The sequence below is a fragment of the Chenopodium quinoa genome, unplaced genomic scaffold, assembly GCF_001683475.1.
Source record: "Chenopodium quinoa cultivar QQ74 unplaced genomic scaffold, ASM168347v1, whole genome shotgun sequence".
NCBI classification, from domain to species: Eukaryota; Viridiplantae; Streptophyta; class Magnoliopsida; order Caryophyllales; family Amaranthaceae; genus Chenopodium; species Chenopodium quinoa.
In genome coordinates, this window is record NW_018744626.1 from 5,679,739 (window position 1) to 5,750,763 (window position 71,025).

General features: G+C 34.7%; 10 protein-coding genes across 12 annotated transcripts in view; 5 read left to right on the plus strand and 5 right to left on the minus strand.

The window, feature by feature from the left end:
• Positions 1-1,752: 1,752 nt before the first annotated feature.
• LOC110700818 lies at positions 1,753-3,728 on the minus strand. Its single transcript, XM_021878406.1, has 2 exons — positions 3,646-3,728; positions 1,753-3,132 (listed from the first exon to the last, which is right to left on the minus strand). The coding sequence occupies exon 2, from the start codon at positions 3,125-3,127 to the stop codon at positions 2,093-2,095; it is 1,035 nt and encodes a 344-aa protein (XP_021734098.1). The 5' UTR covers positions 3,128-3,132; positions 3,646-3,728; the 3' UTR covers positions 1,753-2,092.
• Positions 3,729-7,733: 4,005 nt separating this feature from the next.
• LOC110700819 (expansin-A23-like) lies at positions 7,734-9,012 on the plus strand. Its single transcript, XM_021878407.1, has 2 exons — positions 7,734-7,806; positions 8,405-9,012. Exons 1-2 carry the CDS (start codon positions 7,734-7,736, stop codon positions 9,010-9,012), a joined length of 681 nt encoding a protein of 226 aa, XP_021734099.1.
• A 5,303-nt stretch (positions 9,013-14,315) lies between these two features.
• Positions 14,316-15,919, plus strand: LOC110700820 (expansin-A25-like). The gene is made up of 2 exons (XM_021878408.1): positions 14,316-14,472; positions 15,336-15,919. Exons 1-2 carry the CDS (start codon positions 14,316-14,318, stop codon positions 15,863-15,865), a joined length of 687 nt encoding a protein of 228 aa, XP_021734100.1. The 3' UTR covers positions 15,866-15,919.
• A 1,089-nt stretch (positions 15,920-17,008) lies between these two features.
• Positions 17,009-26,519, minus strand: LOC110700677 (plastid division protein CDP1, chloroplastic-like). Its single transcript, XM_021878256.1, has 12 exons — positions 25,830-26,519; positions 23,679-23,792; positions 23,447-23,584; positions 22,987-23,091; positions 22,771-22,893; positions 21,891-22,259; positions 21,523-21,618; positions 21,331-21,450; positions 20,490-20,555; positions 19,655-20,416; positions 18,893-19,083; positions 17,009-17,395 (listed from the first exon to the last, which is right to left on the minus strand). Exons 1-12 carry the CDS (start codon positions 26,187-26,189, stop codon positions 17,311-17,313), a joined length of 2,529 nt encoding a protein of 842 aa, XP_021733948.1. The 5' UTR covers positions 26,190-26,519; the 3' UTR covers positions 17,009-17,310.
• A 1,741-nt stretch (positions 26,520-28,260) lies between these two features.
• On the plus strand, positions 28,261-29,361 carry LOC110700760 (putative nuclease HARBI1). Its single transcript, XM_021878359.1, has one exon. It carries the CDS (start codon positions 28,261-28,263, stop codon positions 29,359-29,361), a length of 1,101 nt encoding a protein of 366 aa, XP_021734051.1.
• A 4,819-nt stretch (positions 29,362-34,180) lies between these two features.
• On the plus strand, positions 34,181-37,025 carry LOC110700678 (cell division cycle protein 123 homolog). The gene is made up of 2 exons (XM_021878257.1): positions 34,181-34,337; positions 35,773-37,025. Exon 2 carries the CDS (start codon positions 35,776-35,778, stop codon positions 36,802-36,804), a length of 1,029 nt encoding a protein of 342 aa, XP_021733949.1. The 5' UTR covers positions 34,181-34,337; positions 35,773-35,775; the 3' UTR covers positions 36,805-37,025.
• A 252-nt stretch (positions 37,026-37,277) lies between these two features.
• Positions 37,278-43,565, minus strand: LOC110700679 (pentatricopeptide repeat-containing protein At3g12770-like). The gene is made up of 4 exons (XM_021878258.1): positions 43,285-43,565; positions 40,219-42,761; positions 38,466-38,703; positions 37,278-37,697 (listed from the first exon to the last, which is right to left on the minus strand). The coding sequence occupies exon 2, from the start codon at positions 42,562-42,564 to the stop codon at positions 40,354-40,356; it is 2,211 nt and encodes a 736-aa protein (XP_021733950.1). The 5' UTR covers positions 42,565-42,761; positions 43,285-43,565; the 3' UTR covers positions 37,278-37,697; positions 38,466-38,703; positions 40,219-40,353.
• Positions 43,566-44,572: 1,007 nt separating this feature from the next.
• On the minus strand, positions 44,573-48,634 carry LOC110700680 (protein Asterix-like). Its single transcript, XM_021878259.1, has 3 exons — positions 48,314-48,634; positions 47,992-48,092; positions 44,573-44,874 (listed from the first exon to the last, which is right to left on the minus strand). The coding sequence occupies exons 1-3, from the start codon at positions 48,455-48,457 to the stop codon at positions 44,811-44,813; spliced, it is 309 nt and encodes a 102-aa protein (XP_021733951.1). The 5' UTR covers positions 48,458-48,634; the 3' UTR covers positions 44,573-44,810.
• A 581-nt stretch (positions 48,635-49,215) lies between these two features.
• Positions 49,216-57,299, plus strand: LOC110700681. 3 transcript variants are annotated; one of them, XM_021878260.1, is made up of 9 exons: positions 49,216-49,469; positions 50,015-50,514; positions 50,790-50,874; positions 51,180-51,221; positions 52,102-52,270; positions 54,432-54,484; positions 54,562-54,786; positions 55,950-55,996; positions 57,037-57,299. In XM_021878260.1, exons 2-9 carry the CDS (start codon positions 50,240-50,242, stop codon positions 57,089-57,091), a joined length of 951 nt encoding a protein of 316 aa, XP_021733952.1. In that variant the 5' UTR covers positions 49,216-49,469; positions 50,015-50,239; the 3' UTR covers positions 57,092-57,299. The 3 variants fall into 3 exon arrangements, with proteins under 3 accessions (XP_021733952.1, XP_021733953.1, XP_021733954.1); XM_021878261.1 differs by having other exon boundaries at positions 50,029-50,514; XM_021878262.1 differs by having other exon boundaries at positions 50,092-50,514.
• A 7,980-nt stretch (positions 57,300-65,279) lies between these two features.
• The window catches only part of LOC110700683, a 13,949-nt gene continuing 8,203 nt past the window's right edge, over positions 65,280-71,025 (minus strand). Inside the window, exons 5-9 of the mRNA XM_021878263.1 lie at positions 69,338-71,025; positions 68,393-68,441; positions 68,066-68,307; positions 67,817-67,924; positions 65,280-66,251 (exon numbers count right to left, since the gene is read on the minus strand). The exon at positions 69,338-71,025 is cut by the window's right edge and continues 175 nt beyond it. Coding sequence (XP_021733955.1) covers positions 66,017-66,251; positions 67,817-67,924; positions 68,066-68,307; positions 68,393-68,441; positions 69,338-71,025 — 2,322 coding nt within the window. The 3' untranslated portion in view covers positions 65,280-66,016. The remainder of the gene's footprint in view (positions 66,252-67,816; positions 67,925-68,065; positions 68,308-68,392; positions 68,442-69,337) is intronic.

The following is a 71,025-nucleotide window of genomic DNA, read 5'->3' on the forward strand; positions in this document are numbered from 1 at the left end:
CATTCTTCAATGGATTTTGGTTCATGATCCTCATTATTATCCATAACATCTAATGCTACATTGCATGCAAAAACATCATCGACGTCGATTTGATTTCGATTCCATGTAATTCCAGACATGATATAATTTATTGAAATTTCTTCATTATCAGGTACCTGAATTTCTTCTTGTATCATGTCTAAAGTCTCTTCTTGAGATCCTTCGGAAATTGTTTCTTCAATTTGACCATCATCAATCAATGCTCCTTTTCTTTTCCGAGGATTCTTATCTTTGGAACCTATTGGCCTTCCACGTTTCCGGCGTGGTTTAGACTCATTAGCAATTTTATTTTGTCCTTCTGGGACATTCTATTTTAAATGGAGCATTAACAGCTGGAATATGTGACTTGGTCACTCTTTTTGGGTCAGCAAACGAGTCTGGCAATTGATTCGCTAAACTTTGTAAATGAATTATCTTTTGAACTTCCAGTTCACATTGTTTAGTTCGAGGATCAAGATAGGATAATGATAATTCATTCCATTTAATTTCATTTTCCAGCTCTCTCTTTTCTCCCCCTAATGTTGGGAAAAGTGACTCGTTAAAATGACAATTTGCAAAACGAGCCGTAAATAAATCCCCTGTTGTAGGATCAAGATATTTAATTATTGACGGGGATTCAAACCCAACATATATCCCCAACCTCCTTTGAGGACCTATCTTAGTGCGTTGTGGTGGAGCTATTGGAACATAAACCGCACATCCAAAAATTCTTAGATGGGAAATATTTGGTTCCTGACCATAAACCAATTGTAATGGGGAGAACTTGTGATAACTTGTTGGCCTAATACGAATTAGTGCTGTTGCATGTAATATAGCATGTCCCCAAGAAGAAATTGGGAGATTGGATTTCATAAGCAATGGTCTAGCAATCAACTGAATACGTTTTATTAATGACTCTGCTAGACCGTTTTGTGTATGAACATGTGCTACAGGATGTTCAACATTTATCCCAATGGACATGCAATAATCATTAAAAGCTTGAGATGTAAATTCACCAGCATTGTCAAGCCGAATAGTCTTAATGGGAGTATCCGGAAAATGTGCCCGTAACTTAATCAATTGGGCAAGTAATCTCGCAAACGCCAGGTTACGAGTCGATAACAAAGACACATGTGACCATCTAGTTGATGCATCAATTAAAACCATAAAATATCTAAATGGTCCACATGGGGGATGTATGGGCCCACATATGTCTCCTTGTATACGTTCTAGAAAACTAATTGATTCAAAATTAATTTTAGCTGGTGATGGGCGAATAATCAACTTGCCTTCTGAGCAAGCAGCACATGAAAAATTATTATGAAGAATCTGCTGGCTCTTCAAAGAATGTCCACATGAATTCGTAATTATTTTTCGTATCATTATTGAACCGGGATGGCCTAACCGGTCATGCCAAACAACAAAATCATCAGTATACTTCTGGTTTACTATAGCATGAGCTTCAATAGCATTGATTTTTGTGTAGTACAAACCACTAGAGAATGTAGGTAGTTTCTCCAAAACATGTTTTGAGCCTTGAGTTATATTTGTGATTTGAAGGAATTCATTATTTTTTTATTGATTGTCTCAATATGATAACCATTGTTGCGAATATCCTTACAACTTAATAAATTTCTTTGAGACAATGGGGAGTATAAAGCATCAATTATTTTAATTTCAGTTCCCCAAGGCAACTTTATAGTGGCTCTTCTGGAGCCCTCAATGATATTTGTACTACCCGATATGGTACTCACATTAGTTCTTTTCATCATCAAATGAGAGAAATATTTTTTATTTTTAAGTATTGTATGAGTAGTTGCACTGTCAGCAAGACATAATTCTTCACCATTAGCAAATCGAACTTGAGTTATATCCATCTTCTTCATGAAATAAAATACATGTCAAAATATTAAGCAAAAAAATAAAGATGATAAAATACATAAATCAATAAAAACACTCAAATAGTTCTTAAATTTATAAAGCAAAAATCCTTATTACAATGAAAGAAATAAACTTAAATAAATCACTAGAATAAGCAAACATGAGTCTAATACTGACATAAAACAATATAATTTTAATTATTCCCTTCTGGGGCAGTGAAGAAATCGACAACTTCTAAATGTGTTGTACTGCCAAAATCAAAATTATTCCCTTCCGGGGAAGTAAGGAAATCACCAACATCAAATTGATTGGCATTACCAAAATCAAAATCACCTTCACCATCTTCAAGAACAAGGTTTGCATGCTTTGGAGTTCTACAAACCCGAGACCAATGACCTTTTCCTCCACAACGGTAACATATATTGTTATCACTTTTCTCTTTTTCATCCCTACGTTCCCACTTCTGGTGGGATTGTGAGTTTGTGAAAGGACCTCCACGACCTCTACCATATCCACGTCCACGACCCCGGCCGCGCCATTGGCCACGACCACGACCACGACCTCTACCTCGACCACTACTGCTGGAATGGTCTCTGTTTTTAGTTTCTTTCCCATTATGGGCTGTCACATTTGCTTCAGGGAATGGAGTAGAGCCAGTAGGACGTGATTCATGATTTTTCATTAACAGCTCGTTATTTTGCTCAGCCACAAGAAGACAAGATATTAATTCAGAATATTTTTTAAAACCTTTTTCTCTATATTGTGTCTGTAGGACAATATTATTAGCATGGAAAGTGGAGTATGTCTTTTCAAGCATTTCTGCATCAGTAATATTTTCTCCACATAATTTCAATTGAGAAGTTATTTTAAACATAGCTGAGTTATATTCACTAACAGATTTAAAATCTTGCAATCTCAAATTCAACCATTCATAACGAGCTCTAGGGAGTATCACTGTTTTTTGGTGGTCATACCTTTCCTTTAGATTACTCCAAAGGATTTGTGGGTCTTTCACAGTTAAATATTCGTTTTTGAGTCCTTCATGGAGGTGATGGCGAAGGAATATCATGGCCTTAGCCTTATCTTGAGGTGTTGCCTCATTAGCCTCTTTGATTGTTTCACCAAGCCCTTTAGCATCTAAGTGTATTTCAGCATCTAACACCCATGATAAATAATTCTTTCCGGTAATATCAAGGGCCACAAATTCAAGATTGGCAAGATTCGACATTTTCACTATACAAAAAATTGTTCAAAATTAGATCTCATAAAATATCAAACATATACATACCAAATGTATTGGCAAAATAAAATTAATGTTTCAGAACTAAAATAAGCCATGAAAATAAATTAATTTAATAACAATCATGATATATATATATATATATATATATATATATATATATATATATATATATATATATATATATATATATATATATATGTATATGGTGTACTACTCATAAACAAAACGTGATAATTTACAAATTTCTTAATTATAAACACAGAGAATACGAATAGAGATGCTTATAGATCCATAAGAATATGAGACATGATTACACTTGCATATATATGGACTTAAGAAAATAAAACAATAAAAATATGCAATTTGGTAATTCGGCATTAACAAACAAAAGACCAAAACTTTCATGATTGTAATCAACCAAGTCTTATCTAGTTCAAAACAATCTATATATTGGAATATAATTTTAATCTATACAAAGTGGAGGTGGAGGTAATTACACTCACCTCAATTGGATGAAGTGTACGTATATTTTGCGATTCGGCAAATTGAGGTTGGTGCAACAAGCCGGCTAGCAATAATGTTTCCTCCGTAACTAAAACAATGGTGTTGATAACGTGTTAAATATAGAATAGAAAATAAAGAGAGATGAGGGAAGATTGTTACGTTCTATTTCATATTCCATCTAGTACGGGATATATATAATGTACATTACCTAGGGTTCCATCAATGGATAAGACCAAATACCCAACTCTAGAATATTCTAGATTGTACATGGGATAATAGTCATCCATATTTAGATATTATCATAACATTAAAATTATTATTATTATTATTAATTATTATTAAAATTAATAATAATAATAATAATAATAATTATTATTATTAATAATACTTATTATTATTATTATCATTAATAATTATTAAAATTAATAATAATAATAATAATAATAATAATAATTATTATTATTATTAATTATTAAAATTATTATTATTATTATTAATTATCAAAATTATTAATTATTATTATTATTATTAATTATTAATATTATTATTAGTATTATTAATTATTAAAATCATTATAATTATTATTATTGATTATTAAAATTATTTTTTAATATTAATAATTATTATAATTATTCAAAATAATAAATTATTATCATCAATACAATAATAATTGTTATTATTGAATATTAATTAATATTTTTGTTATTATTAATTATTATTTGAAAATTAAGAAGAGCATAGCAGAGCCGAGCAGAGAAGATTTTTTTGAACAGAGCAGAGCAGATTTGATTTTAGCAGAGCAGAGCAAAGCAAAGCAGAGCAGAGCAGAGCAAAACAAAGCAGAGCAGAGCAGCTCTAATGAACGGGGCCTTAGTAACCTGCAAATCGTCAAATGAGTGTTAATTGGGAATAAAAGAAATATCCACAATAAGGTTCTCTAGGGACACTATAGTTCCTAGTAGTCCAAGAGCACCCCATATGCAATGATGCCCACATGCCCATTTGACACCCAAAGAGAGACGATTCGTGACATCTAACTTTTCAATATGTTTGTATTAGATCCGTCTCGGTGTATACTTTTGAAATATCATTTTTTTTTTTTAAAAAACATTGTTTACATGTTTAAAAATCAAGTTAGTAATCGTTGAAGTCGTATAATGTAGTATATAAAAAGTATAAGAAAGTAATTGTATATAATATGTGTAATTATTTTAAATTATCAAATACGGATAATATTGTATAATATCTCCCTTTTTTATATTATACACATGCATTTTGCTCGATCTTCAACACATCTGTTTGATCAATTATAATTTTATGTTAAATAATAGTGTACGTAAATTATGAAAATTGCATACTCTTTCAATACCACACATTGAAACGATTTTTAGAAGATCATACATGATGATTAAGCGCCACATTTGACTTTTGTACTGCTCACATATAACACTTTAAGTAAGATTAAATATAGCCATATATGATATATGTACTTGTTAGCTAAAAACGTGGTCTAAACTTATTATTTTGAATATCTTATAATTTATATACACATATATTGATAAATGGCGATATCATTAGTCAAATTCTGTCTTGACAACTATGCCGATTAAATTAAGATACTTAAAAAGAACAAAGGGAGCAAGCATATTATATAGGTAATTTAGGACAATCAAAGTTTTTTTTAATTTGAGCACATGAATAGTAAGTTATATAAAATGGAGAAAACTTGTGTTGACCTAGTTCACAATAATATTATTGGGACTTGCGGTTCGTACGCGCGCAACAATGACGTTATGTTGAATATAGTGACCCTAATTTTAACATAGTGACCTTTGTCAAAACTTGTGCGACCTTTAAAAATTAATATTAAATTTAATATCCTGTAAAAAAAAAAGGGAAATTTTCTTTGGTAACACTATAGTTTTTAGTTTTCTCAGTGGTAAATTGCAAAAATTCTTATTATCTCTAGTAACCTGAATTTTTTATTACCAAAGATAATACTTATTTTAATTTAAATTTATTAACCATGGTTAGTTTTAATATTTTTTAAATAATTAAATTAATTTTATATATAAAAAAAACCAACCTGGTGCCCCTGCCGGCCCTAGCTCCCTCCCCCGTCGGCGCCACCTCACCTCATTGTCGGCACCCAAACTCCTTTCTTGATGCCGACGACCATCCCACACCTACTCCCCTTCCCCGAAAACACAAGAAACCGTTCCCCCACCCACAAAATCCTCCAACTGCTCATCCCCCACCCCCGAAATCTGCAACCCCCCCGCCTGACATTGATTCCCAATTTCTCTATCCAAATTTCCGATTTCTCAATTCTCGATTCCGGATTCCCAATTCTCTAACTCAATTCCCGATTCCTTTGTCGAACTTCCTTTCCTCGATTCCCCAATTCCAAAATTCTCAAAATCCAACTCACGATTTCTCACCTGTAACCCTAACCCTAAAAAAATCCCCAATTTCTCTCTTGCAAATCCCAATTTGGAAGAACGACAACAAATAAACCACCCATCAAATCTCGACGAAGAGAGAAAAGGTCCAATTGGAAGCAAATTGATTGAAAAAAAGATGCCGGCGATGAAAGTGAAGGTCGGAATTGAGGGAAGGGAAGGTGGTTGGCTGATTGATGTTGTGGTATGGTTGCGATCTTGGCTGCTGTCGGCTTAGGGGGAGGGGGAGGGGGAGATCGGTGCGCTAGCAAGAGAGAGGCTGGGTGCCGGCGTGGGTGGGGGCGGAGAATGGTGGCTGGTTGGTGGGGGAATGGGTGGCTTTTGTTTATTTTTTTTAAGTAAAAAAATGATAATAAAAAAATGAATTAACTAACTATAGTTAAATACTTCACTAGAATTAATCATTAATGTCATGGTTAGCTCAATATAAAAATTTAGGTTTATTAGAGATAATAAGAATTTTTGCAATTTACCACTGAGAAAACTAAAAACTATAGTGTTACCACAAAGAATTTCCCAAAAAAAAATTATTAAATTTAATATTAATGTGAACCTAAAGTATGCATGCGGCTGCCGTTATGTTGAATGTAGTGACTTTAATTTTAACACAATAGTACAATACCTTAAATCGTATATTATTAAAACTTTCATTAAAAAAAACCCTCTTATGACCTTTATAATAACACAATGACTTTTATTTTAGCATAATATATAACATCTACTTTAAAATAGTGATCTTTTTGTTTATGAATACCAACAATCGTAGTATCTCTAATATAAGGCCCTGTTTGATTCACCTTAGTTTTGTTGAACTGAAATTATTTTTACTGAACTGAACTTATTTTTACTGAAATGAAATTATTTTTACCGAACTTCAATTATTTTTACTGAACTGAAATTATTTTTACTGATTTTCTATTATAATTCTTCTTTAAGAAAACTGAGTTTTACTGAACTGAATTGAAATTATTTTTACTGAACTAAAATTAATTTTACTGAACAGAACTTATTTTTATTGAACTGAAATTATTTTTACTTAATATTATTTTTTTAAGGTGAAGAGAACAGGGCCTTAGTGTTCCACAATAAATTAATATGAATAGGTCTATTTAAGAGTTTATATATAAAATGAAATAAAATAAAATGAGGAAAACAAGAAAAATAAAATAAAATCCATCTTTACCAATAGTAAGTAATATGCAGTTGAAATTGATTAATTGTGTACACATGCAAAAAGGCAATGGGACAAAGAAGAAAGAAAAATAAAATCCATCTTTTACCAATGAAAATCAAGCAAATATAGAGTTACATCATATATTTATGGTAACAAATCCATGCATATTCCTTGTGTCCAATTAATTTTCTATTACATTTCACACATTCTATTTTCTACCATAAATATATGCTCTATGAGTTTGACCATGATTTAATTTAATGCCAATTTAAAATTTTTGCACAATCAAATGTTATTTTAATATTATTGTGTTGCTATAAATATCACTCACTTCCTCATGTATAAAATACAAGTTGATATTACAATCTCATTCAAAAGAAAATTGATATCAAAGAAAATATCTTTTTCTCAAAATGCTTTCGGATTTCTTGCTATCATGGCCTTAGTTACCATGGTACATTGTCAAGATTGGACCGATGCTCATGCAACGTTCTATGGTGATGCTAAGGGTGGTGATACTGAGAGTGAGTTTTCTATAAATTAAAATATTACTTTGTACTGCGTATATATTTGTTGTAAAATACATTTTATATATTTTCACCCTTTAATTTCTTACAAAAAATTATACATACATATAAAATTGACCTAGTTTGACAAATCATTGAATCAAAAGCTAGCATGCATTTGATGTCACTTTGTTATAATGCTAATGAAGTTTCATTGAGATCTTGTTTTAGTAATCTTGATTTTTCATTTGAAGAACAAGACAAGGGTGGAACCCTTAAATTATATTAGGGGACTAAAATTTCATTTAAACTAAACGACCGGAACTATAATTTTTGTTTAACCTAACTATTTCAAAAAAATTAACAAATACAAAGTATAATTTAATTTTTTGTAAAAATTGAGGAATGTCGAGTCTCCTATCCATATATACAAGGGAAGTTTTACTTGATTTAAATATCGATCTGAGGAAATTATTAATTAGTAGTTCGATTAAATTATGTCATAATCTTGTTTATGATCCATAATTCGATATCACATATTTTGATAGATTTTTAAAATTTGTACGTGCATAATCTCTTTTCCTAACATAATTGTTTGGTTGTTGGTACTATGCAGAGGGTGCTTGTGGTTATAGCACATTAACGCAAGGATATGGACTACAAACAACAGCTCTTAGCACAACACTTTATTTAGATGGTGCAACTTGTGGAGCATGTTATGAAATCAAATGTACCAACTCAAAATGGTGCAAAGACGGTGCTGGCACGATTAAGGTCACGGCCACCAACTTATGTCCACCTTCTAGTGGTCCCGAGGCATGGTGCAATCCTTCGTTGCAACACTTTGACTTGACACAACCCATGTTTGTTACAATTGCTGAGTACAAAGCCGGTATTGTACCCGTGCAATATAGGAGAGTACCTTGTACTAAGCAAGGAGGTATCAAGTTTCTTATTAATGGAAACCCTAATTTTCTTTTGGTACTAGTCTTTAATGTTGGAGGTGCCGGGGATGTTAAAGAATTGAAGATCAAGGGTTCGAGTGATTGGGTTCAAATGTCGCGAAATTGGGGCATGAATTGGCAAATTGGTGGTTCGGGTTGGACCAACCAAGAGTTATCATTCCAAGTGACTACTAGTGATGGAAAAACCCTAGAGTTTGAAGGTGTTGTGCCATCAAATTGGCAATTTAGTCGGACATTTGAGGGAAAGTCTAATTTTTAAGAGGTTTATTGTAATTGAGGAATTTATTTTACAAGAGGTTATGTCCATTTAATTATAATTATCGTTTTCCTTGTAAAATGATACCTCAAATTTTAAAAAATGAGTTCAATAATAAAGGTTCATTTGCCTGCTTATTTTTTTCATCATCATTAATTATTTTAGATGTTTAATTATAAATCGACAAGGTGTTTGTTACATTATAACCTAACTGAAGTTGATTTTTGGTAGATTAAACAATGTTGAAATTTAATCCAAAATCTAGAGTATCAACATCCCTTAAACAATTTTAACTATAAATAATCAGGTAATAATTGTGGTGTTATGGGTCGATTTCACATAAATGGGGTTGATTTAGGGTCTGTTCACATTTACTTAATTTCAGTTCAGTTCAACTCCAATCAGTTTAGTTCAGCTCCTAATTTCCCTCTCTCATAAAATATTAATTTCAGCTCAGTTCAGTTCAGTTCTACTCCAATCAGTTCAGTTCAGTTCAGTTAAGCTCATTTCAGTAAATGTGAACATGCCCTTAATTAAGCTTGATCTCTTAGCTTTGGGTATCGGTATTTATGTACTCATATATTAATGCGTGTTATTATTTGTAACTTTATTTTATAAGATAAGAAAGAAAAGAAGATATTAGGAAAGTTAATTATTTGTGTTTTTCTCTAGTTTTCTATTTGTGTATCAAATGGAAAAACCAATATTAAAAGAAATTCCTTTTTCTTACCAACAAACAATACTAAAAGAATTTTCTTAAAACAAAATAATGAGTAATCCATAATTATATTAGAATTTTTCCTTCAAATATAACACTTAGATCCGTAGTCAATAGTAGCAGAAAATATGGATCGATCACAAATCAAGCACTGTTATTGTAAAAAATCAAAGTCCATTAATTTCTTACTTTCCTTATTATTTTGATCCAGCTATCTTAATATTAGCAGAAAAAAGGAGGTTGTTAAATATCGCCCTCAAATATCTAACTAGCGCCCGCAAAATAAAATAAAATTACGTATTTATCCTTATGATAATGATTATAAAAAATAATTATTTTTACCTCAATTTCACACTTTTACTATACACAAATTTTTTACAGTTCTCTCTAGTGGTCAACGGCCACCAACGCTCATCGAACAACCACCCAAACCACCGTGAGTTTCAAAATCAACCAAATTTTTAAAATTTTACAAAATCAATTTCGTTAGATCTTATGGACAACGACGAAATACATGAAACACAACCTTAGACGCTTTAGAAGGCTCGTCAAACCGTATGAAATCGGTACGTCGCGATAAATTTTTTAAAAAGATTCAAAACCCAGGAAACGCCTAGTTTTTTAGAATACCCTAGGCTGAAACGCCTAGTTTTTTAGAATACCCTAGGCTGAAACGCCTAGTTTTTTCGAAACATCCTAGGCTATTCGAAAAAACTAGGCGTTTTAGCCTAGGGTATTCTAAAAAACTAGGCGTTTCACCTCAAACGCCCATATTTTTCATACAACCACACGGTTGTTCACAAGAACTAGGCGTTTGAGCCTAGGACGTACGAAAAATCTAGGCGTTTGCCGCAAATTAAAAAAAAAAAACATTTTCTCCGTCGGCGACCGACTTTCCTTTGTCCTTACTTGTCATTACCGCGGCTGTGTAGATCGTAAAACCGGAGGTAAGGAGTTGGTGGTTAAAAGAGGAGGAGGTGGTGGTGGTGGTGGGTATAGTAGTATGAAGAGGGGGTAATTTTTTTGATAAAAAGGGTAAATTTGTAATTTTAGTTTATTTTGCGGGCGTTAGTTAGAGATTCAAGGGCGACGTTTAGCTTTCCACACTTTATGTATTACAGGTACCTTTTTTACTTGTGATTTTATTTACTCTACTCAATAACTTTTTTGTCCTTCATCAAAAAAAAAAAAAAAGAAAAAAGAAAAAGAAAAAAGAGCTTGTTAAGTGTTTTAAACTAATTACTTATTTTCCTAAAAAAAAAAATTACTTTTCATTTTTTTTGAAATTTAAGTCAAACCATAAGACAATTTTTTGAACATTTGATTATATGTGATATTACAATTCAAAAAAAAAAAAAAAACAATTCCACTAATAAATTTCTTTGCATTAACCTTTTGTTTTAAATTTAATTTTTAATTGTTTGTCAAAAAAATGTCATAATTTTCTCAAAATGTATTTGGATTTCTTGCTATCATGGCCTTTGTTACATAGGTAGATTTTCAAGGTTGGATTGATGCCCATGCAACGTTTTATGGCGATATGATGGGTCATGAAACTGACAGTGAGTTTTCTACGTAAATTTTTGTTGAACAGTACTTTCTCCGTTTCTGTATGTTCTAGCTAGTCAATTACTATTGATCGATAAATAATTCAAACATACTCCGTATATTAGTATTGAATAATGTGAATATATGGATTGATGTAAAATAAAGTAATAAGAGAAATGATGTAAAAAGGTGGATGATTAGTGTAAAAAAAAGGTTGCTAAAGTAAGAGATTGAGTTTGTAGAAATGTCTAATTATTTTGGGGTTAAAGACTAAAAGGCCGGGGTAAGCTAAAGATGGAATAGATTAAGTGAGTAGAACAAAAAGAACAGGCTTAAATAAAAAATGAATACGTAGAATAAAAAAGAACAAATGAAGTATGTTTTTCACTTGATCAATAATTTAATCTTCAATTTTATCATAAAATTAAGAATTTAGTAAAGTTAGACCAAAGCAACAAATTATAGAAGCTTTTGGCTATTTAGTCAGGAGCCTTTGATGAGAATCCATCTTAAAGTAACCACCCAAGCTATCTCTTATCACTATCTATACAGAGCATATATATGAATACATGTTTAATTATACTTTATACGCGGATACACGCATTTGTAATCTATATAATTTTTTTTGTTGCATGGTGTCATGCAAGGGTGCTTGTGGTTATAGTACGTTAACGCAAGGATATGGATTACAAACAACAGCTCTTAGCACAACACTTTTTTCAAAGGGTGCAACTTGTGGATCGTGTTGTGAAATTAAATGTATAAACTCAAAATGGTGCAAACCTGGCCTAATCAAGGTCACGGCCACCAACTTGTGTCCACCTTCTTATGGTCCCGCGGCATGGTGTAATCCTCCATTGCACCACTTTGACTTAACGGAATCCATGTTTGTCACAATTGCTGAGTACAAAGCTGGTATAGTACCCGTGCAATACAAGGGGATACCTTGTGCTAAGCAAGGGGGTGTCAAAAAACTTCACGAAGATTAAAAACTAGGAAACTAGGTTAGTTCTCGTGTCATGCACGGTAATTTTCAATAACCATTATTAAACTATCATCATAAATAATTGGTTTTGACAAATTTTGATCAAATTACCGAATTGCAAAAAATAGGTTAAATATAAAATGATGTAAAAAATAATTAAAATTATTATGGAAATTGGATGAGGGACACAATCCATTTATCATAGTATGGAGAATGCAATTATATTAATTTAGGCAAAAGATTAGCACTAGGCATCATAACGATTTTATAATGAAACTGAAAATATAAATGGAGGATATCAGGTTGATGTCTAACATGTGAATCGGTGGACAAAAACAATCAAACATTTGCAATTGGAAATAATTCAATACGTTTATGTTGTTGTTCATATTGATTCACTTTATTAATGTGACTAATGTATTATGATAGTTTATTAGTTATTATATCAAATAAAAATAAGGATTTTAGTTTGGAAGAGAGTTGAATTCGGAACACATTTTTTTATTTAACAAATAAGTTTATCATTGAGTTTGTTCATGATTTGTTTATGAACATGTCAGCCATGTTTTCACTTAATTATAAAAAGCAAAATAATTAATTTACCAAAGTGGCACATTTATAATATGTTAAGACATGTATTAAAATGTAAATTTTTAATATTTTAGTAATGACCAATAAATAAAAATATCTTATCATGTTTGGGTTGGTGCGGGCACAGTGTAAGTAAATTAAAGGACACACAATATTTACGTGGAAAAAATCCTCTTAAAAAACCCACAAACGACGAGCAGACTTGTTTATAAGTATGACTTTTTATATATCTATGTTGATTGAATGCCTATAACCTATATTTATAGTTGAAGAGGAGCTTGGAAAAAATGACTAGAAGATTTCAGAAGTTCTTTCATCTTTCTTGTAGTCATAATGCTCTAGAATTTTCACAAACCATACTTCTAGTTGCTTCCAATGTCAAAAATTCTTTAAAACGTTTAAGTAGATAATTTTAGAATAAATATGAGTAAGAAGTCTAGAACTAACACTGTTTGATTTTTCCAGAAGCTATTAGAATATGCACAAAATCTCCACCTCCACCAAAGCAATAGGCTTTTATATATATATATATATATATATATATATATATATATATATATATATATATATATATATATATATATATATATATATATATATATATATATATATATAATTTGGACCACACTCAACAGTTCATAAACTAAAAATAATGTGACATATGTCGATTTCTTCTTATAAATATGCATCCTATGCTTTAGAATATGTCTGAGACTTCATTAATGAAATATTGTGTTCTTTAGCACTTCTTTCATAAATAAATAATAAAAAATAAAAAATCACACAAAATTGATAAAAGATTTAGATTTAAATATGTAGTGTAAAAATAAATATAAAGTCTTGCATTTGTATATATTTCATCTTATTATTAAAATTTTGGCATCATTGAAACCTACCCATTTATATGATTATCTAACCTTATTACGACCTTATATATCTGCAAGAAATTCACTATCAGGTTAATTAAAACAAATAAGCATATTAAATAATGTGTATAAGATTATAACCAATGCAAGAATATAATTTGGATAGAGCATTCGAAAATTAAAGTCCAATGAAATTTTGTGTTATTTTAATTCTAATCCTATTATTAATGGTCAAAATTCAATATTGGCAGAAAAGATGGGATCACAATCAAACATTATTAATTTGTGTTAATATAAAAAATCCTAATTATTTAACTTTCCTTATAATTATGATACAGTTATCTCAAATTCTCAATACTAGCATAAAATAAGGGACCAAACCTGATATTGTTCCTTTTTTACTTTGTGATTTTATTTAATGTTAATTAATGTTTAAAAATTAAAGTCAAACAATATGACTATTTCTCTACTTTAAAATGCAAGATGATCATAAAATATAGGGCATTTTATAATTTAGTATTCTAATAGCAAAATAATAACACTTGATAAATAGGCTTTTTTCTTCACAACTATTGTAATAGCATAATTATTTTTTACAATGGCTAATTCTCAATTAGCGGGTTATATTTATGTAGTAATATTAGGGATAATTTTTGTTACAACTCAAGAATCAAATGATATCAATCATGGTGGACATGGATGGGATTTCGCTCATGCAACGTTTTATGGTGATATTAATGGCGGCGATACCATGTGTAAGATTTCTTGTTTGTATACTACAATCCGATATTCATAAACACACGTGTTGGTTATGCAATTTGAATTAGTAACATGTCAATTAATAAATTTGAATGGAAGGAGTATCGACTAATAATATAACTGTAAATCTCATTAGTTCATGTTTGTTATATATTTATGCTTGTTTAAATTAATGAGTGTTTTAGAATCAATTTTTATATATTGTCAAAATCAGATAATATGTATTTGTAAAAATGAATTCGGAAAAAAAAATAAAAAAATCGTAGTGGCACTAAACGAGTAAACGATGGGAACATAGAGTGTATTTTCAATTTATAATTGATTTTAATGTCTTACTTGTTTTGTTATAAAAATTAAATTAGAGGTTCTTGATTTTGAAATGTGCATCTTTTTAGTTGTGAATCTTGTGACGCGGAGTAATTTTTGTGAGGTACATTTCTACAATTTCTCCTACTTTTTTTCGCATGTCGTTCATATTTTTGTGCGAAATTCATTTGTTAAAAGCAACATGTTACGTGGTATGATGATGTAAAATTTACACACAAAAAAATGGATATCTTTGAATTTTTTTTTTGTGTTCCACCCGGTTTACTCTTTAGTCTAATTTAGATTCGGACTCAATTTTGGGTGGTTAGGTTTCAATACCCTCCCAATTGTTGATGTGGGGGATTGAATACGAGGTTCTCCTTAACAAGTACAACTCCAATCACCAATGCATCAACATCCCGTTTTTATTAATTGTGAATAATAAACTAGCTAAACGTTACATTAGTCCTTTACATAAATGTTATAGAAAATGAGAATGTTGTAACAATTAACCATATAATTAACTTTTCATGCATGAATTTATTATACACAGATGGTGCATGTGGGTACGGTGACCTATTCAAGCAAGGTTATGGTCTAGAAACAACAGCACTAAGTACAGCACTCTTCAACGATGGAGCTGCTTGCGGAGCGTGTTTCGAAATAGCTTGCATAGACTCAAAATGGTGTAAGCAAGGGGTCCGTCCGATTCGAGTAACGGCCACTAACTTTTGCCCTCCATGGTACGAGGAAACACCACAAGCGTGGTGCAATCCACCACGAAAACATTTTGATTTGACGATGCCTATGTTCCTAAAGATTGCAGAGTACAAAGGCGGTATTGTTCCAGTTGTTTATAGAAGAGTGAAATGCCAAAAGAAAGGAGGTGTTAAGTTTGAGCTTAAAGGAAATTCATATTGGTTGATGGTTTTGGTTTACAATGCTGGTGGTGTAGGGGACGTTACTGGGGTGAATATCAAAGGATCAAAAACAAGTTGGACACAAATGAGCCGAAATTGGGGGCAAAATTGGCAAACTTGGACGAGGTTAGAGGGTCAAAGTCTCTCATTTCAAGTGTATTAGTAATGGTAAGACGTTTCAATTCAACGACGTGGCACCGACTGATTGGCAGATAGGTCGTACATATGAGAGTAGAAAAAATATGCATTAGTTAATAGTTTTGTTTAGTTGGAAGATTAATGGCTAATAGATTGAAACTTTTAGTTTAAATTTAGTCATAGTTGTTTGTTATTGGAAGATTGATGGTTAATGGATTGAAACTTTAGTTTAAATTTCAAGCAATGACATGTAATGTGTTTATAATTTTACTATCAAAAAGGCTTTAACTAAATATTTTGTTGTTGTTTGATCATATGCAAAATTAGAAGGTAAAACTAAACAAAATCATTAAAAAGCTACTCCGTATTCACCAAACATGACCTTTCTAGCAAAATAAAGCTTATTTAATTTGCTACATTTATAAATTGTAATAGTATTAACGATTTAGGAAATATTTCAAGAACGCCAATTATCTTGTTAATTAATTACTACGACAACCACCTCATTACCATTAAACAATATCTATAAAATCCTCTAAATTGGAAGGTGAAAATTCTCTAAATTGGTACTCTTTCCTTTTATTTTAAACACTCTGCCGTTAACTGCTTAAAGAGAGAAAAACTAACAAATTGGACGAGTACAAAGCCAATTTAAGAGAAAGTAGGAAGATTAATATACCCTTAAAAGAAAAGTAAGAAGATAAAAGAATGAATGGGTTAAACCAGTTCCAATTCCTCATAAGTCAATCAGAGTTCGGCCCTATCATCAAAATGGACAACCAAAACAAGTTAGAGATCATACAAATTCTCAATAAAAACCAACTCAATTTGTAGGCCAGATTTTCTCAGCCAGATTATTGATTTTCAACACAAACCACCTCAAAATTTTAACCATTCTTTCAAATTACAATCGAGGGTTCAAACACTTATCAGTATACAATGTAGTATCATGGTATTTTTCACAGATCATAGTCGTATTTAGATTATTCACAATCAAGCTATTTATACACAACAATTTGTAACAAATTCACATAAACAAGCAAAAATTATAAAATTAATAATAATAAGACAATAGATAATACTTTAATAAACCAATCAATCAATTAATAAATAAAGGGAAATCAGCGGGAAACAACAGGTTTGTTCATCCTGTTCCAACAATCAAATCTTGCTGAACTGTGAGTTCAGAAAAACCAATTACTTAGCTGCAGCATCTTTCTGATAAATACAAAGAATAATTCATTTCCTTTCATTGTGAAAAAAAAATTGTTCACAGGCAGCAATTTCACTGACATTTCGCAAGAGATTGCTCTTGAAAAAACAAATTTCAAGGAAAAGTGTGTTGCTGCCATCACTATATAAGCTAATGTTTTTTACAAGTCTAGTCAGTGGAAGAAATGAACTCAATTACCTAAAAAATTAGTAAGGTCCTAACTACTGAGTTACCATATACAGTGATCGAGGTATATATCAGGATGGGTTATCTACATCAGCTTTGCAGAACTTCCATGAACCATCATCTTGCCGTCGCAGAAGATAGCTGATTTTATAGGTGCTGCAGCCATATCAAAACAAAAATGTCAATACAGCCACCTAGAATGAAAATAAATAAATAATGTTCAATTCAACAAGAAAATTTACATGCCCTTGCCTACTAATAAATTTTAGATTACTAACCATAGGGTATGTAGCTATGGATTATATAATAGTTCAAAATTTAAGAGTATTTCAAGTCAGAGATTATTAGCTAGAGCGTGTATCTCAAATCTGGTTATATTCAATTCAGGTTGCACCCAAGCGCAAACTTCTTTTGGGAAGGATTTTATAAGCTGCTGCACCCCTTCCCAGAGTTTATTCTCCTCACCCAAAGCCAAATCGAGGAAGAGGGTCATCTTATATGCTTCATTTCCTCTCCTCTGAACTTCTACACTCTATTAATTTTCCCAGTCTCTACCATTTTCAGACACATAATGTCAAATTTAAACTGTCCTTTCTTCTTCAATTTTCAAACACTTAACAATGAATTTATGTAAGTGAGGATACAGTCAAATGGAGTTTGAGAGTGAAGAGAAATTAACTGAAAGAACTAAATAAAAACCCTTGCAAAAAAGAAATTCAGCTAGAAAGCAATAATAGCAAATTAAAAGAGAGAAGTTTGACTTCAAAATGTCCTTAGATGACTAGCATTGTTTAACAGCACCATATGAAAACTGAATTACTATATACGGAGTATAACTTATTGTTATAAAGTCATATATCAACTGGCAAAAAGAAGCTATGTTAGGAATCTTAGGATAACCCATCAGTTTCATGTGGCCTTTATTTGTAATATTACTATGAGAGATATTTGCGCTAACGATCTGAACATTCAAAATAAGCTTTAAAAAAAGGACCTAATCCTGAATGTCATCTCATTTCATAATATACTTGCATAATACAAATTAGTCCTCAAAAAAACAAGCACATAATATATAGATATTTCTGAAATTTCCTAACACCAGCTCAATCCAACACCCTCTCTTATAGCTGTTTGTTTATTTAATTATTCGAACTACTTTATCATAATAAGAACCATGCATGTATTACGAAATCAATTTTAAGTTACACCTCAAAGAGAATAATAGTTAATAAGAGCTGATAAATAACACTAGCATATAATAAAATCATTGAACTCAAATCTAAAAGTAACTTTATCAACATATTGACATAATTGTAAGTTACACCTCAACAAGATTGAGAAGGAGAAGCCTAACAAATGGAAGGAGTGGCCGTTAAGTGTCCTTTTAAAAATGTCTACAATTTTTTTTTCATTTTTTAATGCTTTCAGATTTATGTGCATCTCCTCCATGTTGCTTTATTTGTTAAATGAAAAGAGAGGCGGGAGGTAAGATAAGTGGCTTCAATGAATTTGCATCTGTGAAAGTTGTATCAAATGCAATAACAAGCCAAAACATGGAAGTAATACAAACTGATCAACAAAGCGTGGCTAAAGCAAAGGATTGACTCTCTGAGAAACAAACTTGGGAAAATGATGATTTAAATGCTGTCTTACCTATAATAATTTGGATTCCTTTGTTGATCTTCTTCAATAAGCTCTGCAGCTTCCTCCAACAGAACATCAATTTCTGCTGTTTCAGTGCCGGTGGCATCGGAGAATGTATCAGCTCGAAGGACTGATAATTGCAGCAAAACAAATCTCCAAAAACATGATTTGTCTTTGGCTGCATCTGCCAAAGCTTGCCACTGGGAAAAAAGCACACACAATTATCAAGCACATTAGATATTACCAGGGGAGTTATAAGAGTCTCCATTATGAGACCCGTCATAACAATACAATTTATATAACAACACTGAAAAGGAGCGGGAAAAGGCATTAGTATAAAAATAGCCTATATACTTCAAATTATAGTGGGTAGATAAACATGAGCAAATGCCAGGCAATAACACAATGAACACCATTCTGTAAATAATAATAAAGTTATAATCAATTTTGAATTGTGAATGTCAGGAGGAAAGAAGAGGGCAAGACTGAATTAAAGAAATGTCTTCGAAATCTAGAATGGTTGATATAAAATATTCTGTTATTATCAATTTAAAAAAAAAAAGGACCAAAAGTTATACGAGTAGCAAAGATCTAGGTACAACAAAAGCCCTTTGAAATCCATCTTCCTTTGGACTTGTTGAGGGTTGTAAACCAGCTCAATGCCAACAGTTACTTTGCAAATGCATAAATACCAGCAGGTAGCTGGGATGACAATAAAGTCTGAAGCTCATATTAAGCTAGTAAAAAAGGAGAATTATAGCTGAGTCCTACCTCAAGCAGCATAGAGTCATCAAGAACGTCAAAGAGCAAATGAACTTGATGATCAGGACCGAGGGCTTCAGCTTTGATTACTTGCCATTGTCTTACAAGAGCTTCAGCTTCTTCAAGAGTCATTACCCTGTCATATGAAGCAGGCACGGGAGATGATAAGCCAGCCAAGACAGACGATTTTTGCCTTTTTCCTGTGTCAGATTGATTGCTGACTCCCAGCTTCAAAGTTGATAAAAACTGCTGCATTGCTGCAGCAAAGTTGTTATGCATGCCATTATGCCTAGAGTGATCACCAACAGATGAACATAAAGTTTTTCTATTCGCCAGTCTGGAGCCATACACACGCCCACTTTGCCTGCTTAACATCTTTGAAGTGGCAAAGACAACACAACCTAGAACTGCGACAAATGTTATACGTCCGAAAATTTTTCCTTGAACAATCCAGCTAGTAGCAGCTTTATGATGGTAGCTACCAAGATCTCGCTTTAACTGTGGTGGTGGTGGTGGTGGAGTGGCTGTTCCAGTCTGGGTGCTAGGTTTAGCTTCTTGTAATGGACTTCGCAGATTAGTAGGAGTCAACTGCTTTACAGCAGGCCCAAGATGTTGGGAGGACACCAATGAAGCAAGACGCTCATCAGACACCATTCGATCAGACAAAACAGCAGGAGATATTGTCCTGTGGTTTACATTTGGCATAGAAGGTGACAAACCTCTACTTTGCTTGTTGCCAAAAGATTTCTTCTCCTGACCAAAATACCCAGCCTGTAGGAAAACTAAAAATGATATAGTTCATTATTTCATGAATTATAAACCATCAGAAATGTAATCATCATACCAATGAAGGGGAACACTCTCGGGTATCTGAAAACAAGCACAGCACAACATCTTTCAGCCATTTTTCCTGGTCAATATAATACAACAGATGAGTAAAAAGTGTCAAAAGGAATACAATTACTGCCTGACTCAAAAATACAAGATATAGTGGCATAAGAAGAAAAAAAAAGAATGATCAAAATCAACAAGTAACTTCAGTTTCACTAGGGAGCAGAAGGAAAGAAAAGACAACAAAATTAGTTAAACAACAGCATGACTACTGTTCCTGCCGATCAAATGCTAGAAGCTATATGCACCCTATGATCATAATTTCACATGTTTGACAGGACTAATACAAACTTTATTACCCAATGGTTGTGTCCTCAAGGTGTACAAAAGCAAAATCATGTCTTCAATCAGTCATCAAATTAAGGCTATCTACAACAGATAAGAAAATTCCAAAAACAATTGCTTACAGGAGACTAAAAACAAAACTATATCATTGTCATATGATGCAGCTTAGAAAAGTACCCAAAGGTTTTTCATAATGCATCATGCCAAACTGAACTCACCAACAGACAGGTCTAAATCATCATCAAAAAGGAACCATTAATGTCAAAGGTCTGTTAAATTTTACAGGTACTGCTGAAGGTCCCTAACAGCCTATATACAATAATGACAAAAGGTGAAAACATATACAATCACAACTCACAAAGGATCACTAATCCTATATGATTCCTGAGTCCTGCCAACCGACAGGAAAATAGCAAAAGAGTACAGCAATTAATCCGTAGCAAGTCTAACAATCAACAGACAACATATCAAAAAATAAAACATATAGATTTATATAAGAGCTGACATACTAATGAATAGTCCGAGGCAGGAGCATCTTTGCCTTCCTTTCCCAAGAGTGAGTTTCTAGATCCTGAATTTTTACTGGATTCAACCTGTCGAAGCCTTTCAAGAGTGTCTGCCTCACTACCCTGCAAGAAACAATCTTGAGCATCTGACAATTGCTAAGGACACATTAATGAAGTAATAAGAAAAGGGTAAACCTGTCCAAGAAGGAACAAGCAAAATGCTTCTTCAAGTTTCAGGTCAACACCATCGGATGCCATCAGACACTCGCATATTGATCTTGCTTTGCTAATCTATGCGACGTGATGAGTCAAAATAATTAGTGCCCAACTCATTCCAGAAAAGATAACAATTCCATTAAGTTCCCAAGAATAGATAGGTATTATAAAAGCAACGGATCTCAGTAACATTGCTGAAAAGCAAAAGTCGGTTATTTTTTAAGTGTATTTTTAATTCCAATAAATTAATTAATAAAAGGTATCCAAATATCATAACTTTTATCTAGCTCAATTTTTTTAGTCCATAAATCAAACTATTTCTACCATCAAGGTTGTGAAAAAATTACCCAGTCTCTTTGTCTGCTAGAGAACCCAAAAGCTATATGAGCCATCAGTGCAGTGTAGAAACAGTCAAAATCAATCACCACCCTCTGATTTTGAGACCCAAGAGATTTCTTGTTCTTACGAGTCAATGCTAAATTGTCCCAGGGGATCAGATCAACAACTTCTAAAGCCGTGAGTTTACCAAGTGCATTACTCAAGAAGCAGGGCCAATCACTGACCCGGCATGTAGCTTCTACATCAAGACCTTGCCTTAGCAATTCTCGCAAAGCTGCCATTGCTCCACGCCTGCGTTCAGCATTGTCTGTAGTCTGAGGCATTGCCAACAATTCCAATGTGCAAGCAGGTGCAAACCCTTCTAAAGAATCTTCTATCTATAGGCAAGGCCAAAGAAAATACAATTATAATATATAAATGAAGTTCATTCAGCATGCCATTGAAATACACGTGGAGCATGCAACCTCTAAATTGAAGGCAATGGAAAAGAAAACAAAATGACACTAAGAGTGATAAAACGTCACACTGCACACAACATCTCATATGTATTTATGTTTCATTCATGGTATTGTACTTATAAGCAGGAGAACAATTGTCAGCATGTACATATAATAGTTCTGGTCTGATCTATGCAATACAGTAAAAGCATTAAATATGTTATTTCAGTGATAAGACATCTCAATTTTGTATGCATGTATACCTTCTCCTTGGCTGCTCAAAAACAATAATACCATCTAAATCATTAAAAGATAAAAAGCAGCAAACCAATATCAAAAATGAGAATAAACTGCAGATATTGCGAATCTTCACACATAATGAGCTTCACAGACTCTAGCAGCAGATAGAATGATATTTTCGAAAATTAGAATATCATAAAGAAAATACTACCTCCAAAAGAAGCTTCATTTTTCCCAAGGATGTCTTACTCCTCAAAAGACATTGGGCACGAGCAAGAGCTTCAAATCCTTGCGACACTTTATTCTTCTCCAAATGGATCTTGGCGATTGCACACTTCAAGAAAGCACCTATGATAAGAAAAGGACACATAACAAGGCTGCTAGAATATACTGCAGCGACTCCAAATATCTTTCCCACTTATCTTACCTCTGCAAGAGCCATAGAAAGAAGTACATCATGAGCATGTGGCTTGGCATCAGGGTACAAGAGAGCTGCTCGACCAATGTCTAAAACCAGCTTCTCTTCTCCAACCTAAGAAATAAAATAACAAAACATCAATGAAAATTCAGGACAAATCTCTAGTCGATTAAGGTTCCAACAGCAGTCGTACAATGCACCCTGGCTAAGTTCAGAACAAAAAGATGCACATGCAAAAGGGTAGCTCAAAGCTTCTAGAAAGAGCAATTGACAAGGTATTTTTCCCTTCATATCTATTGAAAACAGAAATATAAACTAGCCTTTCTTGGGCGTTAAATGTAGCCCAGACAAAGCAGGTCAAAACAGCTGTGAGAATCTGTCATCTTACATATATTGCTCAAAAATTATGATAAAACATAACAATAACAAAATCCAGCTCAGTCTAACATGAAGCCATAGACAATAATACCTCTTGAAGAAGGCAAAGAGCACCAGGTAACCATGCCCACGGAATGCGCAGAGTAGATTTTGGTGGAATTTTCTCTTTAATATCACCAGCATACTCCGGTTCAAAAAGGAGTTTATCTCTAACGTCCATCAACAAATCCTGCAAACATAAACACCACAGCATTAATTTTGAAATGAAAAGACATTCTAACTAGCATTCATCCTAAGTAAGCCATTCAACAAGTTACATCTACCTGACGGGATACAACAGCCTCCATTGAATACCCTTCTTCGACCTCAGCATTTTTCAGGTCCATCACAGACTTCACAATCTGATCCTTCTCTGCCTTATCAGGAACACCAATAATCTGCATAATTTAATTGCAATGTAAGCTTGCTATCCCAGGTTTCAAGTGTAGGAGAGTTAACAAACTTTGAAAAAGAAACAAAGAGGTTGAACAGCCTCCTTTGGCTTCAAGCCTTCAAACATTTCTAAAGACAGCTACATTTAGAAAGGATACCCTCTACGATACACACATAAAGCAACTACATAAAGTATCAGCTTAAGCAAGACAAAGATTTTGGATGAGAAATCGTCCTCCCAAATAAGCAGTATCCAAAAGTAGGTGCTATAAGGCACTCCATATATAGTAGATAACATTCTGCTGCTATATAATTTTTTAAAATACAACTGCACTGTGGTCAGAGCATAAACCAAAAAACTGCACCGTTTGTTAGTAAGTCTAGAGACTTTAAGAGCTTTATGCATGAAATTATGCGCCAAAGGGCAACAAGCCACTACTAAGGTAGCATAAAAGAAGCATGCTTTATTGTTTCAGCACTAAAAGTCACTTATAAGATCACATATACTACGTTATATATTTTTGCAAAGTGCAAATTCTACATCAAGACACAAAGAACTAGCTCAAATATGCTCATTTCACCTATTAGCATTTTTTGGCCACTCAAAAATGTCAATCAAACTAAGACCGACTTGAATAATCTAGATTGTCTTTCATCAGATCTGTCAGATGTCTGCACCACTTTGATTATAACTCCCTCAATCCCTCTGAATCAAAATATAGCTATTCTACACTAGCTAGTAAAATAAAACTCGTCACAATATAATATTATACGTCAACTGAGCGGTCTGAGCCTAATCTATTCAATATTAAATGGTACTTGACAACTCCAATGCAATTTTAACTTGTAGAACTCAGCTTCCTAACATATGTACAAGTTATATCAACCATTTCAGATCAAGGGAAGTAGTACACTCCACTAGTTCACTACATAGTTACAACCCATTTCAAAAAAATCAGCAGCTCCACTATTTCCCAAACAGCTATAATCCAAAAATACACTCATTAACATTCACCTCACCTGCCTCACCAAATCCTCCTACAATCCTGTGAACCTTTTCCAGTAAAAACAACCCACATTTTCACTCCCCATTCCTCGCTGTTAATCTATGCACAAGCAAACATCAATCAGCAGCTCCACCATTAACCAAACAACTATAATCCAAGAATACACTCATTAGCAAACATTCACCTTGACTGCCTCACCAAAAACATCTACAGCTCCGTGAACCTAGCGTAATTTTACAGTAAACCAACCCACATTGTCACTCCCCGTTCCCCGCTGTTACTCTCCGCACACGCAAACATCAATCAGCAGCTCCACCATTTCCCAAACAACTATAATCCAAGAATACACTCATTAACAGATTTTCACCTCGCCCACATCACCAAAATATCCTATAATTCTTCGTACCTTTCCAGTAAACCAACCCACATTGTCACTCCCCATTCCCCACTGTTACTCTCCGCACACACAAACATCAATCAGCAGCTCCACCATTTCCCAAACAACTATAATCCAAGAATACAGTCATTAACAAATTTTCACCGCGCCCACATTACCAAAATATCCTATAATTCTTCGTACCTTTCCAGTAAACCAACCCACATTGTCACTCCCCATTCCCTACTATTACTATATGCACAAGCAAACATCAATCAGCAGCTCCACTATTTCCCAAACAACTATAATCCGAGAATACACTCATTAACAAACTTTCACCTCGCCCACTTCAGGAACCTAGCGTAAAATTCGATAAAGCCACCCACATTGTCACTCCCACTGTTACTCTGCGCTTAAGCAAACATCAACCGAAGACTGAACAACCTACATTATCACCGGAAAAATCGCAATCATACAACACAAATCTACACAAAAGCTACAGCAATTCCTCAATAATCAACGACAATTAACCCACATTGCACTACACCAAATCAAAAAATTGCAGCAAAAATCCAAAAAACATATAAAATAGTATTATCACAAACAAAAAAAAAATAGTAATAAATGACTAATTTTTCAGTGAAATGAGGAGAGAAAACCTGGTAACAAGAAACGGGAATTTCAATACCGACATGATTAGAAGTATTATGGCCATTAACATGAGCATCCAAAACACGAAATGCAGTAGCACTAGCATTCACATTTACACTCCATCTTCTTCGTTCAACAGATCTATGATGATGATGACGACGATATATTACAGCAGCACAACGAATCAAGGAAGAAAACGACGAGAATCTTCTAGAACAATGCGAAGGTTCTGGAAGAGAGAGAAAACCACCGCCGGCGACGGTGGTGGAGGTACCGGATCTCCGGCGACGGGAGCAAAGAGGGGAATTGAAGGAGCAACAGTGTGATGATGAAGCGATTTCTGGCAATAAAATGGGAATTGGTGCCATTGAATTTGTCGCATTTCAAACCCTAATTTTGATTTTTAATGGAGTTTTAGGGAAGAAGTTGTTGCGTCATTTTGGGGATTTTTTGAGGAGTGGAGTGATTAAGGGACTTTTGTGAGAGAGAAATTTGGAGGGTTTTATTATTAACTTTAAACATGTGTAAATCGTGTATTTTTCACTCTTTAGCTAAAACTAATTTCTAGCTTTTTTAAAATTTTGTTTTTAATCTTGAACCACTCAGTAGTCGGGCCTTTGTCTCAATGTCTCGGGTCGCTTTTGTTATAGATGTGCAATCAATAATTTTGTTAAAAGGATTTTTAAAATTGAAATTGTTATTGTCAACTTAAAATGAGTTATTGTTTAAGATCATTTTTTTTTTGACAAACAAGATCATTTTTTTTTTTAAATTGAACCTTGTTTGCACTTATATATTTCTTCTTGCTTTTATATATTTCTTGTTACATACTAAGAACATAGTTGATCATTTTGTTTAGATGCTCAAATAGTCATTTTTGTTATAAGAGGTTGAATTCCTTAGAGCATGGGCATTGGTGAGTCACAAGCCTACTCACAACACTATCTCTCTTCTTCTGAGCTACCTTACCATTGCATACGGTGACTCGTTACATACTCACAAAGAGGGGAAGCAACGTCTGTTGATGCTCTGATGAGTAACTGACATATGCATGGGCTTTGCTAACTCTTTTATAAAGGAATCTCATATTTATTTGTTGGTCCAATTACCATATGACAACTCATCCAAATTGTTGAACATTTGCATGAAATGTTGTTTTAGTCCAACAGCTCTCCAACGGCTCTATTATTTGGAGCACTTTCGTGTTGATATTATTACTCTAACGGTAATGTTTCACTTCATTTAAACATATTTCTAAAAAATAATTTCACGAACGGTATAATTATAATTTTATCTATAAATAGAGCCTAATATTGATATAGTTTTTCACCCTTAAAATTTCACTCTTCTTTTTTTCATTATAAAAATATTTTGTGATTATGGATCTTAATAATCCTAATTACGGAAGTGGTTCCTCTCAAAATAATCCAAATAACCAATCTTCCAATTCTCCAAATTTTCAAAGTAATTTTCATTTTGATCCAAATAACCCTAATAATCTAAATGCTCAAAGGATGTTATTTTATAACATTCCTAACCAACCAACGCATCCAAACCAACAATTTGTACAACAATTCCCAAATCAATTTCCAAACCAAAATTACACCCAACAATTCTCAAACCAATTTTTAAACTAAAATTTGCAACAAATTCCCCAAAATTATCCTTCTGGTTTTATGTTCCCAATGTCGCAACATTATGGTGTGAACCAAATATTCAAAATAGTCCAGCAACTCCCGAGGGAGAAAGAAGCAGTAACTTAACCCCACCCGATGATCCAAGGGTTCCACAACAAGCCAATGATGATGCTGATGGTGTTGGTGATGATGATGTTGTTCAAGGTCCCCACGGGAGCAACACTAATGTTAGGGCAGAAAAATGGGGTGCAAAAGAAGATGATGCCCTCGTTTCGGCTTGGGTAGAATGTGCAGTTGAAGATCCAGAGACGGCAATTGATCAAAGTTTGGCCGTAATGTGGAGGAACATAAAATCATATCTCATATACTTGTGTGCCCATATATCATAATAATTACCAGCCATTTTTTTGAATAATTTTAGAAGTTATAAATAAGGGGGCTACACTTTTTATTTCAATACATAAATATAAGTATTATTTCTACAAAAAAAAAAATAACTCTCTCTTCCTCTCTACCAAAAAATATTACAAAATGAACTCTGATTCAAATTCTTCTAGTTCATCTAGTTCTGGGTTATTTGATTACATGGTGAACGACTATGTAGAGTGGCATGAATCAACTACCCAAAGGCGAAAAGAAGATGAATTGATCGAGGAAGTGATCAATACAACTGTTGTTCCCTTTGTAACATCAACTTATTAGACTTACGTACCAAAGGTGGTATGTACCAAGAGATCGAGAATATGCTGATATTCAGTTATATAACGATTACTTTAGTCCCCAACCATTGTACCCTGCTAATATGTTTCGTCGACGGTTTCGCATGCGTAAGAATGTGTTCACACGCATTGTTAATCAACTAAGCGAAAGTGATGTTTACTTTCAACAAAGGTCGGATGCCATCGGAAGACTAGGTGCATCCCCCCTCCAAAAATGCACTGCAGCAATTCGAATGTTAGCATACGGTACATCTGCCAATGCAGTTGACGAGTATCTTAAAATCGCGTCAAGTACTGCAAGAGAAGGTCTGGCTCACTTTGTTGAAGGGGTCGTAGCTCAATTTGGACCAGAGTACTTGAGGAGGGCAAATACTATGGATACTGAACGGCTCCTCCGTGAAAGTTATGCTCGTGGATTTCCTGGTATGATGGGCAGCATTGATTGCATGCATTGGGAGTGGAAAAACTGTTCGCGTGCATGGAAAGGAATGTATCAAGGTAGAAGTAAAACAGCAATGGTGATCTTGGAGGTTGTTGCTTCGCAAGACTTGTGGATATGGCACGCTTTTTTTGGAACCCCGGGTTCTTGTAATGATATAAATGTCCTCCAACGGTCGCCGGTGTTCTCTGATATATGTGAGGGAAAAGCTCCAGAGGTTACCTTCAATGTCAACGGAAATACATACAATATGGGTTATTATCTTACAGACGGTATCAATCCGAAATGGGCAACATTTATCCCAGCAATCAAACATCCACAAACTGGTAAGCACAAATTATTTACCAAGAAGCAAGAGAGTTATCGAAAGGACGTTGAACGTGCCTTTGGAGTGTTACAAGCTCGATTTACAATAATACGTCAACCAAGTCTGGCATGGTCGACCGAAATTTTATGGAAAATTGTAATGGCTTGTATTATCATGCATAATATGATTGTTGAAGATGAGCGAGATGGATATTTGCATTATGATGCAACTGAATTTATCAATGACCAACCGCAAAATGTAGCTGAATCATCAACTAGTAACAACAACCAACCATTTACTGTGAGAAGTGGACGATTGGATAGGCTCAATCTAAATGGTTATATGGAAAATAGAAATAATGTTCGTGATAGGGAGACCCATATTGCACTAAAGAATGACTTGGTTGAACATATATGGGGACGTTTCGGCAACGAATGAAGAGATGACAAAAGTCGCTGTTAATGAATATTGTATTTTAAATTTTAATGGATGTCTTTGCTAAATAAACTATGTTATTAATATATTGTATTATTTTTGTACTTTTCATTTCAAAAATTAGAAATTTTTTTTTATTAATATTGTACTATTTATAATGCTCTAATTAAAAAGAAAAAAAATTAAAAATGTCTAACTTTTTTTAATTAATTATGTAAGTTCAAAAATTACAAATAAATAATAGAGATTAATACATGTTTTAAAAAATATAAAATAAAACAAGAGTGAGAAAGAGAAAATGATGGGGTAGTTAGGAGAGAGAATGGTGAGTAACCTCACCATTGTAGATAAATAAATAAGGTGACTCACACTAGTAGCTTATGATAGTGGAAGGTGAGGTGGAAGATGATTTGGAAAAAAGATAAATAAAAAAGATAGTTGAAAGTGAGGTGGAGAATGGTGAGTAACCTCACCAATGCCCATGCTCAAATCATTTTATTTATCTTTTTTCCAAATCATCTTCCACCTCACTTTCAAAGAGCATGGGCATTGGTGAGGTTACTCACCATTCTCCACCTCACTTTCAACTATCTTTTTTATTTATCTTTTTTCCAAATCATCTTCCACCTCACCTTCCACTATCATAAGCTACTAGTGTGAGTCACCTTATTTATTTATCTACAATGGTGAGGTTACTCACCATTCTCTCTCCTAACTACCCCATCATTTTCTCTTTCTCACTCTTGTTTTATTTTATATTTTTTAAAATATGTATTAATCTCTATTATTTATTTGTAATTTTTGAACTTACATAATTAATTAAAAAAAAGTTAGACATTCTTTAGTGCAATATTAATAGTCATTATAAATAGTACAATATTAATAATCACTTATGTATGTAAATTGAAACAATTTTTTTTTTTCTAATTTTTGAAATAAAAAGTACAAAAATAATACAATATATAAATAACATAGTTTATTTAGCAAAGACATCCATTAAAATTTAAAATACAATATTCATTAACAGCGACTTTTGTCATCTCTTCATTCGTTGCCGAAACGTCCCCATATATGTTCAACAAATCATTCTTTAGTGCAATATGGGTCTCCCTATCACGAACATTATTTCTATTTTCCATATAACCATTTAGATTGAGCCTATCCAATCGTCCACTTCTCACAGTAAATGGTTGGTTGTTGTTACTAGTTGATGATTCAGCTACATTTTGGGGTTGGTCATTGATAAATTCAGTTGCATCATAATGCAAATATCCATCTCGCTCATCTTCAACAATCATATTGTGCATGATAATACAAGCCATTACAATTTTCCATAAAATTTCGATCGACCATGCTAGACTTGGTTGACGTATTATTGCAAATCGAGCTTGTAACACTCCAAGCCGAAACGAGGGCATCATCTTCTTTTGCACCCCATTTTTCTGCCCTTACATTAGTGTTGCTCCCGTGGGGACCTTGAACAACATCATCATCACCAACACCATCAGCATCATCATTGGCTTGTTGTTGAACCCTAGGATCATCGGGTGGGGTTAAGTTACTGCTTCTTTCTCCCTCGGGAGTTGCTGGACTGTTTTGAATTATTTGGTTCACACCATAATGTTGCGACATTGGGAACATAAAACCAGAAGGATAATTTTGGGGAATTTGTTGCAAATTTTGGTTTAAAAATTGGTTTGAGAATTGTTGGGTGTAATTTTGGTTTGGAAATTGATTTGGGAATTGTTGTACAAATTGTTGGTTTGAATGCGTTGGTTGGTTAGGAATGTTATAAAATAACATCCTTTGAGCATTTGGATTATAAGGGTTATTTGGATCAAAATGAAAATTACTTTGAAAATTTGGAGAATTGGAAGATTGGTTATTTGGATTATTTTGAGAGGAACCACTTCCGTAATTAGGATTATTAAGATCCATAATCACAAATTATTTTTATAATGAAAAAAGAAGAGTGAAATTTTAAGGGTGAGAAACTATATCAATATTAGGCTCTATTTATAGATAAAATTATAATTATACCGTTGGTGAAATTATTTTTTGGAAATATGTTTAAATGAAGTGAGAAACTACCGTTGGAGCATTATAGCAATACTAACTGTTAAAAATTAATATAGCCGTTGCATTCTACAGCAAACATCAAACACAAATAGCAAACATCAAACACAACTTGCAATATTCATGACAAGTGTCATGTGATAATTGGACCTAAAAAAAATCAGATTCTTTGGTTTAGAAAGTCCGCAACTCACGCTCATACTCAGTGCCGCTTCAGACGTTGCTACCTCATACTGTGAGTAAGTAATGAGTCAGATATTTCAATGGTAAGCTAACTCAAAAAAAGTGAGAGATAGTTCTGAGGAGGGTACTGACTCACCGTTGTACATGCTCTTATATAGAGCAATTTTGGTTGCTTGGGTGATGTGTCATATTATGCATATAATACGATTGGTTGTGGCGTCACGAAGTATTGGGAAGGTGCACAATACATAAGAGACTATGTGGCATATCGACATTTTTAGGAACGTCTTAGTATAGATTAGTATAGATATGAAAAAGAGTTTTATGAGACTATGATTAGATGAAGTTATCAAGGAAATTTATCACTTGAAAACAAAAATGTATGGTTTCGTAGTAAAAGAAAGATGAAGGATTAATAAATTTGTAGACTTTTAATATGATTAGAAAAGGTTCGAAAAGTCCAAAATTTTTATATTGGATTGTCATTAGGATCGCTTTTATTAAGCAATAGCTAAGTTATTAGTGTAGGAAAATTAGTCAATTTTTTTTTATAAACGATGAACAACTTCAAACAAAACAGAAAGAGAAAAAAAGAGATAAATGTTGAATTATAGACATCGGTAGTCATTACAATGAAGACTTAGGGATGTAGGACCTTGGAGTGTACATGTACCTCAAGGAGGAATATGGATGGGTGAGAACTTGGGAACAAGAATACATGATCATATAGGAGATTCAATACCTGGCACGTTGGTTCAAAGTTGTGTGATCATGCAACTATCTTGTACAAGGTGTGCAAATGGGGTGGAAATTCGATGCGTTTGTGAATACCTTCTTCGATAAGACCACATAATGTGACTTAATGTAAATACAAGTGTAGATTAGTGACAAAATCCTAATGTATTAAAATTTATGCATTTGAATGACAAATATGAATTAGATTTGGGAGTAAGAAGAAACCATAAAGAGATCCTCACCCAAATCTCTAGCAGTTTTTAATCTCACTACTAATAAAACTACGTTCTTTGAGTGTATTAAGTGTCAACTGAAAAAGAAGATTAATCCTTTAATTACAAACAAATGAATTAAATGAGAATTTTCCTCATGACTACAACAAATTAATAGACTCATAGCCAACTTTAAATGAATCACGCCAACATGAAAGAGGGTTTAATTCGCAACAACAACTCATCATTGAAGTTAATAATTTGTTTCTTTTCCATAAGCTGAGTAAAGGTTCTCGTGAAAGCTTTTCTCTAGGAATCATTATTGGTGCTCTTATTTGACTTGGATTTTGGTGAGTTGAGGCCCTTGAGGATGTGGATTGAATAGGTTTCCCTTTAATTTGTGTTGTCTCAATGGTAAGGATGAGTTTATTGCAAGTCTTGAGCAAAGTTTTAATATGAGTTTTGTTCAAGATTCTTGTAATAAAGTCATCAAAGACTCATGTGATGACTCTGATGAGTCTTGGATTGAGTTTGAAAAATCAAAACTCAGTCGAGACTTTACATGGAGAACAAATGGGGGTCCATTAGTTGGTTGGTTGCCAATCAAAACTTGTCATCTCACCAAGCAAAAGCTTACAATAATTTTAAAAAATTAATTAAAGATATCTTACAAATAAAATAAATATATTTTGAAGAGAATAAGTAAGTATGGAGTGAGTCTTGGAATAATGTGTGAATTTGAAGAAAGTCTTGTATGAATCTGAATAATAAAAAAAAGTATTTAAAAGTTAATGAAAAGTTGATATAGTGATATGACATAGTCGAGAGTTTGCGTCCGAGTCTAGGGATAAACTCACCCTAACTCTTATGTACCTAAAATTCTTTTTTCTAACTACCTGTGCAATGCACGAGTTATTCCTATAAAATTGTATTGAGAGATAAGTGAGGAAATACCAGTAAGTCATTATAGGGTATAATATGTAATCAGAAACATGATTAAAGAAATTAAAATTTTGGAACTTTAATCGAAAAAAAGGCTTAAATAAAAGGTGGAAGTGCTAAAATTAAAGAGAGAATAGGAAAAGATTGAATTAAAGGGGAAAGAAGAAGATGAAGAGATGGAGTGTGTATGAAAAATAAAATATAAGTTTAACAAAAGAATTTTAAAATGGTGTAATAAAAAATTAATAGTGTAAGATGACATGTGACACTATGGTTGGAAAAATGTAATAGAATGGATGGGGGACATGTGCCTTTCTTAGTTTCTTGGTTATAGGTTTTAAATATTAAGTAAAGAAGATATATAATTCGTGTTTGTGAGTTTAAAAAAAACGATTATAGTTTTGGTGATAATTTGGACTAATGTATTATAGTTTAAAATAAATATGTTTTTTGGTGTTTAGAGAGCCACAAGGGCGGGGTGAGAATCGATCCCGGGACCTCCTAGAATCAAGAGGGAAGCTCTAACCACTTGATCTATCCCTCACTCTCTCTTTTAAAATAAATATGTAGTATTAGATTTAAATCTCTCTATAAATAAATAATATATTAACGAATTAATTTTTTTTTTAAAAAAAAAACATGTACGACTATTTAACACATGCTCTAATTACTAATTAATGGTCATCATTAATCCTCATCACTTACAATTCACCTCGAAGAGCCGAAGAGGGTTAATAACTTAATACAGGGTACTTTACAGAACAACCCACTACAAAATTCGCCGCCACCCTCTCTTCTCCCGCCGTTTCACTCATTGGAATTGCATAACAGGTAATTCTTCTGATTAATTTTGGGTAAATTATGTTGTTACAATCAATTTTATTTTCTGGGTAAATCTTGATTTTAGAGCATACTGAAACTTTCTTTTGGTGATTTTGAATTTGATCAACAATAAAAAGCTCATAATTTGAGAGTTGCTTTGCTGAAATAAGAGGTAATAATCATTGTTCTTGTGTAATGGCATAGAAAAGTTGTAACCAATTTGATTACAATTGTAAAGCGTCAATTGGCTATGAGTGTGCGGAATTTTTTTTGTTTATTTGATTGATTAATAGCTTTTGGTGGGTATTAATGTTTATTGGGTCGAATTAGTAGCCGAATTCAGTTGATGGGTGGGTTTTATTAGTGATTATGAACTATGTTTCTCCGGATTGGTACCCATGTCCAACACGAGTATGTGTCAAGTGGGTGTCTTGCCCATGTTAGACGGTCAAGGATTAGTGACACGAGTACTTGAGGTGAAATGAAGAGTATGAGTAACGTATAATATGAGGATGTGGGGAGTTCTTTTTGTGGCTTTCTGTCAATATATAAGTCAGTATTATGGAGTTATGTTACTCTATATTAATCAGGTTTCTTCAAATTGGTAGCTAATATTGAGGATGAATAACATACTTTGTGTTTGACCCGATCACTTGACTCATCATCAAGTAAGTACCCACATTGGCTTGGTCGTGGAAGAACATGACCCTGATCTGACTTGTTACTTATTACAAACGATCTTTTTTGCCTTGCCCTGACATTAACCCACCTCGACCTGCCTTATGACCAGCCTTAAGATCAATCATGTAGTTCTGGGACTTGGGTTTATCTCTTCTTCAGTTCATTGTTTTGAGAGCCTAAGGGGCTCTACGTCATACTTGAAGGACCCAATCTTGGTCTTTTATGACTCTCAAAGGTGCCATTTAGCATTTGTAGGCCCTTACGTGGCTACATGCTTTAACCTTCATACTTTTTCCTGAGGGAGAGTTTTTGTGAGATCTTCAAACTGTGTTCTTTGAAAAGCATTTTCCCAAAGTTTCTTTTCATAATTAGTCTGAAATTGCCGCGTCAGGCACTTAGACTTTAGTACCTCATTGGCTTATCAGAATTACTCTGTCGTCTCAAAGTGATTGTCTTATTAGGGTTGGCAACTTGGCACAAATTTCTTAAACTGTCTCTAGGCAACAAATCGATCAATATTGAATACACATCTACTATTTCTCTTATTAGTTTGGATAAGAGTACAAGATAGTCATCATGGGGGGACTGCAAAGCAAAACACCCTACTTAAAAAATACTACTCTTATCCATGAAGACGAATTGCCAATGTTGACAGAAACCATGGATGACTATGTTTGACAGTTGTTTTCTAATTTGTGGTCAAGTCTTTGTAATTGTTATTCAATGTTTTATTATTTCTTCTCTACTATCTTTTTGGTTTTAGAAAATGAAGCAAGAAGAAGTGACTTGTTGCCAGATTCAAGAATGGTATCCAAAATTTAAACCAGTCTCTATAAAGACCTTTATCCATGAACTCCCTGAATCCTTTATTCAGTATCTGGTTGGAGATTCTGGTCCTTTTCTGCTTCCCACGTCTGTGTCAAATGAAGACGCCTTGCCCAATAGGATTCATAAACCTGAAGATGAGGAGGACTACCAACTGTCGGAAGGATCTGAAGATGAGTCAGAGCCTTCATCACCACCCCCTTCGTTCCCAGAGCTTGAATTGAAGATCAAAGATTCAATCGAATCCCTTGGTGGTGCTGTCTTTCCTAAATTAAATTGGAGTTCACCAAAAGATGCTGCTTGGATCAGCACCACTGGAACCCTCAAATGCACTTCATTTAGTGACATAGCTCTGTTACTCAAAGCATCTGATTCTGTAGTCCACGATTTGTGCCATCCATATGATTCATGCAGTGACAAGACTATGTCAAGACCCTCTCAATTCTACCTTGCCTTGCGCAAATGGTACCCCTTTTTGAGACCAGAGATGGAATTCCGTTGCTTTGTCTGTTCTCAGCAACTTGTTGGAATTTCTCAACGTGAAGTCACTGCTTATTATCCTGCTGTACTGGAAAAGAAAGACGAGCTCAGAGATCTGATCCATGATTTCTTCCTTGACAATGTTGAAGGGAAATTCAAATCCGAAAATTACACTTTTGATGTTTATGTTACGAAAGACAGGAGGGTGAAGCTGATTGATTTTAATCCTTGGGGTGCATTTACACTGCCGTTACTGTTTACTTGGGAGGAGTTAGAGCAAGGTGGAAGGGTAGAGGAAGAGGTTGATTTTAGAATAGTGGAAAGCCAGCATACAGTACGCCCAGGTTTGAAGACTGCAGTCCCTTATGATTATATAGATATGAGCGCGGGAAGTGGTTGGGATCAATTTTTAAGGAATGCAGATGAGGAGTTGCAGCAGCAGATGAGAGGTCTCCAGAAGCAGGTGCATAAACATTTGCCATCTGGTTAGCTGGAGCTTACTGATTAGGATGTAGTATCCTATTATACTTTATTGTATGCTTAGCTAACTAAGTTCTTTCTTATTACAGTATTACTTTTGACTTAAAGAGTATTGATGTTGTATGAGTTTTCATTTTATTTTTTTAGTGTTAGTTTTAGGGGTTATGTTGTAGTAACATACTCTTAATACAATCCTCTCACATTATCTTAATAATAATTAATTTAATTTCATTGGTAATAATTTATTATCTAAACTCAAATGTTATATCATCCCAACGTTATTTAACATTGATTTCTTGTATATATTATCTTAGGTGACCTTAAATAATACTCCGTATCATATATAGATCTAGTTGTGAAGTACGGATTAGTAATCAATACAAATCTTATGATATAAAGATTAATTTCCATTGTTCGTTGTAAAAAAAGATCTTAATAACAAGCGCTTTGGGGCGTTAGAATAACTAATTAATGCGAGTGATATGTGCTTACAAATGAGCCTCAGATAAGCAATTTTACACAAATTAACAAAGTTAAATGTGTGCGTGTATTTGCACATTAGGGCAGGTGAAACAACCTTAATTTAAAACAAGATATATCCCATTAATGCCGCGTCCTCACACCTGTTATGGACTGTGTCATCGAGTCTAAAATAATCAAGCTTACAAATAGGCCTCATATAAGCATTACAGTTGCAAGCTTGGTCCTATACACTACACCCTTCCAGAATCCAGATCATAAACCCAAAGAGTACTTCATGCAATCACGCTCCAAGAAGATGATAGATAGACTATGTAAGGATGCTGGGAAGCAATGTTTCAACGAACAGCAGACACAGTTCTAACAGATGCCAATTTGAACCTAATATCAGCCCCAAATTGTGATTCCGTACACGATCGCTACCTGCAGATTTGATAAAAACCAATTTAGAATTTTAGACTAACAAGAACAACGTAGCTACAAAGGGTACACAAATGTTCACTTCCAACTATAATTCTCATCTTCAAAAAGTATTCAGCAAATGATCATGCAACATTGAAACATAATATACAATTTCATATTATTTTTTTTAAAAGATATACAATTTCATATTATTTTTTTTAAAAGATATACAATTTCATATTATTTTTTTTAAAAGATATACAATTTCATATAGATATTCTATACATTTGTATAAGATGAAGTGATGAACATTGATCAACCAAGGGTGAAATAAAATATGATTAAATCCACAGCCCAAATCAATCCGAACCCAATTAGTTATTTGGTTTGAATTATCTATTAAATCGAGTTTTTAGATCAGATCGAAGGAAACAAGTTGTTTTTTTAACAAAAAAAAAGAAAAAAAAAAAAGAAAAGAAAAGAACAAACCAATATTATATGAAATGTTGATGTTATATTTTTCGACTCCTATGTTCGTTATGTTACTTGTGAAGACTGATTTATGTCTTGCAGATCATTGTTTAAGTGTTGAAGTAATACAGTATTATATCAACATATTATTCATATGATTCTAGCATAACAGCCTATCCAACTCCCATTTTTCAGGCTCGAAAGGATTTTAAGCAAACTTTCACTTGAACATGTTTCATTTTCATAAGAGACCATTCAACCCAACTCATTGTAATCAGTTTTTGATTCACAAAGATAAAAGGGTTGAAGTTGGCTAACCTTAACTAGAAGACTTTTGAAGACTATTGATTACAGGGATACCCTCAAACTCTCCTCAAAAACTTCCCTGCAGTATTGGTAGTTGCTTGAAAGCTTCCAAATATCATTTCCAGTCTTGACTTACTGCATCCATATAGGAGGAACTTTGACTTACATGAAGTCCTTGAATTACTCAATCATCAAGTTCATTCATCATTCTTGATCAAGACAACATGCTCAGAAGAAAGTGTGTAGATATCTGTGCATCAATATTAAGTACAAATCAGATGCCAACAGATGGTTATATGAAAGCAATTTGTAGCAGGTTCTGTGGTCCAGCACAGAAGAATATAGAAAAGCTCCTTTCATATCTTAGGAGATCAATAAACAGTATATCATCAATAGACTAGATAATTCTACTAACAAAATATGGTAAACATACTTCCAACTAAACTGAGACATGCTCATTCAATCAAGCAACTTAGAATGGTAAAAAAATATTTTAAAAATGGCCCTTCCTAGTAAAAGAGAAACCATAAACAAGATACAGGCACTCAACCAGTATTATGATTGAATAAACAGCTAGTAAAGAATCTGGTTTCTAAATTTTCACTGAATAATATCATAAACTTTATTCAAACGATTTCAAGCATTAGGCATCAATCCACCATTCCAAAAAATAGGCAAAATTTCCAAATGAAAAATATCTGGGTAAAGGAAGTTATTTGTTCCAGCAACAAATACCAAAAAAGAAAAAGGATGAAAACATGGGCTACATGGCCACAAGGCTTGCCTGTATGATACACAATGGCATTTGGGGTTGAGTCATTGTAATTGAAAATCTGAGGGCTAAGGGCATCTATGGATTGTATTGTTTTCTGAAATACAATTTTGTCTTTGTGCCAGAGATCAGAAAATCTCAAGTATAGATCAACAAAACAAGTTCATATCTTTGATCAACGTGAATTAGTTATTTTTTAAAGCCAACTTACTTGGGGAAGTCGGAAGAAAAGGTTCCATATATATTAATATTACTGAGCTACTGACTGATGTATACAAAAGGATAACTTTTCTCCAAGACAAAGAACTAGTTGCAAATCAATAATTGTATGTAGTAAAGCCATTTCTTAGCTGATTTCAGTTTCTCAATGACTGCTGTCAGTCTCATCTGCTTTACAGGTCATTCCTTCAAATCTATTGAATTCGTTGATACTGCTTATAATTTTTTCAGAGAATGCCAACAAGCATATGCATATACTTTGAAGTAATCAATCTACCAGCTAAGTTTCAGCATAAGATGTGTTAATATAGACTAGTTGTTCCTAGATAACATTATATGCTTATTTTTACACTGGTATAGAGGGAAGGTGAGAGAAGGGAAGGGAGGCAAGGATTAGGCTGAAAGCTTTCCTTCCAACTTTTCAACTTTCGCAGGGTTTGCTTAGGGGGAAGGAAATTGTCTCCTTTGATTTCCCTTTCCTATATACTACATAAAACTAACAGAAGATGGTTCCCCCATGCTTCCTCCTGCTCCCAAACATGTAACCAAGAGTTTAGTAGTTTCTTGTTATCAAAATGCAGAACATCAAGCCACACATATAATAGATGCTAAATAAATGGTCATGGAGAAATAATTCAATGAGATGATATTCTTCTTGAGACTTGGGACTGCCACACATATAATAGATGCCAAATACATGGTCATGGAGAAAGAATTCACGGAGATGATGCATGGTGCTAGAAACTATGTACAACAATACAATGCAATTGGTACCTGGCAAATGTGGCATTCATACTCCTTCAGCGTGGAGTTCTTTAACCCTTGGTGGAACGTTATCTGATTCTCTGAAGCATCTCCTCTAGAGTGGTTCAACCAAATCATCATAACATGCACAAATGCTTTCACCACTCACCAGTAGTCTCCACAAGAACAAGCTCCGTCTTTGAAATGATGAAATCGGTTAGCATCTCGAATAATTATTTCCCGATTGGTGAATTTTGATATAAGTTTAATAGCAGAGTGACAGTTGACACATGCCCTGAGATTTTTTGTTATCTGAAGTGTGTTTCCTGATGGTGTTGAGATGAGACCATAAGCAACAGCTAACCTCTCACTATGATTACAAAGACTCTCCTGCATGTCCTCAGAACTTAAATCATGTAAATTAGATTCTGAATTAGGGGAAAATCCAGCCTCTTTCAACCTCCTCTCCAAATCAGCAAGCTTTTTCCAAATTTCCTCATATCTTGGATGTGAATTGTCTCCTACACGAAAAACTTGGAGCTTTCCATTGATTTCAATTAGACTAAATCCAAAATCCTTGCTCAACCCTCTCTCTTTCATAAGCTTGCGAATTTCATTAACCTGATCCCACATACGTGCTGTAGCATACAGATTTGATAGCTGGACATAGTGTCCAGCATCATATGGATCTATCGCAAAAACTTTAGCAGCTGCGTATTCTCCCATTTGTACATGGCGATAGATTTTGCATGCACTCAGAAGGGCACCCCATACCGTTATCCCTGGTTGCATGGGCATTCTAACAATAAATTTGTAGGCTTCTGCCAAGTAGCCAGCACGAGCAAGCAGATCAACAACACAAGCATAATGTTGGTGAAGAGGCTCTATACCGTAATTTTTCATGCTATGAAAAAAAGTCCATCCCTCTCTGACCAGCCCTGAGTTTTTACATGCCAGAAGAAGCCCAAGAAAAGTGACATCGTTAGGCATCACTTCAGCTTGCACCATTGCATCATAAAGATCAATAGCTTCTCGGCCCCGGCCATGCAATCCATATCCCACTATCATGGCACTCCAAACAACAACGTCCTTATCACGAATCTTATTGAAAACTTGCCTAGCTACTTCCACACTTCCACATTTAGCAAACATATCAACAAGTGCTGTTTTGACATATACATGATTTAGGTAATCACTTCTACAGACATAATCATTCATCCATCTTGCCAGATCAATTGAACCAACTTGAGCACAGGCTAGAATAGCAGCCCTCAGAGTGATAGAATCTGGCTTCATATCCTTCTTCTTGGCCAATAGTTTGAACAGCTCTACAGCTTCCTCAGCATAACCATTTTTAGCATATCCAGAAATCATAGCATTCCACAATATCACATTTTGTTTATTTATCTGATCAAATAAATACCTTGCCACCATTACTTCCCCACATTTTGCGTACATAGCTGTAAGTGAAATTTGCAAATCTTCCTCTGATTCGAGACCCATTTTAAGGACACAACCATGTAGAGATTTTCCTTGTTCCAAATAATCAAGATCGGCACAAGCTCTCAGAACACTCACTAGAGTAATCCAATCAGGCTTCATTTTCATCATCTTCATATCCCTGAAAAGTCTCAAAGCCTCCATGGAATTACCACTTTGTGCACATTTTGATATAATGGCGGTCCAAGAAACAACAATTGATCTACTACTACACAACAAGCCATTATAAGAAACAAGCTTCTTCGCATAATCAATTCTACCACACTCAGCATAAAGTGAAACCAGTCCACTTTGCACAAACATGTTAGAATTATGCCCAAGCCTACATATATGCCCGTGGATAGCCCCACCCATCTGAAGAAGCTTTAATAAGCTGCATGCCTTGAGCACTTGTGTAAGAATATAGTAATCAGGACTCACCCCAGCCCGCTTCATCCCAGCATAAGTTTCAATTGACTCACGCAACATATTACTTTTACTATATCCACCAACAATTGCATTCCACATAGATACATTTGGTTGAGGAAAGGCATCAAAAACCTGACGAGCATAGCCAATTTCACCAATTCTTAAGCATGCATTCATAAATTCAGAGACCAAGCAGCTTTCTTTAGTATGAAGTCCAGAAATTATAATTTGGGCATGAATCTGCTTCAAATCAATCACATGAGTTGAGCTACTCAAAAGAGATTTATAGAAGTTAGAAGCATCAGGGACATGAATTTGATGCTTAAGAAGGACAGCTTGGTCATTACAGTTTTCGTCAGTATAATCATTTACACAATACGAAGATGAAAAACGAGACCTCACATTAAAGAATCTCGATTTTGAAGTAGCAGAAATCAAAGAAAATAAAGCAGGAAAGTTCATGGACATAGAAGCTAATTTCAAAGAAAAACTGAAAGCCAAATATGAAGTATTATGGCTGTCCTGATCCTGTGGTAACTCGTGCTTATTTTCCTCTAGATTCGTCGGTTTTTGATGTAATAAGCCTTTCCTAGTAGTGAAGGAACCAAGCAAAAAATCCTCAATCAGCCATTATCACAATGAACTCTTGTATTCTTCCCAATAATCTGAGTATAGTGACCAAACACCAAAAAATTGAACAAAAATAAGGTTAGAAATATTCCTGTAACCTAAGATCATAAACCAACTTCAGTTGTAATCATGCTTCATCTAATCAAATACATAGAAATATTTAAAACGGAATTTATTGATTTAGAGCATTATGAAAGGAAAATAATGGCAACAAATAACATACAGAAACTCAAAACAAAATTGTGTATCCTCAATTAGTCAAATTGGTATTCAATTATAATGTTAAAAAACAAAGTAGCTTATCAAAATTTCCAATAAGTTGACATAAAATCGTTCAAATTATTCAAGTTATAAACTTTGCAATAACTTTAATTTAGCAAGAACCCATCAAAATTAAAACCAATTAAGCAAATGGGATTATTATAATACATTAAAAAATAAAAATTTAAAGAAAACCCAAATGCAGTACATATATATAACCTTAATTTAAAAAGCACCCATAATCAAAAACTGAGCAAACGCAAAGTTGAGCAAAAAAATGAAGAAGAAGAAACTGACATTGAGTGTTGCGAGCTGAGATCTGTGCTGGTGCTGCAGTACTGCGCGCCTCCTTGGCTTGACAGGAGTTGCTACTGTGTATTTGCAGCACCGGCGGGCATTGCGGTTGCTTCTGGTCGACGATTAAAAGAACTAATTTTGAAAAACTTGGTTTATTTTTATCATTTGGGATTCCGGTTATGTTCAGATCAAGTTATAATGGAAGTTTATTTCCTCGATAAACAAATGACATATGAAGTGATTGATCTTTCAACAAATGTATGCCCATATATAACAAAAATCCATTGATTTATTTATATTTTTTACCGTTTGATCTTTCAAGTAGTAAGCAAATTGTACTTGTATTTGCTCATTTTGAAGTGGAAATTTTCGGATTATTTTTTAATTTGCGAATATGATATGTAAACACTTCTAAGTAGAATTGGGAGTATAATTATACGAATGTACTCCGTAAAATACTTGAATCATTAAAAGTTACATTATATCGGGTTTAAGTTACTCTAGTTTTTTGATATATTGGTGTATGTAAAAGTTATTGATATAATTTAATCCCGTTTTTACAAAAACATATAATTAAAAAATAAATAAATAAATCATATATAGAAATTATAGGTTAAAACAATTTTTTTTTTAATAGAAGTTAATACAAATTTAATGACATCTCATTTGATAAAGTTTTTTTTTAAAAAAAATAAAAAATTATTGATTAAGAATTAGGCCATGTTCTCTTCACCTTAAAAAAATAATATTAAGTAAAAATAATTTCAATTCAGTAAAGTTTAGTTCAGTAAAATTAATTTCAGTTCAGTAAAAATAATTTCACTTTAGTAAAAATAAGTTCAGTTCAATAAAATTCAGTTTTCTTAAAGAAGAATTATAATAGAAAATCAGTAAAAATAATTTAAGTTCAGTAAAAATAATTGAAGTTCAATAAAAATAATTTCAGTTAAGTAAAATTAAGTTTTCAGTAAAAATAAGTTTAGTTCAGTAAAAATAATTTCAGTTCAGCAAAATTAAGTTCAGCAAAATTAAGGTGAATCAAACAGGACCTTACTTGTCATGTTTAAATAAGGTTAAAATTTAGTCAAATCAAATCATGTTATAAATTTTCAAACTAAATCAAATCAAATCAAATCTAAGCAAAGTTTGTTGTTGTTGTTTTCCAGGTATCCGAATTTTTTAGCAATGACAATATTTATTTATTTATTTATTTTTGAGGCAACAAGTACTGTATTAATTAGTGTCTCAACAATCGATACAAATAGTAAATTTTTCACAGTGATAGAAATTAGGAATTTGATCGATCAATTTGCATAGAATTGAAAAGGAGATCAGAATTGGTTCAAGATTGAGAAGTCAGGCAATTCCTGTTAAACTCGCTCATAATCTGATGCAAAACAAGGGGTGTCACCTTCAGACTGCCAAAACAATACAAATTTTATGAGGGTGTGACAATTTGTAATGCTACAAGACCATTTATAGAAGTTTAGGGTACTAATTGTAAGCAGAAAAATTGATGCACACTATCAAGTTTTTGAAACTGGTGGTCGTGGCCCCATGTAGTTCGTCACCAATCCCATAATAGCAAACCTGGAATCCAAGACAAGAAAACACATTGGAAGATTTAGAATCAGAACGAACATGAAAACTGCACAATTGCAATTGAAGAACCGTGATGATGCCATTAGCCATGGGAAGCACCACATGATGAGGTTTCATATAATACATTTCAATTCAACAGCACTCAAACTGAAATCAAACATGTTCAATTTTCCAAATCAAATGAAGTGATCGAATTTACAGCCTAGAGTTTTCCTTCCCTCTAAATGCTACCATAATAACATTAATAAAAAAATGAATACCTAAGGTGTGTTCTATTCATCTGATTTTTACTTATCTAAACTTATTAGCCCTTATTAGAACTTATTTTAGTTATAAATTAAACTTAGTTGCCCTGATTAACCCTTATCACAACTTACCTAAACTTATTTTTCCTGAACTCTGAACTAATCTTATCTTGAACTTATTAACCCTGAAATAAGTGAAAATAAGGTGAACAGAACAGGGCCGTATAACACATGATATATATATGCAGATAGATACACATGAATAAGGCTTACCCATGGTATCTTGACAAAACCTACCAAATACCCATATACCATCATGAGATTCATGACTGAGCCTACCAAATAACCATACCATCAAAATAAACATTATCAATAAAACCCAAGATGTAACAATGTTAGTTTCCAAGTTACAACTTTTGTCATCGATAGAACTCTTAAATTAGCCAAAATTTGACCATTAGAAGACTGCGTCATATGTAATTAGGTGAGTTCCATGTCCTATATGAAGTATTAAGCTTGTTAGCTTCTTCCAAACCACCACCAGAAATTGCAATGCATACGTGAAAAAAATTCTATCAAGTAGAGGTACCAAAAAGGTGCCATACATGAAGCACAGACTGAGAGGCAAGGGCTAATACGGAAACAGATATCCCACATCAAATATTGTTGCTACTTTCGGATCTATTTCCATTTTATAGCAACCTTTCAAGTTCTGCTTTCTTCACCTTCCTCTTTTCAAACCATCATCAAGCATCTTCTTAAGTATTCCATGGGATAGTCGAGAGAGTTATTCACTCTAAAAGCTTAATGCCACCAACGAAGTACATTGCAATGAAACTTTGACATTTAGTTTCCCTCCCTCAAAAGTGTTTCGGCTCTAGAAACCTCAGATAAATTTAAAGAACATGTCCTTTACATTACCAACCTTTACCATTTAGGTTCTTCTTTCCCTATTTGACCTTAAGATTCTATCAGTAATCTTTGCTTTCTTATAATGCTACCAAATTCAAATTTATACGCTAAAACTATTGACATGATAGATTTCTTATTGGTACCTAACAATACTATTGTCTAGAGTTTTAAAAACATCATAGCATATCCCAGGAGGCTCTGAATTTCTTGCAATTTTGGTGATAATTGATAATCATCTTACTTTCCTATCTCATTTGCAACATGGTCTGTCAAGTGTCAAGACTTTCAACACCCCCTCCCTCCTCTCAAATGCACACAGAAATCCAAAAAAAAAGGTGAACCAACTACTTTTTCTCTCCTGTATTAATAACTGCTCACTTCCTAGCAACCAAAATTCATCTTTAGTCCACTCAATCAGATTCTTGACAAGGATGGTAAGATGGGTGATCCTCAGAATTTCACATTGTAAGCAGCTAGCCTGCATGATTTCACAGTTCCATATTATATTCAATTTGCAACTTTAACTGAGAAACGTAATGCAAAGAATTTTATCTACTCTTAATGATATCTATGTATTGGTTACATTTGGTGGAGTTACATTTGCTTGTTTAAAAGGGTTTACTAAAGAAGGATCAGACTCGGATGTCAAACCATCACAAACCCAGAAAAATTGGGAGCAGATACAAAAGAGATTACCCAAAATCCATAAACTCAAAGGCTTGAACCACTGCAGAAAAAGGCACAGTTGGCTAAGCGCGAGATGCACAGAATGACAGCCTTCACGACTCTAGGTGAAGAGGATGTGCCCTAAGGCAGAAGAGGGACGCCTTTACAGTATCAGTAATTGATATAGAAGTCATGGATCTCCAAATCTTTTTTGCACGGTACAATTAATAATAATTAATGGCACAATACTCTAGATCAACTTTCTTTAAGTGAATGGCTATAGTTTCAAGTACAGTAATGAGCATCTCACTTTCACCTAGACACGTCTTTGCCTCACACCTAGCATGCCCTCAAAGACTGAATACCCTGTCACCCTACCACCTTAGAGAGTCTTAAACTTAAAGGCTTAAAACATTGCAGAAAAAGGCATCAGGCATGGCTGGCTAAGTCGTGAGATGCACAAGATGGTTGCCTTCACGACTCTAGGTGAAGAGACGTGACTGTGCCCTAAGGCAGAAGAGATGCACCTTTACAGTATGACTAATTGATATAGAAGTCATGGATCTTTAAATTTTTTCTATAAAGTACAATAAATAATGACACAATTCTCTAGATCAACTTTCTTTAAATGAATGACTACAGTTTCAGTACAGTAACAAGCATCTCACTTTCATCTAGACACGTCTTTGCCTCACAACTCCAGCATGCCTAGACTCCAAGACTGAAGACCCTATCACCTTACCGCCTTGGAGAGTCTCATGCCTTCAAGCATTGACATGATAAATCAACTATGCAAATAATTTTGCTTGACATACCAGGTTATCTGGACTAACATAAGCTAATCTAAAACCTCCAAACATACATAAACATGTCCAGTTTCATTAAGTAACCATCCGTATTCCGCATTTGTTTCTATAGATGGATACCAACAGGCTTGAGATAGCAAGAACACTAACTCTTAGCAAGCTAGCATGTAACATTGCTACAAGAACGAAATAATAATACCACTACTATGGTAATCAATAAATTCCAGGTTTTCATGAATAAAGTTCAAATTGGATAGACCTTAATAAACCCATCTTCCAAAAGAAAAATCATTCACTCCCCATGACAGATACATCCTGAGATAATTATACTGTAGATGAAATTTATATAATTCCCTATCAAAGTTAACCAGTCTAACCACATAGGATGCAACCAATCAATTCGAGCACGAAAACGAGCAATAACCCAATTGCAAGAACATAGAAGGGCGAATATAAAGGGTGAAGGGAAAACTCACATCATAGCCATAGAAATCTGCTTAAGATCATTCTCCATATTCTTCATATTCACTAATGACTGAGCACAAAAGACTATAGCAAGCCAAGATCCCAACTTATACTGCAACAATCACAACAATAAAAAGGCTAAATTAACAAGATTTCTTCTAAATAATCCCAATCTCATTCAAAAATTATGATTACAATTTCTGGGAAAATGTAGACAAAAGATCCATTGAACAAACAGCTTAAAGATTGAATCTTTAATGCGAAAAATAAACAAACAAAAGGGGTTGACAATTTAAAATTGGGAAAAAAGGGGGAGAAAAGAAATAGAATTACCCTGAACATGGCACCGACGACGGCGCATAAGACGGCGATGAAGCCGGAGTAATCGACGGGAAGTTCAGGCGGAATATCTTGAGGAGCTCTGCTGAATGGCTTGGCAGCCGATGGTAGCCTTGGATCGCTGCCTGATGAAGACATTCTCTCTCCTCTTTTCTTCTTCTGTTTCTGTTTCCGGGTTCTGTTCTGCTTAGTGCTCACTACTGCTGGAGCCGGATGTAATCAAAAGGTTTTGTATGGAGATGAAAACTAGTTTTTGAGCCGGACAGTATCCCCGGTTATAAGGGAATATTCGTATCCGATTTAATTTGGAAAAAGACTTTGTACAATGTTCATTGTTTCAAATGTAATCCAAAGTACTAATGTAGTGGAATTGGAAATCATGTCTTGTCCAACTGTAAGTGGTAGCGTGATGTTTATTTTTTGATTAGTAACTCTTGTTTGTTCTAAATACTCTATCCGACTTGTCCAAGTATAAAGTGGTGAAAACATGCATTAAATGTTCCCGTCAAAACAAAGAGTCTACATCGATTACTACTATAACTAAATTGCTCTCAAATTCCGGCGATTCCTCCTAATTTGAGTTAGCACGCTAACGAGCGTGTGGTACAACACCCTCCTCCAAGTCACTCAACTTAGTAGAGCTTAAGCACTCTAATATATAAACAAGGTAAAAACTCTTCCCCCAATCAATGTAGGACTTTTACCCTTTCATTTGTGTTTCTCTCTTCCATCTTTTTCTCTCAACACTCTTGTTATATATCAAGAACTTTCAATAAACATAGACTCCATATACCCCTTGATAAACATTTCAAATTTATCTAAACTAATTAAATTTAGCATATACAGAGTATTTAAGTTTCGACTTAGTTCTATAATTGAGCTCGTAGGGTTGTACCAAGTTTACATATCTCAGGGTTGGCTTAGCTTGACCCGTACCCTAACTCATAAAGTCATACGAGTAAGTTATATGTTGTGCCGCATGGCTCAGAGCCTCGAACCCATGTACCCATTTTGTCACGTTGGGTCATGTTTTTGTGTTTTAGTTTTAGAGTTTTAGACCAAACTTCACTTTCTCCTCTTTAGAAGTGTACGCTGAATCCTCCATTGAAGTGGCTCTAAGCTTTCTCCCTTAATTGAAACAGCTTCAAAGGTAAGATTTTTTTTTTCTGTTGTTTTTTAATCGAGTATCAATTTCACAATCTAGGGTTTATTTTAATTGTAAGTGTAGTCAATTTAGGGTTCTTGTAAGGTGGACTATAGAACTATGGGTTATAATTACTGAAGTTATAGAAGGTTATCAAAGTGCAATTTACGATGATATTATTAAGAAAAATGTTGAAAAACCCCTAAATTTGAATTATAGTTTTTGAGAAAATTTAGCGCCAATTTCCTAACATTAGGATTATTCTGGTTGTGCAAAATGTACTGTGTTATTATATTTGTGGATTTGACAAGCAAACCAAATTCAATTTAAAATTGATAATCAGACACAATGTAATGTGATTGTGAATTAGGTTTTTTACTCCTTCTATGGGGTTTTCTTCTCTATGGGTGGGAGGATTATGATTTCAATAAGCAGTGTTTAAGCTCTAGTTGAATTTTTCGAGCTCGAGGATCGTAATTGTCCTTTTTTTTCCTTCCCTTTTTTGGTATCGTCGATATTTGTTGAATCAAACCATTAATTACACTTTGTAGTTGTCACTTGCCAGGAGCTCATGCTACTAAATTATGAACTCATCATCAGAAATGGATGTTGTCTTTACACTTGTCAGACTAGCACAAGTATGGAACAATATTTGAAAAACGGAGGGAGTATTTCTTGATTTGTTCTCCGTTCCCTTAGTCCCATCCTTGTACTGGAAAAACTCCTTAAAACCCTACCGGAAAAGTGGGAAGCAGAGCAAGAGTGATTGAGTTCCAATGGCAGATATAGCATCCCTTTCTCTCTCCTCCCCCTCCACCTCTGGAACAACCTCCTCCACAACCACGACACATTCATATTCATGTCTCCAACCTCAAACACCAAAAACCCCTGAAATTTCTCCTTCAATGCTGAGATTATGGAGGCCACAAGCTCAGAGAAATCTCCGAAATCAGTGGTCCAAATTATCCTCCTGTAGAGATCAATGGCGCTCTTCTATTGCTTCAGGGCGATCCCATGCCACCTCTCTTGTTAACTCTTACCTCTCTATCAGGTACTATAATATAATCCCACTTTCTATTATTTTTCTTAAACATTTCTTTATAGTTTCCTTATTTCGACTGTAGTTGTATTTTCAATTCAATAGGATGGGGTCAAGTGCATCAAACAATGATTTATCAATTATTGATTGATCCACGCTGTCTATGTCAGCATGCAAAACTGATGGACATTTTTAAGTCAATACATTTGAGATATGACATTGAAATTTATCTGAACAGAAATCTTTAACCACTTTTAGGAATTAAGATGATTTGGGTTTTCATGCAGATATATGGATGCTATGGATTTGGGTGTCTTGGATAATATGCCCAATATACGGAAAAAGGCTTGTTCTAAATTGCTTAAGCAGCTGGTTAGTAGAATGAGTCTTTTTTTTTTTTTTTTTTTTTTTTTAAGGCTAAGCTTTCAGCATAAGTTGAGTGAGGATATAGCAAGTATATACTCTGTATTATAAATTTGGTTAAACTGTTAAATTAATGACAGTATGTATACAAGGGGACTTTTAACTTGTTTTTTTGTTATTAATCATTTTCATGTAAAGGAAAATGTATGAACAGTTTTTCTTCACCCAAAATAGATATTTTTTTTTTTTTTTTGGGGGGGGGGGTTGTTGTTGGAAGTATCTCTAATTTGATATTGTTTTAAAACTTATGTCAGGAGCTTCAACGCAACCAACTTTTATCATCCTACAAGGCTATGGTATGTTTTCAAGATCAAGGATGTATTCTCTTCACCTAAAATAAGGTGTTCATTTTTTTTAAAAAAGGTGTTCAATTATGAGGTGGTTGTAATTGTGATTTAACTCAACTTTGAATGTACTTTTTCATTGATATAATAATAATAAAAAAAAATACTTCCTCTGTTCCCCTTATATCTACATGGGGAGGGGCCCATGTGATGAGAGAGATAAAGAGAGAAAACATGTTCAAAGAGGAAAATGTTGCAATATTTTTGAAACTTCCTAAACTGGTAATTGTTGCAATATTTGAGGAACAAAGGAAGTATAAAATAAATAAGAGTAAACTTTATCCAGCGAGATCGTGTTAGATCCGTAATAATGTGTATTCATATATCTAAATTTCATAACTTTAATTGATGCAAATTAAAGGTATATGGCAATAAGCAAATGGAAATAAACAAAAATTTGGTTTGGGCTTATGTGGTATGATTTTAATAAGAATAAGCAACAAGTTTTTGTAATAAGTTGAAGTGAGAAGATCTTGATTTTTCATCCTCCGAATTAGCTAGAGAGTATATGCATCAAGAGCAAATGAATATTGGTATGTCATGTAAAAAGAATCACGAATATTGTTATGTCAATTAAGAAGAGCAATAATCAAACCCGAAGATGCCCCCCTCCCTGCCTAAGGTGTGCTTAAGGTGTAAGTTTGAAACTTTCCATAGGCTGTATCCCTAAGATATGCAGCTTGTTGCTGGAGTTGGGTGTTTTTCGTCATTGTTAATTTTTGTCAGATTATTGGTGGTAGCCTTCTGGGATTAATCATCTTCAACGGAAATGCTATCAAGAGTGATGTCTGTAACTTAAGTTTATAACTATCGTTGGATGACATTTTTGCAGGTTGCAGTTGTGATTGACATGGTGACTTTGAGCAAATCGATGAGATGCTTTTCAAAGACAACTACTGGCAGTGCCATTGTACAGTATTCTATGTTTTCAGAGAATAGCAATGATACTGGTGATGGTGGAGGAGCTCCAGTTGTCACTTTTTTGTCTGTCTCTGCATTTGGTATGTTGATAATTGTTGGTTTTCCTATGCAAGATTTACAAATTGGAGGTTAACAACTCCATGTTTAAGTACCTTTAGCTAATATACCTTACTGCTTGTTAATTTTTTTTCGATGGAGTTTAATAAAAATATAATATCCTTGTGCAAAATCTTGACCTCTACTTAGCAATTCATGTCATTGTACATGTTAATGGAAAATGACTGAGCTCCATAGAAAGCGAGCAGGACTATCTTCAAATATATTACTGATGGAGTTTTTTAGTAATGATGTCAGCTAGATATCATTGTTGATTTGCAATTGTATTTGTTCATTATTGTGTGTTACTGGTAACAAAAGAGATTTAAAAGACAAAAATGATTTTACTCAAGATATGTTGTTATGGAGAGGTTAGGGTGGTTGAGTAAGATGTGTTGCTCACAAGTCCTAGTTTAATTCACTGATTGAAGATCAACATGATGTGTGGGAGAAGATTGTCCTAATGAATCAGCCTTTTCATCTAATTGTCTTACAAATCCTAGATTACTGGCTTAAAGTTTGTTTTCTGGGAAAGGTTTGGTAAACAACACTTATTTTTTATTTTATTTTATTATTATTATTTTTTTTTTAAGTTGTGAATTTTATTTCCTAATTTTTTTCCTGTAGTTGGTCTCATGTAGGGAATATGGGAAATGTGGTAGAGGTGTTTATTCACGATTATCACTGACTATAATATCAGATAAAATCTACCTCTGCTCTTATACTCGTTCTTATTTTGCCATTGCATAACAAATAGCAAGCTTTGAAGTTTGAACTTAAATCCTTCAAGGACTGCTCAGTGTAGGCATCAATGCTGATAGTGTCAATTAGTCATTAATGCTGACAATGCTGTTTTCTTCTTCTGATTACCCTCTTCCATAGAACATAATTTTTTGCAATGTATTCTCTACTTTAGGACTCAGATTTTATGCTTTACTTATAAACATTTGATAGAACTACACATCCTTTTATCTAAATGTCACTGTCTACTTTGTTATGAGCAAACTGAGCATATACTACATTGTCTATTTATTCAATAATTAAGTATTGCTTTTGGGGGGATTGCATCTGAGCAAATATTAGAGCTGTTACATTCCTATTTAACTTCCAGTGTTCATTATATAATCATCTTTTGTCCTTGATTTAGTGGATGCATAAAGTCAACCAATTTAGTATTCATCCATGCTCTGTTGAAAGTTAGTTTCTTGATACGGTATCAAGTATCAGTGAGCTAGCTGAATGATATTGGTTGAGAACTTGACTGTTCAGATCTTTGAAACCTTCTTTCCAAGCAAAATATTACTTCCGCCATTGGACAGTGGACAGATTGAAGATTCATTTTTGTAACATAGCAGACAGACTGAACACATCTCTACACAATTTAGTACCTACTCGGTGGATTGTAGGAATGGTGTGGTGGTTAGACATCAACCTTCCTGCTTCGGGGCACTGGGTTTGAATTATATCTCCTCCTCCACCCTGCACAGCATGAGATTAAGTAAAGAAAAGACTGATCTTTGCTTATTTATAATCACCATTATAATTGTCCTAAAATCATGTAGTGGGGTTCATAAAGAGGGGGCAATTTGGACAAAATGCAATGAGGACATCTTTTGTACGTAGTACTTAAACTCATGCTGAGCCTTTCAAGCTGAAGGGGGTGTTTTCTGCCTTATCATGAAGAAAGCTTATGCATGTAATGAATAAGTTGGTCCTCTATGGCTCCCCGGATGGATTCGGCTTTTAATAGTCTGTAGAGTAAGAATTAATTTGTTTCAGCTTTTGTTCTTCCTTCATAATGCCATGATCTCAGTTGTATACTAAGATTTTGTGAATGTTTTGTTCAATTGCACAAAATATGGATTTCCAAAACTTTGGCTCCCAACTTGACTCTGCAGAACGTCTCACTAACACACTCACTGGCTCACTGCATACAGTACATCACATTGACACTCCTTGTATGTTAACAGGACCAATTTAGACACTAGTATGAATGTGCCAGATTTCATGTATCCTGCTTTTCTTGATTTAAACTTTTTAATGTGGAATGATATGTTTAAACTCTTCATGTATGATACTAAAAAAAATTGTGCTATCTTTTCTTAATCTTGTCATATCTGATAAGTGTTAGCACTTGTATTTTAGAGATGTTGGCCGAGGAGCTTGTCGAAATGTTCAAACAGGAGCTTGTTTTGAAGGTAATTGTGTTAATATAGAATTCACATTACCTCTTCATTTTCTGTGTTACTTTTTTATTTTTTACTTGTGTCAACAGCGTCTGCTTGTAGTTGAGCTGCTCTCCAAGAGCTATCCAGAATTAGAGCAATTCAATCAATTGTCCTGGAAAGATGAACTTTATCATGGTGAAACTAATGAATCGAACATGTGCAACTTGTACTCAAAAGATACTGCTGAGCCATTTCTTCCCAAAATAAGTGGGTGGCAATCGAAAACTTTGACTGTGGAGTCTGAGAAAAATCCAAGCCACGATGTTTTGCAGGTATGATGGAACCAAAATAACATGTAAACGTATGCCTGGAATGACTGCAATTATGATTATTTATTTTGTAATTTTGTAAATGATAGGTATCCTGTCAACTGTCAAGTGTCAAGTTCAAAGTCTTTTACCTGTCCTGACTCTGAAGAAAATAACTCTAATCTATGTGGTATTAGGCATGTGTTATTATAAGTTTACAGTTAGTGTGGAGATTTTTGTGTAGCTGAAGTCTTAGCAGTTCTCTCATGCCTTTTTCTTGTAGCTCTGTTACTGAACGTAGTGGACAATTAATTTAGTGTAATTTGTTTCTTAGTGCCATAATAGGTCAGGTTTTAGGTTATTCCCTACTCCAAGGGCTTGCATTGGTTATAGAGCACTGAAAGTGTGCCACCATGCTAATTCCTCTACCCCTCGACAGCCCGATCCCTCAGTATAACCATATTACCCAGTGAACTATGTAGACTTCCTGGTAAATTAGAAGTACAAAAATCATTATATAGCCCAATTAGCAGACTTTTAGATTATTAAGATATTTTAAGGTGACTAATTTCTTGAGAAAGGAAGGATACACTAGTGTTTATCACTCTACTTGATTGTTGCGACATCGTCTAAAGTATGTACTCTTAATTGTACCTTATAATTCCTCCGTTTCACTATATTTGCACACTTACTACTTTCCAATGTTTCAAAAAAAATCCTAGCACTTTTCTTTTTGGTAATTTATCAAGTTAATCTATTACGTTTATTCATACTTTGCCTATCCCCTTCACAATATCTTCCTTGTAATATATGCTTTGTACTTCTTACTTCTGTATAATCACATTGGTTGCTTTGCCTCTCACCACTTGCCTAAAGATATGTGCTTTATTCAAGTTTTGCAATTTTAGTGAAGTTGAGGAAGCACTTGGTTACTTTGCTATTATAATTTTAAAAAAAATGGTTGTCTCCTAATGGCTAATGCACCAGATTCTAAGCCACTGCTGCTATATGTAACATGGTGTGTGATGCTACTTATGACAATTATATTTATTTGTGTAGGTGCCATATTGCTTTATTTTAATTTCACAGTTTGTGTTTACATGCTATTGTGAACACTGATCTAAAGGGATGAACTTAGTATAGGAGTGCTATAAATTTGATTTCTAGTGTTTATCTTTCTGTGACAGGTCTATCTCACAACATGGCTTGCAGAGGTCAATATAGATACATCCAGGTAAAGTATACTACTACTGTAGATATGAAAGAAAGGACGTAAAGAAAACCAAAAGTTTATAACCAGTCACTCTTGCTTTTATTAACATATGTATGCAGAGGGGGTGGGTTGTACTTTTTCATAGGATCAAACAGGGCGATGTTGAATTTCTCCGTATTAATTTTATTGGAAATGTCATCAATCTCTCCATCCCATAATTTTACTATGCACATCAAATTGGCATTAAGATATAAGAAAAATGTTCAGGGTAGAATGGAAATTTTGAAAGTGGATAGCGAGAGAAAAGTGGTAAGAGCAAGTATTTAAATTGAGAAAGATTTTTTTTTTATGAATATCCCAAAAAGTTTATAGGAAGTTGATCATGGGACGAAAGCAGCACTTTACATTGGTGATTAAGGCTAGTAAAAAATTAAATAGAGCCTGAGAATCTGAGCTTACCCCTCTACTCTCCTAGAGGAGCCAATCACCCCCTTTTCTAAAACACCTACATGCTAATATAGCTATCACATTGATAATTTCATAGGTTCATTCAGGTTCCTGCGTAACTTGACAGGAACTTAAGATGAGCTTTACCCACTCTCACAAACCACAAGAGAGCAATAAGGGTTATTAGAAGTGAAACCTGCAAAAACCAATTTTACATGTATGCACCATGTCATCTCACAATGATTTGTAGTGGAGTTGAAGTTAGTAAAAGATTTGTCATATTACTTCTTGCCACACTAGCTTAGAAAAGTCCTAGCTCTTTGTTTGGGGAGCGAGATAGAAGGGAAAGGAAAGAGGCAGAAGGAGTGGGGAAGATGGAGCTCCATTTCTCCTTCAAATCTAGTCTCCAGTTTTGGTGGGATGGTATTTCCTTTTCCCCCTCTGATAAATTTGTCACCTCCTAGTTAGGCATTGGGTTTTAGGGAATATTAGCTTCTTTATCTAATACCATTTCCCAAGGATTTTGACATCCTACTCTTATAAAATTATTTTATTTTTCCTGCAGCTTGTAGAAATCATCTAAGCATACTGATGTGTTTCATGACTTTCATCAGGGTGGAAGAAATATTTATAATTGTTGCGGAGGAACTACGAACGAGCTTTTCATGAGCCTTTCAGATGCTGACATTTACAGGAAAGAGATTATGATGAAGTGTATAGGTCATAAGGTCATATATAAAGATTAAGAAAGCTTAGGCCAAATATTTGTGTTGCCTTGATGTTATTCTTTTGTTCTCGCGTGTTATGTTATTATTCTCCTTGTTTACGGATGTCAGCTAATTTATTTCAGTTAAAATCATCACCATTGTTTATTGCCTATTAGCGTGTTAAAAATACAATGTTCTCAGATCTCTATTCTTTCGCGCTCCTTATCAGCATTTTATCTAGGCAGTTATGTGGAGAATGGAGATGTATAACAGTTTCAAGCTTCTCTTACGGTTTTAGGCTGAACCAAAAACCTCTGCCAAAGTTATTACGGAGTAGTTAGCATTGGCATCTACTCTGTAATTTCGATTGTTTATATCCTTCCATTTTCTTTTCATTTTTCTATTTTTTTTAAAAAACTTTGTTAATGAGTTTGCCTACACCTCTTTCTGTCTTTCCTTCTCCCTGGTTCTAATTTTTTGGCCTATTGATCTTGTTGGAATGTGACTCGACAATCAATCGAGGCTTGGCATATAAGCTAAGGGGATGAATTACTTGTGTTAAGCAAGGAAGCATTGGATGGGTCAACTTCAACTGGGCATATCTCTCAAACTACTTGGAGTTTTGAGGTGATTCAAGTTGGAGGTGAAAGCTTGTTTCAAGAGCTTTTCAATGATAGGTCATAAGCTTAATTCCGATAAGAAACGAGGAAGTTATAGCTGTTTTACTACGAGTTGTCTGTGCTGACGCGAACAGGGGATGCACGTCCGTGCCAAATATGGCACGTCCGTGCTGCTGCAGTTCCAGACGAGCAGTAGCTACTGGAATGAGTTATCTGGGCTTGCACGTCCGTGCCTACGTGATACCCTGTCCAAATCCGTCGAGGGTATAAATACCCATTAAGGGTTATTTTGTTCATTATCCCCAAATTGAGTGAAACACAATTAGAGTTAGGGTTCTTGTTCTTGAAACCCTTGTGATTTAGAGTGGAAATTAGTGAGAGTTTAATCTTGTAAACACTAATTATAATCAATACAATCATTCTCCTTATTATTGGGTGGGTTTTATAGTCTTCAAGTAATTGCTTGAAGGATTTTCCCACCTTCCAATTTCTTGTCTCTTTTACTATCAAATTTCTTAATTGTTCTTGCTAATTACTTCAATTATCAACCATTTGCTCTAACAAATTGGTATCAGAGCTAGGTTAGATCCTTGGGTAAAAAATTAGGGCTTGTTCTTGGTTGATTGATAACTGAAGCTATTTTGGCCATGGGAGGTTCAAAATTTGATATTGAGAAATTTGATAGGTCAATCAACTTTGGGTTATGGAAGTTGAAGATGAATGCCATTTTGGTTCAAAATGGCTTGGATGAGGCAATGCTTGGGATTAAGAAGAAGCCTTCGGATATGTCGGAGGAGGAGTTCAAAAAGTTAGACAAGAAAGCTCTCTCCTTGATTCAATTGAGTGTTTCTAATGAGGTGTTGAGGGAGGTAGCGAAGGAAACAACGGCGGCGGGGTTATGGTTGAAGCTTGAGTCGCTCTATATGACAAAATCAATAACCAATCGACTTTTGTTGAAGAGCAAACTACATGACCTCAAACTTGAAGAAGGTAAATCCTTGAAATCTCATCTTGATGAGTTTGATTCTATAGTTATGGACTTGCATAATATAGATGTTACTTTAGATGATGAGGATTTAGCTATACGTTTGTTGTGTCCATTGCCTCCCGATTATAAGCATTTTAGAGAGACAGTTTTGTATGGTAGAGATGAATTGTCACTTGAGGATGTTAGGAGTGCATTGTTGCAAAGGGAGTTAATTGAAAATCAATTAACTATAAATGATGACCTTATTCATGGTGGTGAGGGTCTTGTTGTGAGAGGTAGACCAAAGGAGAGGAACAATTTCGGTGCTAAATCCGGTACTTCTAAGTCTAGATCAAAATCTAAGCTTAAAAAATGTTGTTTGTCATGCTTGCCGTAAGAAAGGCCACATTCGGAAGTTTTGCCCGGAGAAGGGGAAAAAGGATAAAGGTAAGAGTGTTTCTAGTACATCTTACCATGACGATTCGGCGGCGGTGGCTCATAGTGATAGTGATGATTCAATTCTTCTTGCGGTTGAATCGAATTCAAGGTCCAATGACAAATGGATACTTGATTCGGGGTGTTCTTATCATATCACTCCCAATCGACATTGGTTCTCTACTTATGATAGTGTTCAAGGTAGACTGGTGCTAATGGACAATAGTGCGGCTTGCAAGGTTGCGGGGATTGGGACGGTTAGGATCAAGATGTTTGATGGAATGTTCCGCACTCTATCAAATGTGCGTCATGTTCCGAATATGACTAAGAACTTGATCTCATTGGGCTCTTTGGATAGCAATGGTTGCCGGTGCACTCTTGAAAAGGGTGAGCTTAAGGTTGCTTTGGGAGCTCAAGTTGTGATGAAAGGCAAGAAGATTGGCTCACTCTATGAGTTAATCGGGTCGACGGTTGAGGGTTCAGCATCGACGGTGTCTTCGTCAATGTCTGAGTCCGATAATACGAAGTTGTGGCATATGAGGCTTGGGCACATGAGTGAAAGAGGTTTGTCGGAATTGTCCAAGAGGGGTCTATTGGGTGATCAAGCTACGGGTTCTATGGAATTTTGTGAGCATTGTGTGTTCGGGAAACAAAGAAGGGTTAGCTTCAAGGCGGCCACACATAGAACCAAGGGTACACTTGATTATATTCACTCGGATTTATGGGGTCCTTCTAGAAAGCCATCCTTGGGTGGTCGCCGCTATTTGCTCACCTTTATTAATGACTATTCACGCAAGGTGTGGGTTTTCTTCTTGAAAAGCAAAGATAAAGTCTTTGATGAGTTCCAAGATTGGAAAACCTTGATTGAAAAGCAAACCGGAAGGCAAATAAAGAGGTTGCGAACGGATAACGGCCTTGAGTTTGTGGAGAAAGAATTCACCAAGTTTTGCAAGAAACTTGGCATTGCTCGTCATCGCACTTGTACCGGTAGACCACAACAAAATGGAGTGGCAGAAAGGATGAATAGGACTTTGCTTGAAAAGGCTCGGTGTATGTTGTTCCAAGCGGGGCTAAGCAAGGGATTTTGGGCCGAAGTAGTGAAAATGGCGGCTCATGTGGCAAACCGATCACCACACACCGCTCTAGGGTTAAAGACGGCGGAGGAGATGTGGTCGGGTTCGCCGGGAGATTATTCCGGATTGAGAGTCTTCGGTTGCCCGGCTTATGCATATGTGAATGACGGGAAATTGGAGCCTAGAGCAAAGAAGTGTATCTTCTTAGGATACACGGATGGGGTCAAGGGTTATAGACTTTGGGACCCTAGCACATCAAGAATCATCACTAGCCGAGATGTTACCTTTAATGAGTTCGTATTTCTTCAAAAGGGTGATACTTCTTCTTTTGAGCTTGCCGAGAAGGAGGTGGAGAATGATAACGGTGTTGATACTCGTGAGAAGGTTGATGAAGTTCTTGATGATGATGGTGGTGTAAAGACACCACAAAAAGGTGGAGATGTTCCTTCCACTTCCTCCCCTAGGAAGGCCACCACCCCTAGGAAGGAACAATCTTCCCACCAAGTGCAAAAAACAAGTCTTGCACATGGACGGGCTAAGAGGCCTATAAAGCCCCCGGTCCGGTTCGATTTTGAGGAGATGGCGGTCTATGCATTGAATGTTGCTAGTGATGTAGTCGATATTGAGCCATCTTCATATACCGAAGCAATGGAGTGTGTTGACTCCAAAAGATGGAAATTAGCCATGGAAGAAGAGATGGAATCTCTTCACAAGAATCAAACATGGAGTCTTGTAGAGAAACCACGGGGCAAGAAAATTGTTGATTGCAAATGGGTCTACAAGTACAAAGAGGGAATTCCGGGAATTGAGGAGCCAAGGTGCAAAGCAAGAGTTGTAGCACGTGGTTTTAGCCAAGTTCCGGGAATCGACTACAATGAAATTTTCTCACCGGTGGTAAGGCATACTTCAATTCTATTCGTTCACTACTTGCTCTTGTTGTTATGCATGATTTGGAGTTGGAGCAATTAGATGTGAAAACCGCATTCTTGCATGGAGAGCTTGAGGAGGAAATCTACATGCGGCAACCGGATGGTTTTGTTGTTGAGGGTAAGGAGGAGCATGTATGCTTGTTGAAGAAGTCCTTGTATGGTTTGAAACAATCACCTCGGCAATGGTACAAACGGTTTGACCAATGTATGTTGGGGCATGGTTTCTCCCGAAGTGACTATGATAGTTGTGTATACTTGAAGAAGGTGAGTGATGGTTCTTTGTTGTATCTTTTTCTATATGTTGATGATATGCTTGTGGCGGCAAAAGACATGTTTGAGGTCAAGAAGGTGAAAGAAATGTTGAAGGGGGAATTTGAAATGAAGGATTTGCGGCCGGCAAAGAAGATTCTCGGCATGGAGATCATAAGAAATCGTGAGAGACAGAGTTTGTACTTATCCCAAGAAAAGTACATTGAAAAGGTCTTGGAGAGATTTCATATGATTGATGCTAATCCCGTTTCCGTTCCTTTAACATCTCATTTCAGATTGTCATCCTTGGATTCTCCAAATTCCAAGGAAGACAAGGAGTTCATGTCATCCATTCCTTATGCCAATGCGGTTGGGAGCATTATGTATGCAATGGTTTGTACTCGACCGGACATTGTTCAAGCCGTAAGCGTGGTGAGTAGGTACATGGCAAATCCCGGAAAGGCACATTGGCAAGCCGTCAAGTGGATCCTTCAGTATTTACGGGGTACTTCTAGCACTTGTATTGAGTATGGGCGGAATGGAGATGGCTTGATTGGTTATGTGGATTCCGATTATGTTGGTGACCTTGATGATCGGAAGTCCACCTCGGGGTATGTGTTTTGCCTTGGTGGTTCGGCTATTAGTTGGAGGTCGGCATTGCAAGAAGTGACCACCTTATCAACAACGGAAGCCGAATACATGGCTTTGACGGAGGGGTTTAAAGAAGCCCAATGGCTTGGTGGCTTTTTTGGAGAGTTGAGGTCGGAGAGATGTGTTCCTATGATTCATAGTGATAGCCAAAGCGCTATTCACTTGGCCAGAAATCAAAATTCTTTTCATAGGAGGACAAAACACATCGATGTAAAGTATCACTATATTCGAGATACTATTGCTAGTGGCAAGGTAGCATTAGGGAAGGTGCATACTTTGGAGAATCCGGCGGATATGTTAACTAAGCCTTTGCCGGTTGCAAAGTTTGAGCATTTCTCAGACTTGGTTGGTTGTTATTAGCTATGTTGTTTTTGACACCCTTGTAAGGGTGGTTACACCTTTTGTAGGTGGTTTCATCTTTGTTGAAGATGTTGGTTACATCCGTTGTTTTTCGGATGGTTGTTGTGGTTACTTGACATGATTGATTATCTTGTCAAGGTGGAGAATTGTTGGAATGTGACTCGAGAATCAATCGAGGCTTGGCATATAAGCTAAGGGGATGAATTACTTGTGTTAAGCAAGGAAGCATTGGATGGGTCAACTTCAACTGGGCATATCTCTCAAACTACTTGGAGTTTTGAGGTGATTCAAGTTGGAGGTGAAAGCTTGTTTCAAGAGCTTTTCAATGATAGGTCATAAGCTTAATTCCGATAAGAAACGAGGAAGTTATAGCTGTTTTACTACGAGTTGTCTGTGCTGATGCGAACAGGGGATGCACGTCCGTGCCAAATATGGCACGTCCGTGCTGCTGCAGTTCCAGACGAGCAGTAGCTACTGGAATGAGTTATCTGGGCTTGCACGTCCGTGCCATATTTGGCACGTCCGTGCCTACGTGATACCCTGTCCAAATCCGTCGAGGGTATAAATACCCATTAAGGGTTATTTTGTTCATTATCCCCAAATTGAGTGAAACACAATTAGAGTTAGGGTTCTTGTTCTTGAAACCCTTGTGATTTAGAGTGGAAATTAGTGAGAGATTAATCTTGTAAACACTAATTATAATCAATACAATCATTCTCCTTATTATTGGGTGGGTTTTATAGTCTTCAAGTAATTGCTTGAAGGATTTTCCCACCTTCCAATTTCTTGTCTCTTTTACTATCAAATTTCTTAATTGTTCTTGCTAATTACTTCAATTATCAACCATTTGCTCTAACAGATCTTTCTTCTTCTTCGGTTTTTTTTTTTGACACATATGAAGTGTTGATTTTTCCTCAAACAATTACTTTCAATACCCAATATATAATTCTACTTTTTTTCGTATAACTGTTAACTCTCATATTATTGTTTCAATTTTTGAATGTTTCAAGCCTATAATTTTTTAAATGTGGAGAAAACATGTGATTTTTCACGGGTTTGACAACATTTGGATTCAAGGAGAGATAAGAAAAAAAATATTTGATAATAATAGAAAACCTAATGCTTTCAGATTTTTGTTTTGGAATTTACAATGCTATAAATCATTTATGATCAAACGCTTCCACCTCTTAAGGTGTTGTTCATTGCTCCACTTAAAGGTTATGTTGTTGAATACAACCACGAATTTTGTGTTATTCTATCTAATTTTGTCAATAAAAATAGGAGTATTAGCTAGGGTAGGGTTTTTTTTTTCAATATTTTCAAATAGTATGCTTATATCTACCGATCTACTTATATCCGATTAAAATTAGATTACAATTTAATAACATGTTTAAACCAAAATTTTAAACATTTTTGAAAAAATTGCCAAGAACAATTTCATTTTTAACCACCTTTAACAATCATCTTTGATTATTCTTAAATAATTCCAACTTATATAAAAATCTCCTTAAACTAAAAATTGTGATTATTATAAAATAATTAAAAGTTGTTAAATTGAGATTATTTTGAGATGATGATTAAAAGTTGAAAGTACTTGTGTCAAAATTTTCAAATCTTTACCCAATCTCTATGTCCCTTCTTCTGTCGCTTATTTATGACAAGCATAACCACATTAATTCCCTCTCTATCAACCAGTACAACTTATTAAACCATGAACTCAAAAATGCAAAAAACAAACAAGTATTTGTTACTATCTTCTCTTTCGTCAAATAGTTTATTGCTCCTTTTGGAAAAAATTCTCAAATAGTTTATTAGTATTCTAATTAATAACTAATTGCATATTTTAATTTGCCTAAAAAAATTGCATATTTTAACTTTTTATGACTAAAGTAAATGAGCCATTAGGCGAGACAACAGAGAGGCAGGACATGGCAAGGTTGAGATCATATTTACCCTGCCATGGACGCGAAGATTGTCTACAACCGGATGAATCTGTTTTAGGTTTTTGAATCATTAGAGAAAAACTAAAATTTCTATAAATGAACAAGTATGTTGTTAAACTCAAGAATATTGTGGAGAAAAAGGCTTAACCTTTGCATTCATTATAATCACATATATATACACAATACAATAGGAAACATAACTTGCCTAAAATTCCTAACAAGATAAATTTAACATAAATACAATATTAACAAATATAATCAGCCAAACTCTAATATATGTTGTTAAGGAGATTCAAGGGGAAGGTGATAGACGGAGATAGATAAATCTAAGATCGAACATCCAATATCTGAGATAAATAGTCACAATAAGTACACAATCAATCCTAATCTAAAATCCTTCTCAACAAAATGATAAAGAGACATGAGACACATCTCACATAATGTCTACTCTGATAAAGAAATGTAAAAGAGTGACGATAACTCGATAAGTACTAGTCATACATCACAAGGATTCAGAACCCCTTTCAACATCACTTGTTTATCCGTACAACATTTTATACTCTCAAATCAATTGTCGCGTTTTCCTTGCCCCAAATTAATTGCAACATTATTGTTTCTCCGTACTCGAAGTAAACCAATAATCCTACACTTGATCTTAGCCAAAAGGTCGATTCGCCACAACTAACATGAGATGAAAGGAGTCCATTTTCTAGTACGAAAGTGGTTTTACATTTGGCAGGACCCTCTAAAAAACAATAAGACAGGACACTGTTTTGTAGCTTGAATGTCAAACATCCTGGAAGATATGTTCCAAAAACTCGAATGGAAGCAGAATAAAAAAAAATAAAAAAATAAAAAAATTACTATGGAGTACTTTCTTATTTTTGGTTGCAGTAGTAAAAGAGGGCAACGTACTCACATAATCAGAGTTGAAAATCTCATGAAAATGAGCATTAATCATTCATCTTCAAGTTCTTTACATATGGCAACATACATGTCAGAAATCTTCATCTGCCATTTCTACAGACCTAACACTTCCCCAACACCGCCTAATTCCACCCTAGCGCCTTTTTACCCCAACTGCAGCTTAATTTATACAACCAACAAAATCTTAGCATCCGCAAATCTAATCCATCATACATAACTGAGAAGAAAAAAAATTGATAAAGAAAAAAAAAGGGGGGAAATAAAAAAAAATAAAAGGCCAAATGAAGATTAATATCGAAGCCACCATGAACTGGCCGAGAAATTTACTCCAAAGGCATCAGAACAAGCATATATATAAATTTGCTAACCTTAGGCTATCTACTTTTAAAACACTTTCTAACAACCAGGGTGGGTTTTTTCCTCCCTGTATGCCCAAAAAACACAGATGGGGGCAACTTTAGCTTTTACCACTTCACAGGAGATTTACAGTGACTAATTTTTTTTTTTCCAAGAATAACATAATTGCCTTAGATTGAAGAGATAAAACAGCCTCTGTTCTGTAAATAAGGAATTCTTACTGTCCATGTCCTCCGCCCTCATCGGTGTGTGGTTCTAATTTGGGTGCACAGTGCCATAACGCCATATGTGAGGAAACAGAACTTTTAAGTGAAATTTAGGGATTGGTGGAGACAATAGACCCAATTCGGGAGGAAAATCAATAAATTAATGATGATCAAAGTGAAAGACATTGTACCCTCTCAGGGACATTCCTAGGCATGGGATGAGCAGAAACATATCTCTGTGGACACGGTTTCTGAACCGTCGCACTTGCATCAGAGGACAATGAGGTCTCAGCCCCGTCAACTTGACCTCGGCCATGGAACCTAGCAAAACGATTAATGACTGAAAATCTCTCTAGATCCTGACAATCCAGTCTGAAGTCCAGAATTGATGCACGCTTGTCCAATCTGTGAGCAATTGCAAACAACGCCAATCATGAGCAATAAGGCATGAAACAATACAACTATAGGCCTACTATATGTGGGCTGTGAGGATGTCAAGATACATGCAGCACTTCACTGGAATTGGCGCAAACCCCTTAGCCCTCACCCCTCATATCATCATTAAAATCATGAAAAGAGAAAAGCAATGGCAGTTAAAAGCCCACAAAGAACCCATGATCCAGCTTTAAAACAACTAAAACTAGCCCGATAAATTGGTTCCCGAGTATAATTGATACACATATTTTACCAACCCAATAATTTATGAGCAAAAAAAATCTGTTCAGATTCAACCAATGTGATCAAGTGAATTTATTTAGTACTTCCCCTGTTTTTTATACTTGCAACACACCTTGGCATGCTATTTAAGGAAGCGATTAGACTAACAAACAAATTAAGCTACAAAATTTAAACCATAGCAACTGAACTATCACTTGCTTCTTATTGATAGTATAATTTTATCAATTAATTTGTCCGTTTACCTAACTTAATATCTTCATTAAAGTGCATGTCAAAGTAAAGCGTTGCAAGTAAATAAAAACCGAGGAATTATATGAGATATTGCAGAAAGCAAATTACGAAGTATATGATTTATACTAAACAAACCTAGAAAATTTCACATTATAAATAAAAGGTCGAGTTCATTAATTCCTTTTTCCCCTTCTATTTGTTTCCTTTCCCTTCCATTTCCAATCTTCGTACCAAATACCCCCTTAGTTAACCATTTAGCTAACTCAAAACCAATTACTTTAAGCTGCAATCATGCACTATGTAGCCCAAATTCAAATAACCCAATCTACACTTAGACTTAAACCTAAAGCAGCTGCTTTAATATCTAACCAACCTGTTTGACAAGTCTATATAGAAAATGCTAATAACATATATGTCCATGGAATAAAATTACAGCATTTCTATTTAACAAAAACCAACACGGATCTAAGCAAAACTACTTCCTCCATATGTAGTACACAATTCTATGACACATAAAGAAGACATTTCATCTTTTATTTCGGTAATTCTATGCATCGTCACTTCAAAAGGAAAACTATAATAATAGTAAAAATAATGTGGACACTTGTTTAAAAACTGCAGACAAAAACAAGCTGGATAACATAGAAAAGCTGATGGAAGACCAAGCAAGCTCCAGAATAATCAACAGATCAAAAAGGCCATGGGCCCATGGCAGACAGATTACAAACAAAGTATTAGGTACAACCCCAAAAAGAGTTCATCAGCGTAACAAATTGACTTTCAGAACAGAATCACAATTTTGTTGGGAAAAAAGGAACTAATTGAGCCAAATGACCATTCTATTAAGAAGCTTCTCTGATTCTATGTCACGAAGAGTAGCCGAGGCCAGCTTATTTGCCATAAGGACCTTTTGATATAGTAATCAGATTCTTCACCGAGGCCCAAAAAAAAAAAAAAAGAGAGAGAGAGAGAGAAAGAGAGAAGCAGGCTATTCAAAAGATCCAAAAAATATGCACCATAACCTCAGAAGTGAAAACGAACAGAAAAGCCAAAAATGTTACCTTGATAAATCATTTTCCAGCTCCTTTGCCCTAGTAGCAAAATCTTCTATAACTTTTGTAAAGTACTGATCTCGAATTCTCTCTTTGGGCTTCACCTTCCCAGATCGGCTATAAGCACACCACGATAACAAAAGTCAAATATTAGTAGAATAACATTTTTTTTTAATCTAAAACCAGCTTAAGAGCCTGGTAAAATAGTAAGAACAAAAAAATGGGGGGAAAAAAACTGAATTCATGAGCAGGGCTTACGGATTTTCAATTTCAACTGACGAATTACTTTCCACACCACAAGTTAGGCTGCATGTGTCACCTACTACAGATCTTGCAAGAGAATACACAATGACTTCATAATTAGAACTTGCATCAAGTGAGAGAACTGCTGCTGAAGGGGGTCTAAACACTTGTTGCATAAGCTGTGTGGTTAACACTAGCCTTCTTTTTGGCCTAATCATCAGCAGTAAATCTTCACAGTTATCAGTTTCATCGTCAATCTGCACAAGAACAAGGATGTCACTTTCCTTCATGATGACAAGGAATACAAGAATCCGGTGGAGCTTATCACTGTAACATGCATACCTTTTCAATTAAACGGTTTGATGATTGAGCCCAATCTACTTCTGCCGAACTGAATATAAAAAGATTCAGCAAATGTCAGAGTACATTACATATATATATATATATATAGGGGAAGGCTCTCGTGAAAACCCATCCTGTATGTGAGAACACTCTTTATGTTCTAAAGTTTTAAACATCTGTTCTACATATTCAATCAGGTGTTCTAAATTTTCACTCACAGATTCTAAATCGTAAATGAGTTAAATTAGATGTTCAAAATCATTACTCTCATGTTCTAAATCTTATACTAGTTGTTCTAAAATTTAACTTTTATGTTCTAAATTTTTACTCACATGTTCCAACCTTAACCTCTCATGTTATACATTTTACTAATATGTTCAATCAATCAATCAAAGCCTTAATCCCATAAGTGTGGTCGGCTATATGAACCAAAAGTGATAATTCCGTATAGTCCTCCACAAAAATATTACTACGTACTAATATGTTTTAAATCTTAAATTAGATGTTCTAAATTTTGTTTTACTCACATGTTTTAATTCTTAATTTAGATGCACTAAACTTTTACTTATAAATAATATATTAAATTTTGAAACTTTTGTTCTTAATTTAAAATCATATGTTTACATTTTTTACTTGCATGTTTTAAATTTTACATCAGTTCTCATACAAGTATGGTGTTCTCGCGTAAGGACCTATTCTCACCAAATCCCTCCCACACACACACACTTCAGAGAATAATTTTTTTTTTTAATTATTTTTTTTTTTTAAAAAAGGAAGGGCTAAAGAACTTTCCATAGCCAAAGAAGCAAAGAGCCCAATAAACCAGATCCCGAGGTAAAAAAAATTGTTAAGATCTTGCATCTAGGCAAAGTGAAACTTTTTTACGCAGAAACCTAAACTAGAAAGAAAGACATGTTCCTAATCCTAATATGCAAATGCACTCACCTCAAATTCTGAAGCCTCTTTAGATTCTGTCCTATTTCTTTGTTCCATGAAAGCAGATCAGATGTCACAGTCTTCCGCTTCTTGGTCCTCACAGACACCAAATTTGGAGTAGAGACACGGGGAACCAATGCATTAAGAGAAGAGACATGCTCATTAGGAGTATAAGCATTTGCAGTTTGGCAAGTATTAGCAATCTGATCACTTACAGTGACAGCATTATCCAACTGGACTGAATTATGTACAACCAAATTGTTTGGAGACTTCCCACTGATGAACTGCTGTTCCACATTCTTCATGATTGGAACTCTAGGGACATTATGCACTGGTAACAAATGCCCATTTTTAAAGGTTCCATACTGCTCAAACCAGGATGGGGCCATCTGTGGACTTATTCCAGTATGCTCACTTCTACAAGCAACATTTCCAGTTGCAAATTTTTGAGGATCACTACGACCAAACGAGAGCATATCCTGGGAAGCAACAGTTCCATGTGGCAACTGAAAAGAAGTATTCCTATTGCCTGGCTGAGGCGAAAAGTTATACATCTTGGCATCTACGCCAGAAACTGAGGTCTGGCTCATTGACGGGTCACTAACCATAATATTCATATTACCAGTGCCAGGCTCTCCTACCTGTCGGCCCTGTCTTATCTGTTGAGGATCAAGACCACTATCCTGTCCCCTCAATCTCTTTGATTCCCGATGGCTAGGGTCTGTACTCATGCTCTTCATAGCTTGCATTTGATGCAGCAAGGAATAGCTGTTCTGTGCAATATTATTTGGTTTAACTAAATGATTAAATGCTTCAAGATCTTTTTGGCTGACAGCAGAATTTGATGGAGAGGCATCCGATTGATGCCTTGCAGAAGGTTCTTCTTCCTGAGATTGGCCAACTGCCTTCGTAACAGGTCGTCTTTCTGCTGCTTGGAGCTCCTCCCCACCTACAGTATTTTGAGAATTTAATGCATCAACTCTTATCGGACCTTCTTGCTCATCCTTCTGTTGGGGAAAAGCGGTTTCCAAAGCACCAGATGATTGAAAAGACTTGGTTAACTCAGGAGCATTACAAGCTTGAGCCCCCAATAACTGCTGCTGAGAATTCCATTGGTTAGATCCTGGCGGTAAAAGATTATCCTTCCTAGACATCCCAGCCATAGCAGCACGAAAGCCGGCTGGCATTTGATGCACCAATGCTCTCATGCCAGATTGATTCATCTCTCTCCCAGACACCAAACTGTTGTGTGAATTACTAACGGCATGATTGGTCATAACGTGAAGTTGAGAATCGTTTAACTGTGTATCATGGTAAGCATGCCTATTAAAAGACATGGTAGGAGATTGATCACTTAAAATTTTTCCGCCAGGAGCAGCCAAGTGCTGACTCTGAAGTGGATTTTTTGTATGAGGACCAGTTGACAAAGGAGCAGAAGGATTCCCTACCAAGTTAGGCACCGAAACAGCATCTGAATTTCCAAAACTAGCAATTTCATTCCCAGATTCCATTTGAGTATGCTGTTGTGAAGATGGTAAGCATTGAGCAGAAGAAGCAGAAGGCAGCCATGCATGTGTTTTATCTCCTTTTTCAGAAGCTACATGACCTGAACTGGGAGAATCAACCGTTCTTGAAGAGGTTTGAGCAGCAGCATTAATATTTGAAGGTGTAATTCCTTGAGATGGAGGAGCTAATTG

Coding starts and splice junctions, on each gene's coding strand:
- LOC110700677 (XM_021878256.1), bottom strand. CDS start 26,189: ATGGCACCAATTCCCATTTTATTGCCAGAAATCGCTTCATCATCACAC. Junction 23,092..23,446: donor CTCTTTGCCTTCTTCAAGAG/GTATTATTGTCT, acceptor TTTATTTCTTAG/GTTGGAGAAGAGAAGCTGGT. Junction 22,894..22,986: donor TTTCTATGGCTCTTGCAGAG/GTAAGATAAGTG, acceptor GCTTTCTTGAAG/TGTGCAATCGCCAAGATCCA.
- LOC110700681 (XM_021878260.1), top strand. CDS start 50,240: ATGGCAGATATAGCATCCCTTTCTCTCTCCTCCCCCTCCACCTCTGGA. Junction 50,515..50,789: donor AACTCTTACCTCTCTATCAG/GTACTATAATAT, acceptor GTTTTCATGCAG/ATATATGGATGCTATGGATT. Junction 52,271..54,431: donor TTTGTCTGTCTCTGCATTTG/GTATGTTGATAA, acceptor CTTGTATTTTAG/AGATGTTGGCCGAGGAGCTT.
- LOC110700818 (XM_021878406.1), bottom strand. CDS start 3,127: ATGTCGAATCTTGCCAATCTTGAATTTGTGGCCCTTGATATTACCGGA.
- LOC110700819 (XM_021878407.1), top strand. CDS start 7,734: ATGGTACATTGTCAAGATTGGACCGATGCTCATGCAACGTTCTATGGT. Junction 7,807..8,404: donor TAAGGGTGGTGATACTGAGA/GTGAGTTTTCTA, acceptor GGTACTATGCAG/AGGGTGCTTGTGGTTATAGC.
- LOC110700760 (XM_021878359.1), top strand. CDS start 28,261: ATGTTTCGTCGACGGTTTCGCATGCGTAAGAATGTGTTCACACGCATT.
- LOC110700678 (XM_021878257.1), top strand. CDS start 35,776: ATGAAGCAAGAAGAAGTGACTTGTTGCCAGATTCAAGAATGGTATCCA.
- LOC110700680 (XM_021878259.1), bottom strand. CDS start 48,457: ATGTCTTCATCAGGCAGCGATCCAAGGCTACCATCGGCTGCCAAGCCA. Junction 48,093..48,313: donor TCGTCGGTGCCATGTTCAGG/GTAATTCTATTT, acceptor TGATTGTTGCAG/TATAAGTTGGGATCTTGGCT. Junction 44,875..47,991: donor CAGATTTCTATGGCTATGAT/GTGAGTTTTCCC, acceptor CTTGGATTCCAG/GTTTGCTATTATGGGATTGG.
- LOC110700679 (XM_021878258.1), bottom strand. CDS start 42,564: ATGTCCATGAACTTTCCTGCTTTATTTTCTTTGATTTCTGCTACTTCA.
- LOC110700820 (XM_021878408.1), top strand. CDS start 14,316: ATGGCTAATTCTCAATTAGCGGGTTATATTTATGTAGTAATATTAGGG. Junction 14,473..15,335: donor TAATGGCGGCGATACCATGT/GTAAGATTTCTT, acceptor TATTATACACAG/ATGGTGCATGTGGGTACGGT.